The sequence below is a fragment of the Falco biarmicus genome, chromosome 4, assembly GCF_023638135.1.
Source record: "Falco biarmicus isolate bFalBia1 chromosome 4, bFalBia1.pri, whole genome shotgun sequence".
Classification (NCBI taxonomy): domain Eukaryota; kingdom Metazoa; phylum Chordata; class Aves; order Falconiformes; family Falconidae; genus Falco; species Falco biarmicus.
Window position 1 is genome coordinate 5,812,019 of NC_079291.1, and position 72,089 is coordinate 5,884,107.

Below are 72,089 nucleotides of genomic sequence, written 5' to 3' on the forward strand. Positions count from 1 at the left end.
TTTATTTAGAATACATTTTGGAAGCTTTAGTTTTCACAAAGAAGGTATAATCAGGAAGCAGCTGAATTAGTGTGTGGCAAGTAACAGAACTGACAAACAACAACTTTAATGAAGTTTCATTGGTCCAAAAACAAATACTTCTCTTATGTGGTGCTTTTTAACCAAGTTTCAGAGTGCTTTGTAAGGGAAAAATAAGCAGGACTACTGAAAGTAAAGCAGTGCATAGATGCTGTGGAGCCGAGTGGCAGAACTAGAAGAGTATTGTCTCCCGAGTGCAATCCCAGTAGACTTTGGAACATGACTCTTCCACATAAATACCACTTTCACACATATAAACCAGTAAAGTAATGCTACGGCAATAGGATGGAACAAGTATTTCTTAAAAACAGACTTAAAGCCCCCAGGATGTGTAACACCATAGGACATGTAGCTAAACTAAACTACTAATGGGTATGGTACAGTAACCTAAGAGTATAAAACTCTCAAACAGCTAAGATGTGAGCACTGCAGTCCCTGAACTGAAATCCGGACTTGTATACCACATGAACTAATGTATCATAAAGGAAGAAAAACAAAAACAACAAAAAAAAAAAGTGTGATAGTGAAACATCTACCACTGATGGCGATATACTGGGCAGCTAGCACAGACTGAGTCAGAGAGGTGAGAGCAGGGAGGAAGCGAGGCGCTGGGGCAGGAAAAGTGGAGGGAAACCAAGATTCTAATAAGTCTTTCAAGGCCTGGGGGGGGGCGGGGGGAAACCCATGAAGACCTTAACTTCCCTCTTCAGCCACCAGAATCGCCGCCACCACCACCGCCACAAATCCAGAGAGGGAAACCTTGTGACAAACCTGCCTCCTCCTCCCCCCCTGCTTTCCCCTCCCAGAAGCGGCCGCTGCCTCCAGAGAGCCCTGCCGGGGCGCACCTGCCCCAGCACGGCCCGGGCCGGCACCAGGCCCCCGCCCGGCAGCCCTGGGGCTGGGAGCCCGAGGAGGCCGAGGAGCGGCGGCGGCTGCCGGGTGCGCGCAGGCCTCGCCGCCCCTGCCGGCCCCGCTGCTGCCCGCTGACGGCCGGGGGCGGCGGGACCAGGCGCCGCCGCCGCGGAAAGGCCTCGGCGGGGGCCGGGCCGGCGCACGGTGGCTGCAGGGCGGCCGGCGGGGAGGGGGGCAAGCGGGTTAAGGGGAGCAGATGCTCTGGGGCTGGTTTTACCTGCTGCTGCTGCTGCCTGCAGTGGCATGAAGATCTGGCTCAGCCTCTCTCTGTCTCCCCCTCCCCGCCTCCCTCCCTCCCTCCCAGCGCGGCACACAGACCCCCGCGCCGGCCCGGCGCCCTGCGAGGGACGCGGGGCAGGGGGAGGCGGTGGGGGAGGCCCGGGGAAGGGAAGGGGAAGGGCTCCCGGGCCGCACGCGGGGACGCGCGATGGCACCGCCCCCCCGCCCCGGCCCCCTCCGCGCAGGCGCCCTCCGCGCCGCGGGCCCGGGCCGTCTGCGCCGCCCGCCGCCTGCGCCCGCTGCGGCGGGGCTGGGGGTGCCCGGGGAGCCGGGCCCGCCGGGGGAAGGGGAGGGGGGGGGGACGGGGCTTTCCGCGTCGCGGGCCGTGGCGCGGCTCGGCTGCCGCCTGCCTCCAGCGAGCCCCGGCAGAAGGGCGCCAGGGCTTTTCGGAGCGCGGAGTTTCCCCGTGTGTTCGGGCCCTCCGAGGCAGCCCCAGGCGCTGCTGTTCGCCCGCGGAGCGCGGTGTCCGCTGGCGCAAGGCCGGGGTGAGGGCGGGAAGCGGCTTGAAATGGGGCAGCGAGGACCCGCACACCGCTCCCCGCCAGCGGCCGGCCGGGGGGCAGCGCTGGTGGAAGGAGCGGGGGGCCGGGCCCGGCGAGCGGCCTGGGCCGGGCCGTGCTGGGCCCTGCTGGCCCGGGTGGCCCCGGCTGGAGCCCGGGGAGGTGCCGGCTGCCGCCCCGGGGCTGCCTGTCCTGGGAAGTGGCGTAACCCGCCTCCCTGCGCGCGATTTTCTGCAACTCGGTAGTGGTTCACCTGAGACAAACACATTTGCAAGGCAGGCATGGGTCGCTGGCATACCTTCGAGATCAGCTTAATCAAAAAGATTCGCTTTCTTCGGTTTGGGGGAGATCCGGTGAATTTGCCATTTGCTTGGCATTGGTCCTTCATTAAAAATCCTGAAGGAATGTGAGCTATTGCAGGGCACCACCTAGTATGGGACAGTTCTTGCAAGGAAAACTGCAATAGACTGATGTGAACGTTGAAGATTAAGTGGAGCGCTCGGTGTTTTAGGCTGCTCTTTGTGACAGTTCTCTGGTTTCTAATTAAGCCTGGTAATGGGCCGGGGATCCAGGCTTTTCACTGGGGGTCCAGTACAAGGCGAAAAACTGGAGACATGCTCCGTCATCCATACCAGCTGAAGCAGAAGTATTATGTGAACCCGCATCTTGGAAAGATGAGCCTAAAATTGGCACTGACTATTAGATCATGTCAGGGCAATGTAGGAAGAAAAGGTGATCAATCTGAAATATGCCTAGAAATGTGAAACAGGAATAAAACATTGTAAGTTTAGGAGTAACTACATGGTGAATTTATTACATCTAATCTCTGAGGACATATCTTAAAATTCCTCTTACTCGCAGAAAGGAACTTTTTTGCTTTTTGGGCCTTTTCAGGGCAAGATAATCAGCTTATCCATGTGGTTTTGCCAAAGATGCTTAAGAGAGGAAGTCTTATCTCCATGCCAGTCTACAGATGTTTTTGATTTCCAGATGTTTGATTAAGAAAAGAGAGACCAAAGTAGGTTCCGGCCTGCTGATGATAGTATTTTACAGCAATGCATTCAAATTTCTTGCTACAACAGATTGTTTAAAGTAGAAAGAGCCATTTAAAGTTAAATGTTGGTAGATGTAAAAGAAATAAGCACAGGACAAAAAAAAATGTAGACGTGAATTTCCTTGCTTGTCCATATATCTGTTAACTTCAAACAGATCCTTTCATTTTCTGTTTGAAATCATCATTGTCTGTCTCTCCTTACATTTATTTTGCATTAGAGCAGATCTTGATTTTAAAAAACCATGCAGTCAAGCATGTAATTCTTGTCTAGTAATACCGTGTTTTGAGTGCTTTGAACAGCTCAGTGATGAAATGGTAATTTTGTTCAATACAGGGCACAGCATTTGATTTAGAAATCATACAGTGATCTACAGTTGTTCTGTGCCTATCACAGTGACCTGTCCACTGTAAATACATGGAAATGTATATTTTCTGCTTTTGGAATACAGTGCGTTTTAGATAACATATGCAAAAGTAGCATGTGCCATGTGCTTGGGAGACGACGGCAATGTAAAGAATTGTAGCACATCGTATGTTGAAGATACAGGTGTACAGGCAGGATTCACCAAGCACCAAGTACAAATTTTACTGGAAGTACCAACACCTTTTCCTTAAAACCCTGTAGATTTGTGCTACTATTTAAAAAAAAAAAAAAAAAAAAGAACCTGCCTTTGGCACATGCTCCCACTGTGTACTCAAATCAGGCAATTGTGAGTTGTCTAAATAACTACTGGAGTAATTATATGAGCATAGGATATCTAATTGTGTGTGCACTTTGGGGATGTCTTAGAAGATCTGGCCCTCTCAGTATTTTCAATATGAAAATTTTCCCATGGAAAATAAAAGCTAGAACAAAAGCCAGCAGGAAAAACAACAGCAGAATCTGCCAAAAGTAGTTTATTCTTGTTTCATTGGCAATCGATTGTTAGGCTCATCATAACACTTAAAAATGCCAGTTTAAGCATGAATGCAGGTTCCACCCCACAATAAAACATTTTAAGGAGATGAATCCCTTTTACTTGCACAACAATAATGGAAAAATAAATCCCAAATATTATTAATTTGTGTATTTGCAAGATTGTGGGGTATTAAGAACAAACTGCTTAGACCATCTTAATTTATGTTTGAAATATGTCCTACTGCAGACTCACAAGTAAATATGTGTAAACATTGCATAGGTGAAGAAAATAACGTTTCATATATTGAGTGTTGACTGAACTATTCTTAGGGTTAGAAAGAGTTTTACAATTTTACTTGGCTGCACATTGCAATAATGAAAAATCTTGGCTTATATTTAGTTACATTATTAGTTACATTATTTATTTAATTAGTAGAGTCTGTAATCTAGCTCAGTTTTATACAAGTTCTTAACATCTGAAATGTAAGTGGAATTCATAGCAAAAAATTCCTACGTTGCTTGCACACCTGTGATGGTAGAAGCCAATACAAGAGTAAGGAAAGTGGAAAATATTGACTTCCTGTATTCATTCCTTCCAGGTCTCACCTGGTAAGGTATCTAGAAATACATTCTAGTTTCCAACCCTTGCTGGGGGAGGGATGTCCAATTTGGTTTTCAACTATAGTGTAAAGCTATTATGCTCATATGAACTAGGGAGCAGGATTTCATCTATTTTGAAAGAGTATGGTATAAATTTGCCAGTTTAATAAAATATAAAGTAAGAAGTCTTGACTTTTTGGCTTAGTTAACTCATGCATGCAAACAATATAAAAGTTTTCATAGATTTGTAATATGTATTTGTGTGAATTAAAGACAAAATATTTTATTGAATGCATACATGTGTATTATTGTGTGCATATACAAATAAATTTAAGTCATTATACATACACATATTAGTTGTATTTTAAATTGTAATGGTATGTCGTTTAAATTTCATATTTGATCTGTAATCCAGGAAATTTTGGAATCTCAGGAATCTGATAAAATCTCAGGAAAGTTTTAATGACTGCACCTTCTCCTGTAAGTCAAAAGAAGCTCCGTTTCTGTATCAACTCTGTTGCCAAAAAGAAACTGACAAGTACTTGTAGAGTGCTTCTAGCATTTCTAGACCCTATAGTGAGATGTATTCTATACACAACCATTAAGAACAAAGTTACATTGATTTAAAACTTGAGGAATTTTTTTCCAGTAGAGTCTGTTTGACATTATTGTCAGCTTGCAGTTTCCATTGTAAATATTCTCTTACTTGCTCTGAAGTTTTGCTTTTGTATATTATTTAAATATTTACCAACCATAAGAAAAAAATTAATTACAAGTTTTGTTCTATCCTTTTCACTCTCCACCTAAGCCTTCACGTGGAAAAAAGTAAAAAATAAAAAAATATTTTTATTCTGAATTACAGTATGATTTGGCCATAGGTATTAACGCTTTAACTGAAATGGGTCTTAAGTAACTAAAATTCTTGGGTTTAGTGGAGTTTAGGTAAGCTGTCAGTGAATCCGTATGTCAAGTGATAGGATTCAGTGTAATTCTCCAGTTATTATTTACGCTTCCCAAATACCTAACCAAAACTGCAGTCTCTTCTTCCAGAAGAAAACCAAACACCTCGTGCTTTTTTAGTAAAATACATAGCTTGACATCCTGACAGTTATGTTCAAAATTATAATATTCGCTATGTGTTTGACAAAGGGGCGCTACTTAACGTGTTCTGAAAATTTTGACAGGAATCAAGCAAAGTGGAGTGAGCAAGAGGAGCAGAGACTGATGAACTAGTGTTGGAAAGAATGAAGAGAACCATGTACTCTTGACTAGCTCAACTAAAATTTGCTGCAGGTGACACTTCCTCTGAAAGATGTAAGGAAACCAGCCTCTTGATCTTGAAACAGTCATTTCAGCATAATCTGATGTACCACATAGCTGTTAGATCAGTGCCCAGAGAGGTGGAGAAACTAATTAGAGCCGAGCAAGGCTATACAAAAATTTCGTGCAGAAGGGCAAAAAGAAAATAAACTGGGTATCAGAAAAAGTTCCTTGTAAGCGTATCCAGAAATACAGTGATTCCTGTGAATATGAGTGTCCAGGGCAGCGTTTTTGCATGTGGTGCTTTTGGTCCCAATTCAGACAGAACTATCCATTGACACTTAAGTTCCATTGATTTCAGCAGAGCTTAAGTGCTTTCCTGAATCGAGGCTAATTAAGTGCATCACATACAAATACTCGTGTGCATAAATTGTTTACAGGATTGGGGCTTTAGGGCTTGTCTAAACAGAGACACTCAGGAAAATTAATCCAAATTAACTAAAGGTATGAATTTAAAGTGGATTAGTTAAACCACATTAAACCCCAGTCCACACTGGGGTTTAATGTGGTTTAACTAATCCACTTTAAATTCACTGTTTTAATTACTTTGGATTAACTTTCCTGAGTGTCCCTGTTTAAGCAAGCCCTTAGTGTATTGAATAAAGTCCCCAAATGAGTCAAAATTAAAATAGACCCCAAACTAAATAAATAGCAATTCTGCATTGGCAAGGGATGAAATCTTTAATTTTTACAATTCCAGTGACTGTGTACCACCAATGTGCTGAGGAACAGCAATGAGATCAAATTGCAATCAGTGAACATGACAATGGAACTGAGCTGTGAAACTCCAAACTGTGTAGGAAAGGCTGGTCTGAGAAAAAAATTGAGTCAAAAATTTTCAAGTCAATCTTGTGTACTTCAGCAATATTAAAATGCAATTTAAAAATAAAGATCAGATTTATTTCCACTTAGGCTGGCAAGATCAGTGAAGGTACTGTGGTTGCCAGTACAGTCTGTGATGGCTAGCAAGGAAGCCAAAACTGGCAAGAGAAGTAAGATAAGCCTTATTTATGTAAATAAGAAACCGTTTGTATTTTATAATAAGCTATTACTTCTGATTAGCCACTTAAATATGATACATAAATAAAGCACTCAAATAGAAGTTGATATTAGTATTTTGATAAGTGAATGTTTGTATTGTTTTGAAAACTATAGTCTGAATCCCAGGGTAGCATTTGCTTAGAGTTCCACTGGAAGTGGTGGGACTTCGTTAGGCTTCAAACTGGGGGCCAGCACAGCAACCAGACTCTTCAGGTGCATTAAAAATGTAACGAGGGAAAAACATGGGATTGCAATCTATACAAATTAAATGATTGTGGATTGATTTTTTTTTCCCTTGGTAAATAAATAAATTAATAATAAACCATTGATAACTACTCAATTTGGCATGAAATATCAGACATTCATGGCCAGACACCCAGCTGGTGTAAGTGGGCAGATGGTCCTATCTTTACTTAGAAATGATAAGTTTGGGGAAAAATTTTGTTTGATTTTTTATTTTTTTTAGTTTAAGCAAAATCTGTTCCTCTGCTGAAAGTGACAATTCTTTAAATAAAAACATTGTTGGAAAAGGTTAGTCTTTTTGTATTGAAGTTGTGCAATTCAATTTTAATATTTACAACTTGAAACTTGCTATGAGGCTAATACTGTCATTAGTTACACTGCTGAAAGTGCCTGCAGAAACTGCCTGAAAAATTCCAGCCCTGGTTGCATATACATGCACGAGGCTAATGTCATAGCTGTACTTCTGTAAAATAAAAAAGTGCCTATGATTAGAAGAGCCTTTATCCTGTATAGTAACGTGTGCTTAATGCTTGGCAACCAGTGATCCTCACTGAAAGGGCACTTTTTAAGAATTCTTTCTCTTGCCCATTTATTTAAAAATATTGCAAAGCAGTTTGAAAGTGACAGGGATGATGCAGTTCTGGTAGGCTTCCTCCTGCTGCCCCCGCTCCCCGCAGAGCAGCACGGCTCTCTCGGAACTCGGCCTTCCTCTGTGGCGTGACAGGTCTTCTCTCCAGCTGCTGACACCTGGTCGAGGGAAGGGAATGAAGCTAGTGAAGTGGAGAAAGCAGCAAAGCAGGAAGATGGGGGAGAAAGGCAACCGCACTGAAGGCAGGACAGGTGGGAGAGAGCCAGGACGGAGTGCTTGCCCATTCTGCAGAACTGAGAGCAGAAGAGGAGGAAATTGAAAGTTTGAGTCACTTCAGACAGCTTTTTAAATCTTGTTCTGCTGTCCAGCTGCTTCAGTATTTTTTCTTCCACTGCAGTTAGCTTGTTTTCCCTCAGTTGCTTTCCACATATAACTTTTAACGTGCTATTTTTTCTAAAATTAATCCCACATCTTAAAGCTGTCATTTTTAAACACTAATATACTGTGCCAATAATTATTTTATACTGTCCTTTTTCTAGCCCAGAACATAAGAATGTTCCCAGCTGTTCAGTTCTTGATTCAAAAGATTCCTTCAGCTGACATTGATAAGAATAAGTGGCTGCGCACACTGTTGCTGCTGTACAGGTGGAGTACAGGTACAAGTTAGGAGCAAGAGTACAGAAGAAAAAGTGAATGAGAGTGTTTGTTTTCACTTTGTTACATTTCCAGAATTTATTTAATAAAAGGATATCCCCATGTACAGGTGAAAAACCCACACATTCGCTTTCATTTACGCTGAAAATGACTGTTCCCCTGGTAAGCAGAAAACAGTTTTGATCCATGCCCTATTTTGGAGAACTTTAATTTAGTGCCTGAAGGAATCTGAGGGCAAGAGCACCTCTTTCATTACACTGACTCCCACTTGTTTTTTACAACAATTAAGCGTAAGCCCTACAGCAGCACAACTGTTAAGATTTTTATGGCTCTTAAAAGGGACAGTGACAATTTGAAATGAGTGAAATAACACGCACTGAATAGTGCCAGTTGTTCATGGCACTCTTTCCATCTTGCAGCATTAAAAATGTGTTTTAAATTTTCTTTTTTCCTGGTATGGTGTTTGTGCAGGCCAGACAACAGTAGAGTAATTGCCCTCTGGCTCTGCAAAATGTACACAGGATCCTCTGCTCGAGCACAATCTTTTCTTCTCTGGTGATCTGATGTAGCAGCATGCCTCTTCACCAGAGGGGTGTCCTAGAAAAAGAAGGAACTCCCTCTCTAAGGTATTTTCAAAATAATATTACTTTTTATTGCCACAATTTTCATTCAAGGATTCACAAAAGCTTTAAATGTGTCAACGAATGTTCAGATTAGCCCTAAAAATTATTTGTCAGTCACAGAGTAAAGTGTGGGAAGGATGAATTTAGGAGTTCACAGCCACAAAGTCAATCAAAAACAAAGAATGCTTCTGCTGAATTTATCATATCCGTTAACCTCATTATGATAGTGATTGTCTAGGGTGCATTTTAGTGTAATAACCGGTGAGAGATTGGGAAGGGATGAAGCAACTGTTTCCTCTAGAACACTTTATGCAGTGCTACCAGGGGAAGATCGACTCATTTCAGTTCTCTCTGTAATTCTTCTTTCCCCTTTGAAACTGAGGCAACTGGCCCTACTCCTCCCTGAATAAACTTTCGTAGCGTTTGAGTGGGCCAGCGGAAGACAGTGGAAAAAATCCATTTTGCCAGTGCGAAGATGACTACAGACAACTACCACTATTTATCTCTGTACTTCTGCCCTTTTTGAACAGCTTTTCATTTTTTCTGTTGGTATTGGGTGAGCGTATAGGTGATATGTTGGTAACTTCATGTATGAGTGAAACTACAGAGAAAATCTAAGGGCATATAGCTACGCATAAGGGGGCAGGACAAAGAAATAAACTGGAGAATATAAACTGGTTAGACTTTTTTTGACTTGGCTCTGAATTGAAACAATTTCAAAGTAGTATAGATTGCTTCCTACGACAAGGAGACTGGACCTGGGGCCATGGCAATGGCAATGGATGTTGCATCCTTTGACTTTAACAAAGCCTTTGATACAGACTCCTGTAATCTTCACCACCAGCTCTTGGATTTTTTTCAGCACTTATGAGACTGCATCTGGAGTAGTGTGTCTAGTTTTGGGCTCCCTAGCACAGGAAAGGTGTTGACATAGTGGAGGCAGGCCAGTGGAAGCCACCGTGCTGGGTCAGGGGGCTGGACAACAGGATGGACAAGGAGAGGCTGTGAAAGCTGGTCCTGTTCAGCCTTAGAAAGAGAAGGGGGGACCTTACTGCTGTCTGTAACCACCTGATCAGAGGATACAGAGGAGACAAACTCTATTTGGCGTTGCACAATAGGAAGAAAGGCAACAGATGCAAGTTGGAGCATGGGAAATTGCCATTAGATACTAAAAATGTTTTTGTTTACTATTATATTGGTCAAATACTGGAAGAGGTTGCTCGGAGAGGATCTCCCATCTTTGAGGTATTCAAGACTGAGCTGGACATGGCCATGAGCAGTGCCATCTAATTAGACCTGTTTGAGTAGGTGGCTAGACAGGACAGCCCCCAGAGGTCCCTTCCAACCTAAGTTATTCTATGTTTGTATCAAAATGCATGTCTCTCTTCTTTGGCTGCTTATAATGTGTTCTGTAAATGGTAGAAAAGTTTTTGTTTTCTCTGGGCGTCTTGTAGAAGGTGTTCAAGAAATGCAGAATCTCTCTAAACATTAGTGCATGCAGAAATTACATTCCAGACTTCTTGAAGTCTTTTACAAAGGGTCAAGCTGTTCACCATTGAATCTGATACCTGAATTTAAAAGCCAGGTTCTTTTCCCAAATCTGAACTATGAAGAGCTCTTTAAGAAGATCTGGAATTCTAAATACAATTAATTTTTTGTTGTTTCTTTTTCTTCACTTTTTACAAAGATGAATGTCTGAGGACTTGCAAAGATCTGCAGTGAAGGTTGGAAAATAAAAAGCAGATGGCTTCTGTTAATCTTCCCCAAAATTTTAGGAAAGTGAATGACCTATGAGTTTGCTAGGGGTCCTCTGTAATTTTGGAGATGGGAACACTGGTATCTGGCACCACGTCTGAACAAGAAGAGTGCTGAAACTTTAGCAAAGGTATATTTTATCTCGAGTTCATTAAGCTAAGATTTTAATCACTGTTTATGAGGACAAACCCCAACCAGTCCTCCAGTTTTCTATTTAGTCTCAGCAGGGACTGGGAAAAGGAAAATGGCTTTCCACTACCATTGTGTCGTGTGAAATCTGAAGTCAGCTAAGTCATACGAAGAACACACCTTCTCTTTTGATTTGTTTGTGTTTCCATTAATCCTTTTCCTTCCCTTACATCTGACCAAAATCCAGTGTAGTGTAGATTTCTCCTTCCCTGGAGAGTTCAGTATGGCAGAATTCTTTCATTAAGAAACTTCTGTGTGTTTATTCCTTGTAAAAAACACATTCTTTTCTCAGTGTTCAGGTAGCTAGTCTCTTGATTCATGTAACATTGTCAGTCACTTGCTCATCGTCACAAAATCTTCCAAATTGTATGGATCATAAATTTGTACTATAAAAAGATGCCCAAGCAAATGAAACAGATCCCTTGAGCACGCACACATGCTCTTCTTTAAAAAAAAATAAATAATTCTAATGTTTAATTTGCTATAAAAGCACAAAGAATACAAGTCTAATTTTTTTCTTTGCTACGCCTTTCTGAAATGCACTAATTCACTGAACCCATTTACAATGAAAATACTGTTAAGATCACAAGAAGTCAAACTGTTAAATATTTTTAAAATGTCTCTTAAAAAGTCTTGCTCTGTCCTTTGTTAAATATTGACCTCAAACCATGAGTTCTGCATTGAGTTTTATTAGCAGTCCGTAAGCAAATTTGAAGGGCCTGATCCTGCATTTCTGACACCATGCTGGATGAGGCAGAAATAAAACAGCACACTGGAAATTAGATTAAAGGCCAAGTCTGCAACTGTTATTGAAATCCAATAACTCAGACTGCAGTCTTACCAGCAGTTAATAGTCCCCGTGGTGCTAAATAATCATAAAGCTTGAGGGTATCTACTATTGTGCCAGCACACCAATGAGATGCAACCGTCCCTACCCCAAGAGTTGTAAAACAAAAGCCATTCTTCCATCAAAGGGCAAGTTTTCTTGAGGGGGGACTGATACCTGTGTAACGAATTGGTAATGTCTTCTATGACCTTTAGTAATTCCTTTCCCTATCTTTACCAAGTCTACACAAAAACCTTGGAAAGGACAATCAGTTTCTCTTGCAAGCAATGCAAGCGTCAGTCTAACATTAGCAACCAAAATCAGATAGTGCAAAGACACCAAACAAAGGATTTCTTTTTAGCTAGACAAGTGTAAATATATCCCCTTTAGGGATGACCCATCTCCAGACAGTGTGTGTTCCTATCCTAATCTTGAACACTATTGCTTTTGACTTCCCCAGGCACAAGTTTTTTCATGTTACTTCAGAGGAAAATGAAAACGAGAAAGAAGAAGTCTAAGGTTTTAAACTTCACATGGTGTGCTTGAGTCGCCTTGACTACCAATTCCATCCTGAGCAGAAGAACATGGGTCGGCTGGAGTAGGTTGTGTATGAGACCAGGAGTCATGCAGAGACCAAGTGTCCTGTTCTTTTCAGCATAAATCTTTATACAGGATGAAACAAAACTTCTTCAAGTAGCATCAGGGAGAGGTAGGTGAGTTAAATGGAAGACACCTGTACATCCACGCTCCTGCATTGTCAGTCTGTTCCTGAATAGCAAATGCTAAATGGAAGAACAAGTCTGTTCTTTCTACAACAGACAGAAAACAGTTTTCTACAGCAAAACAGAGTTAAGTGGGAACAATATGAAAATAACCAAATACAATTAGTCTTTGTTGGACTAACCCGTCTGAGGTCTACGACTATTTTCTTATTCTGCTGACTAAGCATTTTGGTATTTTCACAAATGAGGAAAAAAAGGCTGACAGCTGAACAGTCATAAAGACCTTTCCTTCTGTTTCAAAATAGGAATGATTTCAGTAACGTAATAGGGAATATTTAGCTCCATTCAAAAGAAAATGTAAAGGTCCGTGGCATGAAGAGGCCAAGTGCTTTAAATACACCGTTAAAAAATCTGATGGACAGCCACCTTTGCCTGGTGTCACTGAAGTCTGACTGTTCTCAGTGTCTGTTGGACCATAGCCAACCTCTTTATTCCAGTGTTGAGGAAAAGATAGGTAAGACTCAATTTTTTAATTTTCAGTCCCCAAATTTGGATATCATCTTTTGAAGTTTCAGATTTATGTAGTCTCATAATGTGCCCTGGAGATACCATGTACCTAATTCTTCTTGTTCATTATCACCCCTTGTTTTGTATAAATTGCTGTTATGTTGAGATTTTTCTTCCTCTTTTATTAAGGCAGTTAACCATTTACCAGTTTTATATGAATTATCATAGAAAAATTTATTTGCTCTATAAAAATAATTGGCTTCTTTAACAGCAATATTATTCAATAGTGCCTTAATCTGTAGCAATTCTACATAAGCTTTTTACTATGGGATTTTTGATGTTCTAATTTTTTATTGTTAGCTTTGCTAATAGCTCAAATTTTTCTCGCCTTTGGCATTTCCTAATTTCATGTCATACACCTAAAATCCATCCTCTAAAAGTCACTTTGAAAGCCTTTGGTACACTATGATATGAAGCAGAGACCAAATTAAAATTTATATATTCCTTGATTTTCGTTTTAATGGCTATTAGAAATTCTTTATCCTTAAGTAATAGAGTATTGAATCTCCAATGCAAACCATTTTTATTCTCCTCTCTTCAAATTATCTCTGTTATTTCACCAGTATGTGATCAGATAAAAAGAATCTATGTACTTTAATTCTCAATTTACTCCCAAACAGGTTTTTGTCTCTGCAAAAAATGCGTTGTCTCTCGTAAGACTGATTTTCCATAGAAAACGAGCCTGAACTTACTTCTCTGGGGTCAGCAGAGCTACTCACAGACAGGTTCAGAAAACAAAGCTGCTTATCTTCATGTTTGTAAATCGGGGTCTTTTAATCATTGGTTTTTTTTTTTTTTGTGTGGTGGTGTTTTTTTTTTTAAGCTGAACATAAGTAATTTTTCTTGTTCTTTTTCTATTACATGTGTGTAGGACAAACTGATGGGAAGATTCTGTCCCTTTTTATATCTTGAAATGCAAGCAGCAGAGCTCCTCCAGAAGTAAGGTGTTTCTGAATATACACTGTAGTCATACAGCCTAGTCTCATGATGAGAGCAAGCTCCTCAAATAATCAGTTCTTACTCTTATCTCAAAATGAAGGACATTAGTACTGGAATTTACTCTGTGCTTTTGAAAGACATTTTGTGTTTGCTGCATTATATATGTTTTAAAGAGATGAAATGAGAAACCACCCTATTGTTGTACAAGATAGATTTATGCAATGAGTGCCATTTATAATCAAATGTAGATAAGTAGTATGCTCTTCCCTCCCTATAGAGATCCTTTGTGAAATTTAGCTGAGGCAAAATGTAAATTGTATTGTATCTTCTCATTTCATTTGGTATTTGACCAGTTTTGCTGTTTGAATTATTAGTATAGTCACTTTGTTCTCTTATTCTTTTGATGGCACAATTAGATTTGTAGTAACTATTTGGATTATGACAAATATCAAAGCAATGTGAGATGAACGTGGACAAATAAGCTGTGTATGATAAAAATATAACCACTCTTAGGAGTAATGCATTTTTCATTTCAAAGGTTGGTTAGTAGTACAGGACTTGGTCATTCTGATTTAAGTTTCACATTTAAAGGTAAACTAACAAAGTGTTTATTTTAATCAGCCTGTCCTGTGTAATCTGTTGGAAAAATAAACATCAGTTAAAAGGCTATCAGTCTGACAAAATGACTTACCTTAAATGTTAATTTGAAAAAAAGAAGAAGAAGAAAAAAAAAAAGCAGTTCTTTCAGTGTCGTTGGTTTGATTGAGCTGCTGTTTCTCAAAGCAACTGAAAAGGAAGCTTTCCCAATATGTTTCATATGTTTCAAGGTCTTTTGTCTTTTGGGTTGTTTGGTTTTTTTCCCTTGCTGTGGTGTTTACTGCCTCTCAACAGTGTCTTTTTGCCTGGAAGACAACAGTTATAACAATATGACGCAGGTATTTTTCCATGGAGAGCTGCCTGTTTCTTAGGGATTGTTTTAAAATTTCTGGGATAAATCCTGAACGGGCATAGATCTGTACAGATAGATTTCTTGGCTTAAGTATTCATATCTGTTTACAACCGGCACCTTCGGTTGTATTCCCCGTTGGAATATTGGTGTTCCCTGCTGGTGTCAGCCTGCCCTTCCCTGTAGCCGTTGTTGACAGCTTCCTTCTGAGAAGGAAGGGAGCCTTTATGGGTGTGTTGGCTGTAGTGGTGCAGAGCTGTGTAGGGCTGCTTTGTCATCTGGTAAGGCTTCTAGCCCTTTTGTGCTTTGTACAGTATTTAAGGTTCTCGTCTCAGGAGTTTTCATCCAGACTATAATGCATATAGGAATTTAGAAAATACACCCACGTAGTCATGAGTTAAAGGAAACTAAACTCTGCACGAATTAATAAACTGCTATTGGCTTCTGCAGTTGTATTATTCAGCTATATTATTACCTGCTGCCTAGTGGCTCTGCTTGTAGAACAGGAACGCTTTGTGTTGCAAAGTCAAAATAAAATGGAGTACAAAAATGCAAGATAAAGAAAATCACCATGAAATTGCTATCACATGCTTGGGTCGGTCGACTGGCAAGATGTGCACGTTCCTACATGCTTATTTGTTTTGGACAAAGTTATGTTAAAGGAATGGAAAGTGTCTCACTGACTGGTGGAATCTGGATCAGGCCCTCTGCGAGGAAAGCTAGGTACAGCCTCTTGTAAAGAAGTTTCTAAAGCCATGAGTCTTTTGTTTTCTCCTTTGTCTAGAATCAATGTAAAGTAATAATATGTGTAAAAAATAAAGCGGCTGAACAGTGACAGAGGTGGCCATAAAATGTTCACCGTCATTACTGCACCTGAAAACACACCCATTTGTGATAGTAGTGTAGGGTGATTACCCTTCAGTAAGCACAGCGTATATAGGGTAGATTGTTCCATACTTTAGAAGTACATTTATTTGAGCTTGTCTCTTTGTGGCTAGGTGCTATTCCATATTCTGTCTTCAGCTGTTAAGTGCTGGTGCATTGTGTCTGTGATTTATTGTTCTCATAATCGGTAATACGTCTCTTATGTATATGCCTTCTTTTTCTTAGCTATTGTCTCCGATGGTCATATTAAAAAATCTTTTCATGGTTTTGTGTCTTGTACAGCAAGTCTGCATCTTACTTTTTTATACTCAGAATGTTTCCCTCTGCAATTTGTTTAAAACTTGAGATTAAACTGCATGAGAGGTAGAATGACACCTAAAAAATCATAGTATCCGTTGGAATGCTTTGCATTTAGTGAGTGGAGAGAGGGAGAGGGGAATGCTACCTTGCTGGTGCAGGTCTCCCATGCTTGTTGAAGACCACTACAGTCAATGTTTGCACCAGCTGCCCATGGGCCTTACTTCTGCAGGCAGCCTCTCTTTACCCATCGAACCATTAATATGACTTTTTTTCGGTTGTTTGTGCTGACATGTTTGTGCAGTATCTGCCGCCTTGTTTGCTTAGCATAACAAACTTCTTGTTCTACACCCACTTGCAGTGTGGTGGTGAAGATACCACACAGGGTTAACTGGGTGATCTGCAGTGCTGAGCCACAGTCTGCACGTTTTGGCTTCCTGAGATGTTAGCAAGAGTTTTCCCCTGCTCTGGAGTGCAGCTCAGTAAAACAGCAAGTCTGGTGAACAGAGTTTGTCCCTTCGCAAAATACGGCCATGTACAATTGGCTGCATATTGGGCATCCAGAAGATATAAGTTCAGATGCTTTTACTGCACGGAGATAAATGCTGCCCTTTCATTGCTGAAGCTTCCTCACTCACTGCAACACCGATTGATTTGTGTTCACAGAAAAAAAACTCACCTGGGGTTGATGGGGATATTGGGTGCTCTTTGCGCTGCTCTGTTTGAGAAGAGATTTTTGGTGCATCTTTTCATTCTCTTCTTTTTTACACCACAGGGGATGATACGGCTCAGTGTGTTCGTTGCCTGCCCGACTTCCCTCTGTTCTATGTACTGTGGTGTGTAATTAACAAGCAACGTGCCTTTTATACAAAGGAAAAGCAATAGGTGGACTACATGGCAATTTTCTAGTATGCAACTGTGTTTCCAGAGCTGTGCACATTGCTGCTGACACCTTTACAAATTTAATAGTATGAATTTAACACACTGACAGAAATGCAAGGAAAAGGCAAAACCATGCTGGCTTCTTCAGTGCTAGAAAAACAACAAATTAAAATGTTTGGCAAACAGAGGACAAAATTTGTAGGGAAAAGACTTGTACTTCAAAGCTGCTCAGGGTACATCAAGCAATAAAGATTAAGAATTCATTACAGCTTTGTGTTCTCATTGTTATTTTTATCCTTCTGTCTGCTTCCCCACTTCACTCCATTAAGCTTGCTAGTAGAAGACAATACGTTTTATAAAGTTATCAATAAAAATTACTCCACGTACAAGGAGTGGTAACAGTGTTCCTTTCATGTCCAAAACATGTTGCATAATTGCATAAAATTGCACTGAGTTACTGTGAACTTTAATAACGTCTTCAAACAATCTGCTAAAAATGTTTCTGTGAGAATGGTCAAGTTGCTATGAGCTCTAGTGTTTTAAAAACAACGCTGAAATTTTCTGAGTAGGTATATAAATTTGAATTTTATGAATAATGATCGTATTACTCATGAAAATGAGTAATAGCTGGTGTGATGCCTGCTGAGCATCAGGTAGCAGGCATTACAAGTTGCTGTGTTTGGCAGTATGAAACCATACGTTTGCTTAACCTCACTGGAACACAGGTAGCAAAGTTTCTGCCCATTTTTAAACAGGGCAAAATATCAACTAGAAATGGTGGATCAGACCAATCCATTTATCTGTATCATGGGATCAGTGAGCTACAAAACCATCCCCCCTGCCAACTAGATGGCATTAGTACAACTGTATGTAGATGATAAAGAAAGACTCCCCAAAAGATAACAGCTCTTTTCAAGTAAACTGTAATAGATTCGTAGCTTTTTTTTCTTTACTCACATGAGTAGTTTGACTGATTACTTGCATGAGGGAGATGGCCTGGGTTTGGCCCAATTAGGAGATGTTTTTTCTTAACATTCCAACAATAACATTCCTACACATTATTCTACAGAGCTCTTGCCTGAGGGCCCAATCTTGTCATCCTTCCACACACAGCATTTCCATTGAAGTCAGGATCAAGAAAATTATAAACCATACAGCATAAAAAGATATGCTTGGTTTATTTGGCACTGGAAAGCTCTACACACAGGCCTTTGGGTGCCATTCCGTGATTTTGTCTGAGACAAAATGGGAAACAGGGGAAGGTTAATGTATGAGTATTATCAAAATTATAATAAAGAGTATACAATTCTGGTTAGAGTCAACCAGCACTGACCTGTGAATATTGGAATGTACCCCCCTCAATGAAACTATTCTTTGAAGATTAATACTGAATCTTTTCTCATGACCTCCTCCTCACCTTTTTCAGGCTGGGCAACCAGTGTGGATGGCCAAGGAGCTGTGGATGCTTACAATTAACTGCACTTGGCACGAAAGAAGCGTGGTCGCGGATCTTTCACAAACGCCTCCAGCCATGGTTTCCCAAACTTTTGTCACCTTTGGACTGCACTTTCTGAATATGCTCCAGACGAAGCTGCCCTGAAAACCTTTAACTTAACTATGACTAGATGCTGCGTCTGCTTTGTATGAGACCACATTATGCATAGTCCCTTGATCTTGTTACCAGATACCTAGATGAAGAAGAGGTTGGTCTTGACCTACAAGCCTTAAATGGTTCTAAATGATTTGAGAAATTCTCTTTCCCCGCTTGAACTTGTCTGAGCAGGGATGTATCACTTTGCCTTCCCCAAGTCCAAGTTCAGAAATTGTCAGGCATAAATGCAACATGATTATTTCTTCCATTCTTTTCTTGGAGTGTCAGTATGTGGCCTGAGAAAAAGGACAGATGAAGTTGAAGCATGAGAAATCACTTCATAACACTTCTGAGTTATTTCTAAGAGCACCAAGAAAACTTTAGGCATATAAATATACTAAAAAAACTTAGAAGTGTCTAAATAGTCAGTTTGGGTTTTCCAATGCTCTCAGTCATTACAAGTTTCTGAAATTCCTTTTTAGTTTCATTCTCGTTATCTCTTCTATTATATTTTTATTTTACATGTTAAGAAAAAAATGTATGGCAAACAATGCCTCAAGCACTGCAGCACGGTTAGGAACCAGGTTTCTAAATGTCCCAGTTAATATAATGTATAATGTTGCATTCAGCAGCAACTCATCTGATTGAAATAATTTGACTGGAATTAAACTATTGCTACTAAAATTTATGTACAACTAATGAAAAATTTATTGGTTTATAAAATCCTTGCTTTTATCCAGGACTAACAATTCCTATGCAACACTAGTGATCCTCCCACAAATAGTTGAGAGGAAATAAAATGTAAGGGAGTTCATCAGTTCATATTCCCTGAGATCCTCACAGTTACTCTTCTTTGTGATCCAGTCTTTTAACTTTTTCATGACTTTAATCTTAAAAAATAGATTTTTAATTAAATTCAGAGCTATTATTCCCCTTTAGGGGAGGTGGGAAAAACAAATGCAACTCTGCTGCAGGACCTCTGAGCATAACACTTTCCCTCTCTTTACAGTTCATTTTGGCATTTTTATATATCTTCTGCTAATAAAATGTAATGATTTTCATCTTTTACTTTGACATCTGAGTCTGTATCTTTTATCTGTTGTTTACAGTGTTTCAGCCCATAAATAAATCATATGACAAAATAAATTACTTAATCTTGTGTTTTATTTGGAAACACATTAAAGCTTAGCTTTGGTGAGAAAAAATCACTTTACACCTTACAATTGCTTATATACTTTTATGACTTTTGTGTCACGTTCAAATACTATCAAGGTGTCATATCAATACCAATTGTTCACAAGAGCCACATTTTAAACCTTTCAAGTTTTCTGATAGAGTTTGATAGGAATACTTTGAAATGAAAGTACATCTGTCTTTGGCAAATGGCATTTTCAGTTCTGAGTTGTTTTTTGGGTTTGGGTTGTTTGTTTGTAGTTTTTTTTTTTTTTAATACGATGTTATAGTGTATTACAAAAGCAATATTAATCCCCAGAACTTTCTTCAAATCAGTATACATGTGATTATAATGAAGTCCGTTTATCCAGTCCCCTGTATCCAAGGCTGTTTGTTGACAGCATCTGTTTTTTTTCATCCACTGTGTATTCGCTCATCCTGCACATTCCCAAAGTTGTTCTTTTGTATTTTTCGCATCTGTGTAACTGGTAAAATAAATGGTGCTGCACTGAATTTTAGGCTGTATTTTTATTCTGTTTCTTTTAGACACATTTTGCTTCAGCAACAAGGAATAAATGATAAATATTTTCTCCACTGTTGTGAAAGAAAAAAGTATATAACCTCAGTGCATTTATCAAGCTTTTACCTGTTTAAAGAGAATTAAATCAAATTCTAAGTAGTTGCTTGCATATCTCTTCTAGAAGCTTCTTTCCTTCACAAATGCCTCCCACAAAACTGTCTTTCACATGGAGAGTGTGCCCTCTTTTCTTAGGTTAATTGCTGAAATATGATGTGGTTTGGTTTCATTCTTAGTAATTTCCGGATTCTATTCCAGGACATTTGGGATAGAGCCCAAGAGCTTAGCATGTTTTCCTTTTTTCATGGTAAAATTGTGCAAATATGCATTAGAGTGTGAAAACAAACAGTCTAATACATTTTTGCAAAGCTCTTTATGTTTACTGTTTATTGCAGATACCAGATCCTAATTAAAATGCGCTAACAAAAGCCAAGATACAAAGAACAAAGATATAACGAAGGCTCATCTTTTAAAAATATTTGTGATTAATCCCAGAGGACACTGTGTCATATGTCGTTATTATAAAATTCAAGAAAGTTAGCTACATCTTTGGAAAGGATATAGTGCCAAACACTGTATCCAATCCATACAAAAATAATCATATCATGGTCATGTTTTCTAAGGAATAATCTTCTTTTCAGATCCTATAATGGCATCCAGCTACAGTGCCTCTTGTTTATGGTTCCTTGGGCTTCTCAGTGAAAACTTCTTGAATAGGTTTTTAAACATCTTGAAATGCTTCTTCCTCTTACTGACATTTGCCTGTAAATAGATCTCTCTCATTATTAAAAAAGGGTGATTTAAATTTGATACCAGAAGATATTCTCAAACAAGAAATTAACTTAATATACTTGTTACTTTAACCGTGTGGAAACAAGTTACTGCTTTTTTTAAAAAAAAAAGGTTTCAAAAAATCTTCTGTTCAAGCAAAGATCAAGCCTTTAGAGATCACATTTTGTATTCACTTTTGGGTGAAATAAACTTTTGCATCCAGTAACCAATGCCTACAGCAAGGTATAATTGCTGTGGTCCTGTTACGTTTTGGAACCGGAGATGAGAGCATTCATGCAAAGTAATTCTGTTTTCCTGTGCACCGTGGTACCCGGCTTGACAAAGCGTAGAAACTGAGAACATGCATGGATTAGGTATATTAACAAACAGTAATGATCAATCTGTTTGCAAACCGTGAGCTCACTGAGCAGAAATTAAAGTGGATGTCGGCCACGCAACAGTCTGCGGTGGTGTCGTAGCATTTGAACGACTGTTTACTGAATAACTGGCACCTTCCTTTCTTGTTGGTATCCATTTTCCCCACGTAAGTAAAGCACTGATCTTCGGGAGGTCTGTCCTCCACACACTCCAGGCGATGGACACCAGTAGGAGGCAATGAACTGAGCGTGCGCTGGGAGATTCCCCCCCCTCATCACCAACTGGTGGGTGGTGGAGGGCGGCGGTGGGTGAGGGGTACCTCCCGGTGTGTGGGAGTATGTCACACCGCTGGCTTGTGCTTCCCTCAAACAGAGCAGAGAAAGAGGCAGAGGTCAACACTGGAAGATAAGCTTTGTGGGTTATCTGGATACATTACTGGTGAATCAGAGGCCAAGACAAGAAGGCTCTGCTGAGACCTGTTGGTGCTCGGTTAGGCTGGTTGCACAGGCACTGTCCAAGTGCCTTTGTGTGCATTTTCTCTTTCTTCAGAGAATTCAAGTGTTACTTGGACTTCATTCTGCTACTCAGGATAACAGAGGTCACACTGGAAGGTCTTCTGGATCTCCTCTGTGTCTAGATTCTTCAGTTTCCTCAGGTTGTATGCTTCCTACTTTTCATTCCAAGCCTTCAAGAAAAACATTTTCAACATGCTGCTTTCAAAACATCTTGGGCGTTATCGCCCCTTTCCCATCCATGTATCAAATTTAACTTCTGTTAAACGGGATTGTTCTTTTCATAACACCGCTGGTATCAATTAACACAAAGTTATTTTGGAATCCTGAAAAAGTTGTACCACAAACTCTGCCCAGTTTGTATTTAGATTGCTTCATAAATTTAAAAACACTCAACCTTCTGCAAGATGGGAATCTAACCTAAGTAGACACATCATCCCTCCTCATTATGCTTTGTTGGAGTAAGTAGCTGATATCCCATTATTTCGTTACATAAAGTGTATCTTCGAGGAAATTTCATTTGTATTTCTGTTGTGGCCATAATCTCAGTCAAACAACTGCAAACCCTTTCAGGTGGTGTGTGGAGAGGGCAGCTCTGGAAGGCTAATGTCGTCCAGTCTCTCCAGTTCCCTCCAGAGACCACAAAGAGAGACAGGCTCTCTGGGGCCCGGGAACTGCTGAATGAACTCTCTAGTGAAGTGTTTTTCTATCCATTAACTATAAAGGCAGTTGAGGGAAGACTGACTTGCTAGGTTAAAATTAGCCTTTGAGAATTCTTCTCTCAGATATATTAGTATAAAGGAAAACTTACTTGTTCTTTAGTTAAGAAACTTGTAAAATGTGCAGAACCACTTTAGAATGAAACAGGATATTTTTTAATGTAAAAATTAATTTTCTGAAAGAGAAAGTGTGTACGAGAAGTATTTGCTAGTGGGTTGACTGTCAGACTAGCATGAAGCTCCTCAATTGAAATTACGGAGAGGTTAAAAAGAGATTTAGGAAGATAAAGATTTTTCAGCTTTACTTGGACAGTACTGTAACCTCCTTGTGATCCAGTCAGCTGCTCATCAGCCAGGGCAGCTCCAGGCACCCTCCTGCTCTGAAGGGTTTAGGTGATGCTGTTTATCCTCTAACAGAGGTTCCTGCAAGCTCCTATTGTCATTAGTGTATCTCAAAGGCATAGATCAGCAGCCTCAGCCTATCCCTGGCCTTGCAGAAGACATTTCCCCTTTTAATGCCGTGTTATTAGTCAAATAAACTATATACGGTGTCTTCTTGTAATGCGAGTGTGTAACGTGTCCTTTTCCTATCCCAGACACACCTTTTTCTGTGTTGTTTGTTGTTGAAAGGACAACAGGTACAAGTGGCCACCTGAAATAAAACAAATATTTTAGTTCTTTATTGCTCACCAGGTGCAACTGAATTTACAACATGAAAAAAAGATACATTTTTTTTTGTCTGTGCAAGAAAACCACAGATGTGATGAATTTTTGTCCTTTTTTCTTCTATCTCACAACTTCTGGAAGAAAATAAAAGACATATGAAACATGTTTGGGTTTTTTGTTTGTTTTTGGGGTTTTTTTTGGTTATTTTTCACTTGATGGAAACTGTTGGGTAAAGACGAAGGAGTGAGGGCATTTAAATTCCACGATAGATATAAAGAGTTTGTACCTCCTCCTTCTCACTCTCTCTTCCCACTTCCCGTTTACAGGTACACTTTGGACCTGCAGAATTAACAACTTTATTTTTTGCTACTGAACATTGTCTTCTTTCTGAACTTGGTGGCTACTCACCCGAAGTGAGGACATAAATGGGAGGCTGCTATTTTACACAGCATGCAACTATGTCACGGTATCAGAGCTGTATTGTTTGTTATATGTGAGATGCAGGCGAGCATTCCTTCTGTGGTATTTGTCATGTGAAAAGCCACGCTGTGCTCTGCTAATGGCTCCTGAAAACAACTGTTATTTGGCAAAACACGAGTAAGTGCAGTGGCTGCTGCTCTTGTGGTATGAAACACTGAGTGACAAATTCCGTCAGAAGAAGTCATCACCTTGTAAGAGTGTAAAACCCTTGTAAGAGCTTGGCATTCTAGTGTCATTGAATAGTCTGTTGGTGGGAACACACTAACAGTTTAATTTGGACCTGATAAAATCTTACAAGGTTTGTGGTTTTGTCTCCTCTTGTATGTGCCCTTTTTGATCTTGCTAATAAAAATAAGAAAAGAAACTGTAAAGATAAGAGTACCTTACAAAAGTACGTGCTTGGACTGACTCAGGCACAATTAAGCTAGAACAAGCCAGTCCTAACCTGCTAAGCTGTGTGTGGGTGTAACAGCATGAACAGAATCTGACACTCTCTACTGCCCGATACCACTGAAATATCTATGCAGAATGATAAGCAGATAACAGATTGTCAGCCTTTTAGCTGAATTTCCTATTTTTGTTGGTATAAATCAGACTCTAGCTTTTTTCCCCCCTCTTGTTCTTCACCCTTTCCCTCTCCTTTGAGATATCCTGAATCCTTGCTGGAACCCTGCCAAATCCTTCGCAGCCTGTGTCATTCATCTCTTTACATCCTTTCGTTTTTCAGGCTTTGTCTCATGCCATCCTTCTAACCAGAGCTCCAACTTCTCTGCGTGCAGGCATCACTGAGGGCATACGTCCCTTCTTTCAGCTTCCCTGGGAGCTCAACACATTGCCTCTGTGACACTTACATCCTATGCTAGTCTGGGAAATGAGTCTCCAGATTGAGACCACCCCCATGTCAGGTGCCCAGCTAATGCTTTGCATAATGCATGCTGCGTTCACTCGTGGGATTCTGACGGAGAGATAAGTAGCCTTCAGAAATGCTTAGGAGATGTTATGTTTCATGGGGGCATTGCTTAAAATATATGTGCCTTACCTTAGGGCCAACTAGGAAAGACACACTATTACGAATTTGTTTATGTGTTTCTATTTGGTTTTTTGTTTGTTTGTTTGTTTGTTTTTTCTTCATTGGAAAAATGAATATTCTTATGAAAAGACACAAAAAAGTAATGAAGAGGACTACATTCTCCCTTCGTATACATACAAAGTAGCCCTGGAAATCAGCTAAGTTGAAGGTTGTATGTATATGTTCTGGAACAGAATTTAGCCCACCCAGTGCTGGGATGATGATTTGCAACTTTAACCAGTTTAGAGAGCAACAAAATTTGAAAACTATGCTAAGGACCAGATAAACTTCTCCATTTCCAAAAAGGGAAAAATAAGAAGGAATGTTCCTTCCCTAATGCATAATTTCTCCTTTTCTAGTGTAAAATACAGTAAATTACTACAAGCACAAACTAATCATCAAAAAGGCAACAATACTGTTAATGGTTTAAGCATAGTACTCAGTCTGAGTTTACTCTGCCTTATGGAAATATCAAAGCCAGTTTGATTATGCTCAGAGGTTTAATATAGCTATTAGAACAGCTACTCTATTGGTGTTACACCATTACATTTGTTAAGTTGATTCAGCACTAGAACTATGACTCTTATTCTTCCAGTTGCATTTGTGAATTTGTTTTTGTTTAAGTTTGAGTAATTGAAGTCTTGTGGGAAGTAAAGTCATTGTTCATCTGCTTATTTCAATCTGTGCTGGGAAAGCCAATTTTCTTTTGTTAAATTGTATTTCTAATGTTCAACAGGGATGGCTGCAGATACTTGCTGTCATGCCTTGCTTTCTTTGAAATACGTCTTAGCTGGCTTTCCAAGCTGTCTTATCACCCCCTGATGTTTTAGCAGCAAGGTGATTCATTCAGAATGGTCTTACCCCGTTTCTGACATCTCAAGTCTGTGAACTGACATCATCTGCGAGGGATCTGAAACTGATATTCTGTGATGTGGGTAATACACATTTATTTAATTATTTAAGAATTATTATTTAAGAATAAGAATGAGACCAGGGCAGAATTGTATTTTTTTAGTGAGCTTTCTGCTTTGAAGCTGCAATTTCATATCCATGTCCCCACGTCCTTTGGTACTACATTTTCCACAGCTGTGTTGCTCATGGCTCCTCAAGTGCTGTTGCAGATTAAGTAAAACCCTTCACCATAATGGTGAGAAGGGCAAACTTTTACCTGAATATTTTGTTGGAATAAATGACTATTTTCTTGCCTGCCATGTCAAAAAAAAAAATAAAATTGCCATTCTGCCAACCAGAAAAAAACAGTTTTTGAGAATCTGGTCACTTTGCTTAAGTGCTTAATTGAGGCCAGACTCTTTTGGAAACATTTTATCAACTATCACATAAATGCAACCACCTGAAAAAATAGGCAGAGACAAGGTAATTGTACAGTATCATACCATAAACCAATAAGATATTTTTCTCTTCTGAAGAGAGAACCACAAAAGAAAAGAGCAGCCTTAGTGAAAGAAAAAAAGTTGATCTAAGTCCCCATGAAGTTAATTAATAGCTTTGTATCAGGCTTCTAAAGCACAGAATAAAACAACTGTATTTGTTACTTTTTCCTGAAAATGTTCTGAATGTTTTGAAAAAGGTGGATTAATGAGTTTTGTGGTAGCTTTAGAGATGACCTTAGTGTTAATAAGCTTTATTTTAGAGAATTTTTGAGTGGAAAGCATCTGACTGTGCAATGAAGCCATGTGAATGTTTGGGGACAGAGTGGGAGGATGTGCTTAGCTTTTTGTTGTTGTTTGGTTGGGTGGGTTTTTTTCAGATTAACATTTGAGGCATATGAGATGCCATAGGCATTCTCTTAAGACATTTAAGGAGGTATCATCTGAATCCTTTATTTTCCTAGGGTACTGAAGGAGAAAGTATTGATTAGTGCATATGCTGGAATTCACATCCTATTTGTAGAGAGCTAATAAAAAAATAAAAAGACTGTGGTCCCAGTAGAGTTTCAGCAAAAGTAATGGTAACAATAATGACTTTCCTACAAATGCTTTCACATGTTTGGAGAATTTTCTGTTCTTTTTTAATAGCCATTAGGCTTGTTACGCCGAAGCGTGTAGGCTTAAAGGAAATTAAAATGAGAATATGTACAATGTTGTACTATTGTTATACTATTTCTGGGGCTTCTTGATCTAGATTAACACACTGTCTTAATGTTTAGTTCTCCGCTCATGCCTGCGCTGGTCAGCTACAGACAGTATCCCAAATTTGGACTCTCAAACTGAGAGAAAAATACTTAGAGGAATGTTGCTTTTTGGAGTAACACAAGTAGCCAGTAGCCATGAGATCAGCTGGGTGTAAAGAGCTCTTAAAATATCTGTGTGCAGCATAAGTCCCAGAATGGAACTTAGGCGGGTTCTGAACAGGTCTTCTGTTGCATGGAAATAAATTTCAGACATCCAAGGAAAAATGTTTCCGGATACTGCTTGCCGCATGTCCTGTTCTTTCATCTGTTTTGCTGCTGTAGCCCAAAGACACTGCTTCCTCCTTCCCGAGAATATTTGAGCAAAATACTTCAAATCTATTATTGAATACATTTATTTCATGCTGAGGCAGGAAAGAAAATCTTTTGTGAACAGATAAATTAGTTTGCCATTTCTATTCCAAAGAATAATTCTTCCAGGACACTTTCAGTGCCAGTTCTTGCAAAGACTGCTTTCTGAGCTTGCATCAAAACCCCTGGTCCTTCAGCTGGCTTGCTGTAACGTGTATGTGTATTTTAATGCCTCAATTAATAATTCAGATTAATTCATAACAGGGGACTAAATATTAAGGAAAAGATTATAAAAATCAATATCAATAATTCATGACATCTTCTTGGCTAGAAAGGTAATTTCTCGGGAAATTATTAGGAAAGAAAGAATTTACACAAACCTCTATCTTTACGATCCTACACTGACATAGTAATTATTATTGCTCAGATTGGCATCAGAATAATCATTAAATAGGTATTTATTTCCAGGCAGCTGTCTTGAAAATCTAATAATCGGTTAGATCAATATCAGGAGTGTTGTCCTGTTTGATATTGATATAACTATCCTTATTTATAATTGGGGAACCAAGAAACATTTGGAATGGTCATAATAAATGTATGTTTGTGTATATACATATATAATATATGCAAACACTTTTTGTTCTTTAATTAGTCTTTGTTTCGTAGGAAACAAGACAGAAGCAAAACCGAAATCACAGAGTCACAGAACAGTTGAGGCTGGAAGGGACCTCTGGAGGTCACCTTGTCCAAGTCACCACTCCTGCTCAGGCAGGGCCACCTAAAGCCGGCTGCCCAGGGCTGTGTCCAGACAGCTTTTAATGATCTCCACTGATGGGAGACTCCACAACATCCCTGGGCAACCTGTGCCAGTGTTAAACAGAATGGTAAGTTCAGACAGTACCTCCTAGCATGAAATTGTATTTCAAGTGAGAGTGTAAGCACTCATCACTCAAAAACTCTAACTTCCCCAAATCAGCTATTTTATAAGGTTAATGCAACATTAACATCAGTGCGATCTTATTTTTATCAGCCAATCACAAATATTTTGCTCATGTTCATCATTAGTCTGGCGTTAGCTAAATATAACTTATTTTGTTCTGTGGTCAAATGTTCTTGTGGTTTAACATGCATCCTGTTCTTTTTCTGGGCAAATAAGAAAAGCAATGAAATCAGTGTAAAAGTGAAATGAAACTGCAGTAAACTCGCTTATTTGGGTTTGGTCCTGCTTCATTTTACAGTTTCTGCTAGTTAATTGAAGCAGGACTGGAGCAGAATTACACCTTTGTCAAGCAAAACCATACTGTTTACTACTACTCATGGGTTTTGGAGACCACAGCATACATGGTTCAGCCAGGTGCCGAGGCCCGGCAGAGGCTGGGGAAGAGTCCTGCCAGCCATGCAGCATCCATAGAGCCTCTGAAATACGATGTGAGATTATTGCCCTTTTTTCAAATAACTGACAATATAAAGAGAGAAAAGGATGGGTATGATTGCAAAGATGATACACCAGGGATATATAACTGAGAGGAGACCAAAAAATCTAGAACAAAGTAAGGAAATTGAGAGGGAAAGGCATGAAAGTGGATTGAGGCCCTACAAGACAAACATCATGCGTAATTCTGGCAGTGCTTGTGTTTGTATCTCTGCTTATTTTTGCTCCGTGCCTAATGTGGGACATCGTTGTTCAGGGGAAAATATAATGTTGTGTGAAGCAGGATCACTGGGCGGTATAGTCTATCTACCGCTGAAGCTTTTAGAGCTGATTAAACAAAGTATTTTCTGGAAGTTTCTTTTCATTTTTGCCCCCTTACACAGATTATTCCCATTTTTCAAACTCTTATCCTGTACTAGGATGCTGCAAAAATCTTGAAGAAATCTGATAAAAGCTGCCAATTTACATATGTCCCATAGAAATAACTAGCAGGATAGCAAATATTGAGCAATTAAAAAATTGGAAACTTTCTATGGTTACCTTATAGTAATATATTTTACACCCTGAAGAAATTGCCAGGTTTTGTGTTACTATATTTTTGAGCAAAGGTCCCATATATCACCCTTTCCTCATTTTTTCTGTCAGTTGCGTATGCTGCATAGCAATTTCCAGTTATTTATTCAGCTTTATCCACAGCATAAACATCTTTACCATCAATGTACGGTAATTGCTGTGGTGTGAGTACAGTTTTGCTAAAATAATCTTAAGTGGAGAGATGCTGCCAGTGTTTTATAAAGAAAAGAAACTGTTCTGTATTCACTACAGCTACTTATTGTTGAAGTCTCACCTTTTCATATTTTCCCATTATTTGTGTTTATTTTTAGCATTTTCTTTCAGGATACTCAAAATCACAGCTTTGGCTTTATCTTACACCTTTGGATTCTGTTCTGCTTTTAGATACATGGAGCATTCCTCCAAGTGTCTGGACTTTTTTGATATTTGAAACAGATAGCATAGTTCAGTGTGTTTCAGGCTTCCTTTCAGAACAACAGAGTGTTAATCTGTAGCTAAGAGTTTTTTTCTAATGGTTATGTCCTTGTGAAAAAAGACAATGTAATTTGCCCTTTGCCCTACATATCACTGCTACCAAGCAGTATTTCTTTTCTTTAAATGACATAGTAATTAAAAATATATTACAAAGATATCACTAAGATTTTGAAGTTAAGCATGAAAAAGTTAGGAAAATGAGTGGTCCTGACTGTGCGGCTGTCTTAGCATATTTAATATGGCCCCAGTGTGTGTTTCCACAATGATAATCTCAAGTATATGAGCGTATGTGACACTTTTTTTTTCCCACCAGGATTCCAGTCTTACTCAGTGCACAAATGGGTAGTGCTTATGTAATGAGTAGATAGATATTCAGCATCGAGCTTTTTCTCCATTCCTCTGTGTATAGCTCATGCTTGATTCACTGCACTCTTCCAGCATCTTCCTCAAGACACAGCATTTCTATGATGCTCCTCATTCTACTATGAGTACTGTACGAACATTAATTAAATTATCGTTCCGTTGAAGTTATTTTTCTATGGAAAAAGTTGATCCTGAGATTCTCACTTTGCAGACGAGAACTCTGACACAGAAAAAAAAAAAATAAATGTAAAATTACCTACTAATTTTGAGTGCTTAAGTCTGCAGCAGCTAGTTTGGACTAGTACTTGGAACTGCCTACCATTTTATATGTTCAACATATGTCTTCCACTGCCTCCAGTTTGCCATTTTGAGCACTCAGAAAAACAGCTCAACAATTAAGGGATTTTTCATTAGATGACTGAATGGAAAAATAAACAGTTGAACAAACAGGAGAAAAATTTATTTTGAGAGAATCAAAATATTATAATTTTTGCCTTTTTCACTACAGCAACTCCCTTCTGTTATTTAATCCATTTGCTCAGCCATCTCTTTACATGAAGAATACAACTTTGGAGCAAGAAGTCAGTGACCAAAGGAAGTATTCTGACCTTTCTAAACCAAAGTATTTTAACAGTTATCTCCCTTCTCTCCTAATTACATGCAAAGTTATGAACCAGTTTTTGGTCCCTTCTCCTTCCTCAGGTTCCAATACCTCGTGAATGTGCTATTCTTTGAAGTAGTTGCTCAGAGGCTTTTGGTATTTCCATAGAAGAACCTAGACTCTCAAGCTTGAAAAGGAGAGGGATCCCCAGCACTATACTGGCCACAGGAATTTGGTAGTCAAAATAGTGATATGGTCATTTACTGTCTTAGCCATGAGACTGTTTTTTACTTTTTGCAATCTGCAAAAAAAACCCCTGCAGATCTTACAGCCACTGTGGCAAATGAAGCAGTAGCTACAGCAAGCTCTTTCCTTTGGAACATCCAGAGCAAGTACAGGGCTACCTTAAAAGTTGTAGAGCTCCATGGGTACTCCATGGGCAGAAGTCTTCATGCAGCCTTGATAATCAACAGGAGGATGTATATTTAGTCAGCTGCTAGGTAGAGTTTTCAGATACGATGTGTGCCATGGGTAGCTGGACCCATGACTGGAGTTGACACTGGGCAGATCTTATCTTCTTCCAATACAACTGGAAAAATGTGTATAAGAACATAATCAAAGAATCTACCATAGGACTTGTGTTTATCTTGCAATGCTAATAATGTTCACGTCATATAAGAAGTTCTGTATATGGGGTTGGGGGGCTGCATAGGAAAAAGCAAGGGTCCACACAAGCCTATTTCTACTTCTGTCTAGTAGCTTATGTGCACCTGTCTTTGTATTATATGCCTTGTTTTCTTAAGCCCCCAACTCTCCTTCTGCAGCTTTTTGTTCCTGGTTTGTTGTTTTATCTTGCAGTTTTCTTCAAAGTCCTGGTCATCTGCTTTGACAATCAGTTTCCCTCTCCTGACTCTCTCCTGCCTTGGCTTCTCCTTGCATTGCCCTTGTCCATTGGTCACCAGTGCCAGCTTTTCCACACTCAATATTGTTTCACTTTTTGCTCATCTTTTTGCCTAGCTGCACAAGTACCTCTCCACATATAGTGCCTGTCCTGGCTTTTCCTCCACAAGGTCTTTTCTGACTCTTCTTAGCCCTAACACTCAACACAGATCATTGCCTGGTGTCTGTCCCCTTCCCATCCCTCCCTTCCTCCCATTTCCCCACTGTCTCCCATTCTCTTCCACTTAATTTTTCTTCCTCTTCATGGGCTCCTGGATGATTTACTGGAAGTACAAAATATTAGTAGTGCAACAATGTGAACATTGAGCTTTCAAAAATGTGACTAAAAGTTTTAAACATACATTTCCAGTAATTTCTGTGTGTCTCTGGGTTCATAACCTTTAGTGTATTTTGTTCATGGGCTAGAGCTTTTCTTCACATACTGAGTGCTGGAAGTGTGCATGCTTAGAAAACGGAAGCAAATGTTCTCATACAATGTCTTGATTTCAGCAGCTGAGGTTTCAGAAAGACTATCAAATGCTTCTAACTCACAATAAATTATGTAACTTGGCACCAAGATGCCGATAGTACGCTATCCGTAGTGCAGATCTAACAGCTCTCAATTATTCTCACTCTTTAAGGCAGACGTACTGAGGTGTGGGTTCCTTTGCATCATGCATTTAAGAACTGAAAACAGAACAGCATGGTTGTGATGTCTGTATTAAATAATGAGGCAGAACATAGTCCTCTAGAGCAATAGGTTTCCCACTGTGTTGAGTCACTAAGCAAGCTGTCACTGTTGATGATGTACTCTTATTTTTAGAAATCCTTCAATGAAAGTCAAGCTGAACCCTACGATGCCATATTTTACATTGCTTAAGTTGTTGTGGTGCCAGTTTTCATTATTATTGATGTTAAACACTTAAAGAATATTTCTGGGTTATGCAGAAGGTCTTCACGCATTTCAATGATTTATGAAGCAAATAGGCTTGCTAGATGTCTGTGAAGTGCCACTGATGGATTCAGTGAATGCAGCAGTAAGCACCCATTACAGTACCTAGAACACAGTTTCTAACTGGTTTTCATTCCATTAACAAGTTGTGAAAGAGACTTGATGATGCTTTTAGCTGAGAAATATTTTAGAATGTAATTTTTTTTGAAGAATAATTCTATCTGAAACAGCATGGAAAATGACAAACAGCTTCAAGAAGAAAGAAAATGCATTGTGTTACCGTTCTGTGAACCCTGGCTGTATCACACAGCATCTTAGGATAGTAATATGACGTCTGAAGATAAATCGTACTGGTCTGCCAATTTTCTACCCATACATTTGCTGAAGAGACTATTGTTTCTACCAGACTAACTTCAAATATGGGGAGACTTTTACTGTCATCCCCTGAGCCACACTTTTTCTCTGCCCCTAGATTGCAGTATTCATCTTAGTTGTCTTTAGTGATCTAAAAGTTAGATGTCCGTTTCATCTATCGCCGATTTCTAGAGGGCAATTAATCCCAAGTATATTAGAAATATGTTTAAAGCCTTGAAAGGGAAGAGATGCTACAAGACCCTGAACAAGTTGAACCCTGCTTTTCTTGCTGTCTTTGATGTTCGTTATGATAATTAGAAGTAGGTTACTTCTTGCATTGTCTTTCACTCAAATGTGAATATGTTACTTGTTAAAACAGTTATAAGAGCTTCAGCATCCACAGGTCGCTTCTGAAAGCTGAAACATTTGATTGATGAGTGGTACAAGAGACAGAGCAATCCCTTCCCAGTCAATCCTGCCATCAAACTCCCCAAACCTACAAACAAAAACCTAACTGTATAAATAAAAAGCAGCAGCAACAAAGTCTTCTGTTGCAGCACGGTTATCAGAAGAGCATAGTTTTGTCAGACTTGACTAAGTTCTAACTGAACAGCAAGGTATGTGGTATATATAATATTTCACTATATATACAGATGTAAATATCACCCATTGAAAAAGACATATTCACTTTTTTCTACACATTAAGGAGGGGCAAGAAGACGTTTAAATATGGAAGGAACCACTGCTTAAACTGCTTTGAGCAAACTTGCATGCCTAATTTTGCATACGTGAAAGCTGGGAATACATAAAATCATGGCTATTCAGTAAGGCAAGTTCAAATTAACTGTACCCTCAAATCTGGAAGCCTTTTCTGTAAAAGAGGCAGAGAGGCCCGTAGTGAAATGAGATATGATCTTCAGGCAGTGACTGCAAAGTGAGATGTGAATCCAAAGACTTTGCATTTTGTTATACCCACACGTCATACTTTATAAACTTGCCTAATGTGAACTACTATACTTCATGGTAGAGTATTTAAAATATGTGGAGGATAGTAGGATCTGCATAGGTTACCAAAAGATTTTTCAACAAAATAAAAGGTTGTAAGACCTATTATCATCCTGTTTCCCAGAACAGTTAAGAAAAAACGTGGTCTCTGCTCTCTCTTTAAAGTGTGTGTATTTTCTTGCTCCGCTGCAGCAGTGGAGTTACATTGCACTGCAGTTAAACTTGGGCCAAACCCACACTGATGTTTAGAAGAATACAGGTCATAAGAAAGTACTGGATAAGTGTCTTACCTATTTCCGAGTATTGGATGCTATAGTAGAGTGGGATGGGACATGTTTTTTTCTGTCCTGTAAAGCTTCTTGAGATTGAATTCCCCACTTGGCACCAGGTGGGGCCAAAATAATCCTGAGCTTTAAGAGACATAGCAACCAGAATAGCTAATAACCTGATTACTAAAGTATGGAGCTTGGCTACCAGATGAGGCCAAAATCATTCAGTTTTAAGAGACAATAACCAAAATAGCTAACAACTTTATTATTAAGGTATTAGAGCTACGTGGTGCAAGTCATAGGTAGAAGTCAATGTTTTGAATCAATGCGTCAGTAAGCTGGAGCAGAAGGTCTTCTGCCTGAGGTTATTTGCTGTTTGGTGACATTTTTTTCATGATTTTGTGGTCTTGGGACACAATGGGAAGAGGAAGCAGGGGAAATTTATTTAGCTCTGGTTTCAAACTGAATTCTATTCATGCAAACTTATGTGTACACCATAAGAATGAAAACAGAGAAGAATGAATGAATCATAGCTATTGAGATGCCAAAATAAGAAAATTCATTTAAATTAAAAACAATATATTGTCAACAAGAATTTAAAGACTGTATTTTCATAAACAACACCTAAAACACTTTTTACTTAGTATTCTGAATAGGTGGCAACAGTGATACATGAAACTGTGACCAATGCTTGTTAAAATTCTTTTCACCCATGAATTGATGGAAGTGCATAAAAAAAATGTTGTCCAGTTTTTCCATAGAACTAAGGAGGTCATGAAAAAAATCCAAACTCCAGTCAGGTAGTGAAAAAATTCAGTTGCAAGCATAATATTACTGAAACCTGTTCTGTATTTCCTAATCAAGCTCTGGTTTGCACATACAGTTTACTCATGCTAGGTCTTACAGACCAGAAGTGATCCATAATTTTGGTCAGTGACTGGTCCCAGCACTGTAAAGCACCGTTGCAGGCGATGAGATACACAAAGTCCTAGCTGTCAAACTGCCTCATTCTCTTTTTCCATTTAAATACATATAGATAGGGATTTATGTCTCTCTATATATGCATATCTATGCACTGCAATGGGTCCTTGTTTATAATTCCTTCAAAATGCTTTCATATCTCCTGATAGTTTCATCCTTTTTATGCTCATGTATAGAAATGTACAATAAGTTCAGGTGATCGCCTCTGTCACTCCTTTTCTCTTGGAAGCTTGCCAAAAATCCAACCACCACCTAGGCTATTAGTGCGTTATTCCTTACTCCTCTACCCCCATGCCAATTTTAAAATCCTTTTCATTTGCACCTTTTATAACTAATGGATGATACTTTGAAGAAAATTACAGTGACATTTGCAAAATGATGCTACTTTAAAAGACAATGTTATTCTTCAGTTGAAGATAGTGCAAAAATAAGCAATATATTTACAGAAAAAAAAAATCCTCTAATGTATACTCTGCTTAACTTCATCAGAGGCAAAGGATGACATAAGGTGATGCTTTTTATTCCTTTCAGTGTGGTAGAACTTTTACTGGGTTTCAAAGGGATCAACCTGGACTTGGGCTGCTGGTGCTGAAAGCTGATTCATCAAACCAGCATGACTGAGAAAAACACTTGGCAGATCATTGACTTGAGTGGGTTGTTACATCCTGATGACTTTAATGAAACTTGGTCACCTGTTTACAGCTAAGCTTGTGCGTGAAACCTTTTCTGAACTAGGATCTTAAGGATTGCATCGAGGGGCTCTTTGTAGTTAGTACATCCAAAGTTGATACATCAGTAGGAAAATAATTGGGTCTTCCAATAGAAGTTTGCTGCTGTCTTTAATTTGTACCTTTTCTCTATGTCATTCGTCAGCACAAAAAGTGTACCTGTGGTGGACAGCAATTTAAAGGTACACGTTTGGCAACTCTGACTTCAAACAGCCATGAAGAGACATTTGCAAACTTTGATTAAACAAATATGAAAAAAATATTATGAGACTTTGACCAAAATTTCTTCCAAAGCTATTAAAATGTGGATACATTCGGCTACGTTGCATTGCTTTACTCCCTCACCAGCTCTCTCACTGAATTCAAATGACCCCTGCAATGGAACTGGAGTTGGCATGGACAAAGTCTCTACATAGTGTCATGAAGGGAGAGAAAGGGGCTGCGTATGCTGCCGAGTATGTCTTGTAATGCAGGAACTTGCACCATTCAAGTTGCAATTCAATGTGCATTCAAGCGCATTCACGGTGCAAGTCAGTAGCAGTTTCGTAATTAGTTTTAAGCCATCATTCCCATATATGTAGGTATTAGACTGGTTATTGAGGCTTCGAGCCTAAGGATGGCAAACTTTGTAAAAATTTTAATGCCGGCTTTCCTCAACAGTCTGTGGTAAGGTAAATGCACAGATTTATGCTCCTCCTATGAAAGACACCACTAGAACATGTTTTGTTTAAATTCAGAAGGAGCTGCAGAGAGATTTGGGGTTTGAAAGATTAGGTAATGAATAAGAGAAATAGATGCAGATGAAATATGACTTCCTATGCATGAAGTATTTCAGGGAATCATTAATTCAGCTGAATATGACCATGAGTTATGCTTGCAGTATTGCACTAGAATGTCTCAAAAAGGGTATTTAGATGTACTTGTAATGTTAAATATGGCAAGACTGTAAAATATTGATTATTTAGCACAAATAGTGGAGTAGACTATCCAGACCTTGTTTTCCATGAGGAAGACAATGCAGTAATTAATCTTTCTATGGCTTGGCTTTATTTCTGTTTATGTATTTTTTTAGGACAGGGGCATAATAATTTTTCATTTAGTGCTAATTCATGGCCAGAAGTGAATTATGAATGTTCAGTTTGTACAAATACCTTGTATCACCACATTTAAAACGGGTCATGTTTTCTTTTTTTTTTTTGACAGTAAAGAAGAGAAGCTGGTAGTAAAGCAGCACTTTGGTTATAAAAACTAGTGACTAATATTAGAATTCTGACCTTCTGAATTGCACTTACTGTTCACCAATGATTATATCATTAGGAATGAATTAGGTAGTCAATGAGGTGGATCTTCAAATCAAAGCTTCCACTCTGTAATTCTACAAGAAAGAAAAATATTAAAAAATCCAGTGAGCAGCAGTTAATGGTTATACTGTTAGCTTGTTGAGGGTTTGCTGCCATAAAAAGTAGTTTTCTTACAGCAATCTCTTTCATAGTTTATTCACTTTTAGGAAAAAAATCTATTAATGTCAGAAATCACTGTACTGGACCTGAACATAATTCCATTATCTTGCTTTGCAAATGCAAAGAGATCTGTAATGGGACAACATCCATAGTAAAGCACCATTCAGCATAAACAGAACTGAACTTAATTCCACACATGGATATTCCAGCTAGTCTGGGGGTGTGTGGTCCAGAAAATTGGCACACCTAGGAATAGAATTATATACCAGATGGTTTTTTTTACTGTTCAAGTACCCACACTTATTAGCACAACATATTTCAGTATGGAATGGATAAATCTGCAATACTTCTAGTGCATGACCTAAAAAATGTTTCATGTCTTACTGCTTGATGTTTTGGGTAGAATTTCACATTTATTGAACCTATTTATTAACACAAATCCCGTTGACTTGGGAGTTGGAGACTCAGAGACCAGGGCCTTTTTCTGTAGGGAACAGTTGCACCTTCTCAGGCTGTAGCTTTCCTGAACCTTTTTGCTGTATTTGAGAATCAGACCTGCAGTTTTCAGGCAACAGGAATGAAGCAGAGGTAAGTTGTCCAGGTCCATCCCACGGGTCCATATCTTCATGGACTCTAATAGTGTGACTGCTTCCCGAGTCATGTCTATGCCTCTGCAGCACTGTGTCACAGACTGTGTTGCTGGTAAGAGCTGGCTTCAGTGCAGTGATACCACATTTTGAAATACAGAAACAGGAAGCAGGGCAGACAGGACCATCAAGAGGTCTGCCAGTATACAGTTTTGGACAGACATCGTCTGACCTCTTCATATAGGCTTGCAATGGAGGAGACTCCACAGTCTACCTAGCTTTTTGTTTCAGCCATTAGCCATCTTTACCATTATAGATTTTTTTCTCAGCATCTGACTTGAGTCTCTGTTGTTGCATTTTAATCTTGTTATTTCATATCATGTGCATCTTCTTTTATTCATTTACAATAGCCTTTCACATACCCGAGGATTCTTACTCTGGGTCGCATCTGCTTATTTTCTTCCATAAATAAATGTTCCCTGTCCTTGCGGTCTCTCTTAACAGAGTAAGTCTTCAGGTCTTGCATCATTGTTATTGTTGTCCCAGGGACTCTTGTATCGCCCACGTCTTGAAGTATGCTCTACAAAACTGAGGTCTCACTGGTTCCAGAGCTGACATCTAGCTACAGTCTTACCAGGCATCAGTAGAACAGGACCGCATCGAGGCCCTTTCATTGATATGTAGAAACCTGTTTCCATTTATACATGCCAGCATATTTCTTGACCTTTTGACAACACCACAGAATTTTTGACTTGTGTTTACCTTGTGATGTTACAACCTATGACCCCTTTTCTGAAAAGCTGGTATCCGCTGTCTCTTCTCCCTCTTCTGGGTGCAGATGATTGTCTTCTCCTATCTCTTCATCTTGATTTCTTTCATGAAATTTCTGCAGTTTCTAGGCAACTTTGAGTTCCAGTGCTGTCTTTTAATGTGCTTGCAACACCTGTAAGGCTGGCGTGACTGGCAAGTCACAAAAGTATTCAGGTTCCAAAACATTACTGGAAGTGTGAAATCATACCAGGTTCAGAACAGCTCTCTGTGAGGTCCCATTCCTCCACTGTGAGGATAAAGCAGCATTCATTATGCTTTTCCTGAGTGAGGCTTTTTGAATGGTTTTATAGCCACTTTACAGTAATTTCACAGGGTGTCTTTGCTTAGTATGTCTGTGAGGAAGCCCTGTTGAAGTCTGTCAAATCCTTATTAAAGTCAATACACAGAACACTGACCACTTTTCCCTATCCACATGCACTGCTTCCCTTTCACAGAAGGAAATTAGACTGGCCTGACATGATTTATTTTTAATAAATCTATACTGGCTGTTAGTTATCACCTCTTAGTTGCAATTTGAGTTAAGATGGATAACAAATATTGCAATACACCCATATCAATTAGTTGTCAACAGCTCACCTCTGATGGTGTCTGTTATGGGTTGCAGGTTCTCCCACTTGTCTCAGCTATGCCAGGTGCTGGTTGTTGTAGTCAGAGTCCAACTCAGCCAGCCTCACATGGGGCACCAACTGTGGCAGCATAATCAAACTAGTAGGTTGCAACAAGGCTTTTACCATCAGCCAGATTCTACTGTCCATGCTGTTTCACCTTCCTCCAGAGGTCAGACCACACTGCTCCTCCCCCATCCAACACCACCCCCCCCATCCTCAGGGCTATTTAACCATTAGCAGGAGCAAGCTACACCTGCACATCATCCATGTCAATCAACCCACTGCCTCTGAGGCAAGGCCACAGCTGCATGTTATCAATGCTAATCGACCCACTGCCTGCATTCCTCTACACCTCTTTACTTTCCAGATAGCTTGGCTGATTATTATTTCTGAGGTTTTTTTGCAGTTAAATTAATTTACCTGTACTTCCTTTTCTTTTCACAAACAGCATTGTGGAACAACATCATTCTGATTTGAGTAGTTAGATATAGTGATATGGATGATGCTAATATGGATGGAACTACAGCTGGATCAGCAATCCAGCCCTGGCAGATGTTGGCATTACTGGCTCTCAGCCCCTCAGCAAAGACTCAAGACATTGCAGTGGCACCAGCTGACTTGTCCCATCAGTACACCCCTATGGTATATGGATCTGTATTCCTTAGGAAAGATACTTTAGAAACATTATTCTACAGTTGACGGGAAAGTTCCAGTTTTTGAAGGTGGGTTTTGTTTCAGATTTATTTCTTCTGCAGCCTGGGCATAGTGGATAGCAGTGTGTTGGAGAAGGTGCAGGACAGGAACATCTAGAAATGAAGTAGCAGAGAAAAAGCTTTTTAGAACTCCTTATTCTCCATGTCTTGAAAAAAGCCAGGGATGACTGGTTTTAAGGGAGAGAAAATATCAGAATAAAACATATAATTAAAAAAATATTTGTAGGCAGTTCAAAAATGTAACTGTCTCGATGATGCCTTTTGCTTCAGTGTTCCTGTGCCGACACCACTGTCAGAACACAGCTGGGGCAGGTGTACTCCTACTGTCCTTTGTGAACAGGTTCAAAAGAGAAGTGGAGTAAGTGCCGTTTCCTCTTTCCCCTTCTCCTGTCTCTTTTTCCCTCTCCCTTCTACCAGGCAAATACAGCTGACACAGTTGTGGATGCTTTTAAACATTTTTGAGCTGACTCCAGTCGTGACCTGCTGCAGATCAGTGTTGGCACATTCCATTAATTGCTCATGTGTAACCTGAAAGCAGACAGCCATTTGGCCACCCCCAGCTGGGATTTCAGTGCTCAGCACTGGAAGCTCTTTGTTGGCTCCTTACACCACTCGCCACGTATTTGGATGGTGTCATGCTTACTCACAAATTATGCAGGCTGTTTGACTAGGGCAGAGATGGCAGGTGGGGATGAGTGGCTTGCATATTACCACAAAGACTGTTGTATCTTCAGGAAAAAAATTCTGTTAGCTCTTCACCCGGCAGCATCACTCACTGTGGCACCTATGATTGTAGTAACAATCAGAAACACTTGGGAAAAAAGTAAACTGGAAAGAGAAGAGACATTGAATCTGTGAATAATTATGGCTGAGCAGCTTCTCCTAGTGTGCTGTTATCAGATGCTTGTAGTAATCAAGAGAAACAGGTTTCTGTCCATTGATGCAAATCCTGCATCACACAGTATATTTTATACCACCAAGAAAAGATCAAACTTTCCAGAGTGCTGGGACTGAATTCACCTTGGCTTCCAGTTCAACCTGAGCTACCTAGAGCTGCTGCCACTGACAAAGATGCCAGCTGTGTCACTGCTTAGAAGTGCCTTTACACCTGTCTCTTAGCATGTCTGTTGCGCTATTAGAAGGTAGCTTTGGAAAACTTTTGAGATCATCTTTCTTTGATGGGTCATTATCAGTAGGATGTCATCTGCATGAGATGTCCGCTGTGTATGGGACTGAGGTAAGACATGATGGTGTTCCCTGTGCTGCCCTGATAGTAATTCTTGCTCCAGCCTAATAATTTCCAGAGATTTTTGGCAAATGCTCTTCCTTTTCTGCAGTCCTGACATTTTCCTGAGTAGCACTTTAAACGATTTTAGCTTGAGAAACATATCTAACTCATCCAAATACAAGAAGGCATGTGTGGATGCTTTAAAAGAAAGTAATTTTGCATCCATTATTCCGTTTCTGTTTTTTTCTTCCTTTGTTGCTTGCTTCTTTAAAGCTAGCTGGAAAGCAATTGAGTGGAGGCTGACTCTGAAACCCACTGATTGGATTTGGAGAGTATAAAGGGGAAGGAAAAAGTAGGGCAAAAGAGTAGCACCGACACTAGTTTGTAAGCAGGGAAGTCAGGAAGGTGCAGCAGGAGCCACATGCGTTCTCTTGTTCCAAAATGATAATGAAGCCAGTAAAGATAGATGTTTGGGGTGAGGAAAGAATATTTCCTCTGATACCTGCTGCCAGGTGGGAAAAAGAGCAAACCTGTGAGTTATGCTGTCAACACAAGGTCACGAACAGCCACCGATGCAATTTAGAGTCTGCAGATATGGTTATGCATGTTCATAGAAAAAGAGAGGGAAGAGCAAAAAGGAAAAATAGAGATGACAAGGAGATACCAGAAGTAGGAAGGACACAACAACAGCTATTTAAGATAGGGATGGTTTACAAGTGCCATGAAGACTGAGAACGTGCAAAGTGGGACATTTAAGTAGAACATGGGGTTTGCAAAGCGTTTCATCTGACCAATGAAGCTGTAGCTGACTGGTTGGCAGGTCAGCCCGCTTGAAGATATTACTCTGTGTGTCTGTTGTGAAAAGAGTGGAGATATATGTTCAGGTTTGGTCTCTCAAAGCTTATAAAATCAATACAGAGCAAACTAGACAACTGTGATCATACTGATCTAGTCCTCAAACCGCTGATTGTGTACAAATGTGGCCTCTGAGAACAGGTGTTGGCCAATCTCTTAAGACATTCGCTCAGTGTTTTGATGCTTAAATTACAAGAAAGCATGTTGATCTGGTTCTTCAAATCCAACAAACACTCATTGATGCCTTTAGTATTCATAATGAGTCTGTGGAACCAAATGCACTCCTGGGGCCATTTCATGGACCACAGTAGTTTGGTCACAGATTATTTTTTTTTAATGGAAAATATGTTGGTAATCTTCCCATCTTAATACCCAGTCCCTGATTCTGCAGCTAATTCAAATGCAGAGCTGGTGAACACTATGGATACTGGACATCAGGTATGTTCTAAGCGATGTGAAACAAAAAAGAAAAGATTATACAAGGTTCACTTTTCTTAGTAAGCAAGATTCTTTTTAATAATCATTCAAACAGAGGTGCTATTCTTCTCACATCTCTGCAGGAAAGTGTTAACATAGTAACGCTTTGTGATCATGTGTTAGTTATTAGGTTCATAATGAGTATAATACTGTCTTAGTTGTAATGTTCATTAATACAGCAGAAAAATACAGTATGTTAATGTGTGTTCCTTCAAGATTAGCTACAGAAAGTGAAAGTGCATTTCTGGGCTAATGCAGTAAAAATCTATTAAACCCATAACATTTGTGCATGGAAAAGGAATTATTTTAACAGGTTTGTTCCATTAATGGTTATTTGTTTAAGAGGGCTTCTTAGTATCATACAGTTTCTGGCTGCACACTCAGAATTTTTTTTTCTGTGGACACATTGTTTCTTTGACAGGTTATGTTACTGTAAGCTACAGGGTTTTTCACATTATCTTGAGGATTTTCTTACAAACTATACATGTAGAGTGCTTTGAATGTGTATTGGAATTTCATGCTAAATAATAGTTCAGCACAGCTCACGGTCCAGATTCCCTTCCCAAAATTTACATTCCCACAACAGAGGGCAGAGTATTGCAGCTATTGCTTCTCCTTCTTCCTGTTCTTCTCCCACCGGTGTGCACCCACATCCTATCACTGCCTACAGGAAGGAGCTTCTTATCACCTCTTCACATCATCTCTTGGACTGGTGATAGATGCAGAGGCTCTTTCAAAGCTTTCTCTGTCCATCTTGATCCACTTTTTTCTCCTGCACTGACTACTGCCTTTAGAGGATATTTCTATTTCTATTTCTTTCTATTTCTACTTCTACAGCCCTTCCTGGATGGACACTTGAGTGAGGCAGTCTGCGTACCACCACAGAAAAGACGTTACTTTGGCCCAGCATTGTAAAACTGCACTAACTGGAGGAAGAGGGTGCAAGCCCCTTCAGTTGCCTGTATTTACCTTGATGCAGCAGAGGAGGATTCCCACCACAGGTTTCCTGACGGCCTGAAGGCACCACCGGGCTGGGAATCACAACCCACGCCAACCTGCCTCTCTTCATCTGGAGGCTGGGGAGCGGGTGTAGGCAGAAATACCTCTGTGCTGAGGGGACAGGCAAAGGGGTCAAGCTGCCAGAGAAGTATATCCAGTTACTGTTGCTTTAGTCTCTTAAAGCAATGCAAAAAGAGAACTGAAGTTGCTATCTTTCAGGGGTCACGTATGGTTCCCACTGATGAAGCTGTTTGGTTGTTGCTTATTTTTGTTCCCTGTCAGTATGAACCAAGCAGTCTGTGACGTTTATAGTTATTTGGTCTTGGAAACTGTGCACGTAAGAAGTTCATAGAGTCTGCCGCATCCTGTAGTAAGTGCTCATATCAGTTCTTTCCAAAAGATTGATTCCTAGCTTGCCGCAGCACAGTTCATCAAATCCTTAATACAGAGGTGAATGGCTGGTAGTCTCTTTCTCATCCAAACAATTGTAAGCCTGCATTTGGCTAGCAGTTATGCTTGTTGGATGAAGCATGACTTTGGTTTGTTTGCTATTGCCAGCAAACAATATGCTGGCAAGTGTTTACACTTTCTCTTGCCTTTTTTTTTTTTTGTGCTATACAAAAGTAAGCATGAGTAATATGTGTCCAGAGTGTACATGCTAATTCCTGTATGGACCTAGATGTTAAAGTTGAAAAGGAGTGCAAGTCATTTGAGGTCATGCTGCTACCATGTGCTACGTTCTCTGCACTATTTTGTTAGATTTTGCCTAATATTATTTAAAGTCACTGAAGAATGTTTGCAGCTGACTCCTTCCCTTTACATCTCCTTCTCTTGTTTTTCCCACTTTAATTCATCTGTCTCTCTGGTGACATTAAAGGGAAATAACCAGGTAGGCATAATTTTCCAGCACAGAAAAGTAGTGAAGAGCCTGAGAATCAATGGGATTTGACTTCTGAGCACATTTCTTAGTTCCTTTGTAAGCCTCTGTCTATATTAATGTATTGCTGCACTTTGCAGAATAATATACTCACAAGGGCTTCGTAGTCAGCTTTCCCTCTTCATTCTGAGGACCAACATGTTAGTTTTTCAACAGCTGTAATCAGGAAAATAAGAGCTTTAGAGTTTGCTTCAAACCCTGTATCTCTAGGCAATCTGCTGCTAGAAAGCTACTCACAGAGTTAGCATGAAACTATTCTAATTCTGTATTAATTGCTGTAATTAGGGGTTTTTGCGTCATGATCAGATCAAGGAAGCCTAGCAAGAGGGAAAAAAAAAAAAAAAAAAAAAAAAAAAGAACCTTCTTTATCCGAAACTCCTCTAAAATGAGGTTCAATATTGCTGGCAAAGACAAAGGCATTGCAAGTCAGACCTTCCCAGCAGGGCAGAAGCGGGGCTTCACAGGTGTCGGGGGCACTTTGATTCCAGATGAGCTGCAGACATTCTCAGCACGCCCTCCTGCACACAGGCCTTCTGCTCACGTTTGGCCTGATGGCATCTTTCTGGCTTCCCAGTTTTGCTTACATCCCTCAGTTCTGGGGGTCTTTCTAATGTTTGCTACTTAAAGGTAGACTCATGATTTCCTTACACGGTACCATATCTGCACAAGGTACCCGAGAAGAATGACACTGCTCAGGTGTCTCTTGACCCATTTTGTGTGTGGCAAACCAACTGTTTGCAAAGCATCTGGTTGCAATCTGGGGGAAGTTCCCAGTCTGAATCTTGGGTTTATATCGTTCCCTATGATGCAGGATGAGCATTCATTTACACTGCTCTTTCCTTTTACGCAGCTGTTGTTTTCTATTTCCCTGTTATTAAATACTTGCACAAGGAAAGAAATATAAAAATGCTGATACTTGCCATTAACTATTTTTGATGCAACAACTTAAGTCTGCCAACTGCATGAAGTGAATGCATTTTGTTAAGCACATCAAAAATGCATTTGTAAGAAAAGGCTCATTGGGTCAGATAAGAAGGACACAGAGTACAGTGTTAGCAAAGTACCTTGGTTTCCCATCCATAAAATGCATTTTTCTGTCTTTGGTCCTTTGTGTACTTGAATTATTTAGACTGTAAACTTTTTATGATGCGAACTGCCTCTTAATTACAATGTGTTTATACAATGGCCATCCATCAGCCAGGCATCAGTAGAGAATTTTCCCCCCACCCACTCATTTGTCTTGTAGCTCACCACTTCCTTAACTTATATCCTCACCTAAATGAAGAGTCTTCTCCATGGCAGCCTTTCTGCATCCTGTTCCTTGCCATTCTTTCTCTCTCCTCCTACATGACCTTCTCCAGATGGTACATCTACAGGAAAAGGAACAGATTTAGAAGTGGCTGGTTTTCTTTGAATGGGAATTAAGCTGCATTAGCTTCTTGCCAAGGCTTTAATTTGGGAGCAGGCTAATCTGCTAGACCTGAGCAAGAAATCATGTTTCTATTCAACAAGAGCTTTGGAAATGTAAACATTTTTGGTTTGGATGAAATGTTGACATCTCAGAATGTTTGTAAAGCCCAAATCCAAGGAGCTGGGAGCCATGGAGGGCAGGCTGGACCTGAAATAAATCATGTGTTTTTAACAGTGTCACAATGCTTTTGCCCCCCACATTCACTTATTTTTTTATAAAATGAAACAGATGGATTAGAACCAGCTTGAAGAAGGAGGATGAATATGACTGACCATCCACGTTTTGGCTGAGCAGGTCCAGATCCACTTACACTTTTATATGCTGTTTATTAGCACTATCCCTGTATGTTCAGGAGAGTTTAGGTGGTATATGAAGGAAAGGAATGCACTGGTGTGTTGCTTGCCATTCCATTCACCTTGTCCTATAAAATCTCAGATTTCCCCTCTGATTTCAGGAAGAAATGGAGGATCAGGCACTGTAGCTCCATAAAAGTTTAATTTCTCATAAAGCTACATTTTTTTCTAGGTGCACAAGAGTTAATATTATTGATGGTACAGCTGATAGAGAGGAAAGTTAATTGAAGTGCTGTATTTGTTTCGGCATGTCTGGAAGGAGTGCCATTCTCAAGAAGTCTCAGATTTTCCTTTTCTTGAGTAAGTGGCCATCTCTCACCCCAAGTGCCACTTCCCTTTAACCCTTCTCACCAGAACAGTACTAATACTTAATGTTATTTACTATTGTTCCTAATTCTATTTAGTGGGGTTTTTTCTAGACATCTATACATGTTGTGGACCTCTGTGGGAGATTTGCTTGAGCGAGAACTATGGGATTGGGTTGTAGAGTTATTAAATATTAATAAGCAATGAATTTCAGATCATCCAAATGATAGAAATACCATTCCCAGCCATGTGACCATCACCTCTCTTGCTCTGCTTTTTGGGAAACTAAGGGGTATGATCTTTTGCACATTAATTTGTGAGGATACCATCAGTCATTCCTTGAACATTGAGTTTTATTACTTAAGTCTCCACATTAGAAGTGCTCAGTTTGTCTGTTGGTTTTTCCATATCACAGGATCTGTGATGCAGTATGAAACCTCTACATTTATTTTACCGCCTAGTACAATGTGTGTAGGATCTATAGCTCCTAAGAACGTGTTTCACAGCTCACTCGTGTATGGAGACATTATGAAATGCAAACATTTTTTTTATCTGAAATTCCCCAAGCTCTTCCCTTAAAAAAATTGTAAGCAATGATGCAAATAAGTTTTCAAGAAGATTGTTTTATGAATACATGTGCTATACTCAGTCTTGTTAAAAGAGTAGAAAATCACATAAATGACAGTTCCAGGAACTGTAGATTTACGACTTTTTTTAACTTTCCGATTATGTTGGCAATGACTAAAAAAAATAAAATTTTGTAATTTTGAGGAGAGAATAATGTACTTTTTTATTAAAATAGAAATGACACACTGCTGCATATCTAACTTGATTTAGTGTTTTTATTAGTTATAGAACTGTTTTAATACCTCACTAACTATTGCTTTCTCCCTTAAGGTTTTCATTGTTCTCATACCCTAGAAACAAATTGATAATTCTGAAAAAAATAAAGTATTTCTTGGTTGTTTGCTAACAGCAGAATAGCAATCAGTCACCACAGGGTTACTACAATGGGCATCATTATATCTGGATCCTTATCAATTTCACTATATGGGTAAGTATTATTGCTGCATACCGGAACTCCTTTGGTGTTATTGCTTAATTTTAATTGTGATTGTAAAATGTGAAAAATGTGGATATTTAAACCACAATTAAACACCTGCTATACTTGTTGTGCATTGGCATTTAAAGATATATTGAGTATTTAAAATCTGCTGATTCAGATATTACATTGAGGGGGGAAATAAAAAAAAGAAAACAGGGATTGGTTTGAAAACAAATGTTTGCTTAAGGAAACAGTTGCCGGGAAATTTAATTTAGCCAAATACATGATGCAACATCTGAACCTTAAAACATTTTGAAGAGTAAATTTTGACATCATGCTGTTTCTCATGCAGCTTCAGAGAGGCTGCCAGTCCCTTGCAGCTTCCAAGAATCCCACTGTCCTGTGTGTGTCCCTCTGACATCCTGCTAATGGAAAATCCTGCACTGGAAAACACCTGCCCAGCATTAACAAGATGCAAATGCCAGGAACAGCAGAATGTCAAGTTGCAGACACAAAGAAATGCAGGTTTTGTAGAAAAAGCCTCCGCTGACTGCTCCCAAATTCTTAATTTTATTCAAGAGTGAAAACATTTCTAAATTGCTTCTGGTTCTGCAGTAAGAAGCCCAACAAAACACATGAGCATGTGATTCTCTTTAAGCGCGTGAGTAATCTGAACGAGTTAGAGCTCGGCGCATGTTGATGTGCTTTGCTGGACTTGGATCTGTTAGTGGTGTAAGGTGGTTTAAATCTAGCAGACATAAAGTGAGGCAGCAGTTCAGCACAATTAAACCTGCAAGCAGGCTGTGCTGCACAGCCTGGCTCGTGCCCCTTTCTGCATCCCCTCTCTTCCCCTTCTGTAACTGTAGCTTGGAAAAATTATTTGGTCTGAAAACCTAAGAGATTCATCCTATTAGTAAAGCCTGTTTTTTGAATATTTGAGGGAAAGTTTAATTGATTACAGGCATTCAAAAATCAGCCGTATTTTAAGTGTTAACTTTTCTCTGTTGCTGTTTCATGTTTATTTAGCCACTTTCAACTCAGAAAAAAATTGTGCTATCAACCCTTCCACCTTTGCACATATGGTGGGAAGAGTTTTCCATGCCCTCAGCTAGTTCTTCCCCATTCCAGAAGGTTGCTCGGGGGTTCTTTTGCTTCATGATTTATGATCTAGTCAGGTAAGGACCTAGAACCAAATACCACCCCCCCTGCCAAACCCGCAGCTCTGGGAGACAAACTGTTCCTCTGTTTCAGAGAGGCAACACACAGTATTTTCCTTCTGCTGTAGAAGAGGGCATGGTGTTTCTTAGTGATCTCCAAAGTAGGCATCATTCGCTTTCAGGGAAGCATTGACTTCGGTTTGTATTTCTTGTAATCTAGACTCCTGGGAGGCTTCCCCTACTTCTTGCCTTTGTACTTCTGTTGAGTTTGCGTTGAACTTTGAAAATGATTCAACATGATCTGCTGTCAGCCTCCTGCTGCACACTGGGTGATTGAAATACCTCCCTTCCCCTTCCTGGGAGAGCAGGCTTCCCAAGGGCACTGCACGTTGCTTATCTTTTCCCAGTTGCTAGATTGAAACCGGTGATACCTGGCTAATAGGTGTGGAAAAGCCAACTGCTTTGATAACTGGTGTATGTAATAAATCAAAAGTTTTGTATTTCAACTTATTCCCCGCAATACTGCCTCAATTTGGAACTACAGCACCTCCATAACTCCTTTCTGCAGAGGCCAAACAGCTCCTCAGATGCCTTACCACAAATAAATCATTTAAGTTTCTTCTGCTTGCCTTGTAGCACATCTTGGCTACCAGTACACTTTGCTGTCAATCTGCAGTAATGGCTTGTGTCAGGTGGAACCTCCTGGGAAAGAAAGAGGTTTATTTTAAAAAGTTTGTGAGAGCATCTCCTATGTCTCCAATGTGTGCCATAGAGAGGGATTATTAAATATGGAATAAATAACAGACAACTGTATTACTGGGCTTTCATTCCACTGAGGGGTCCCATTTTTTGAAAGCTGATTCAGTGCTCATGGAAGCCCTCAGGCTGAGGTCGCTGGAAACCAAAGCGGTCTTTTAGCCCACAGATCAGGTGCGGTATTGGCAAGAAGCATGCAAGCTCCCCCGCGCTGTCCTGACCTGCAGCACCTGGATTTATGCTTTAGCCAGTTCATACAGAGGGAAAAGAAGAGCAGGTCCAGGTGATGCGATGGAGTTTAGCGCAACTAAGCAAACCTCTGAGAGGGCTGGTACCTCCGCGTGCCGCGGCGATGTGTAGGGAGGCATCGGCTGGGGTGCCAAAGCTGGGCTCGTTGCCCACGTGTGGTGGGCGCCCCAGACCTGTGCTGATGGGTGCAGGCGAGCCCTCGGCATCAGGCAGGCAGGGGGAGCAAACCTGCGGTGGGGAAAGCTCACGGGGAAAGGGTCTGCCTCAGGGAACCCCCCTTGCCTCTGCGCTAGGCTGACCCATGGGGGGCCTCGCCTTGCCTGGGCTCGGCGGGTGTGTGGCGTACCGAGGCTTACGCTTTAAGCCTACACCTTTCTAGCACAAGGCCCATCAATTAATTTACCTACTCCTGTGTCAACTTTGGCAGCTTTATAAATTGGAAAAAGAGATTCATGATCTAAATCCAGCCCCTCACTCTGCGATTCATTGATGCCTATAATTCCTCATAGAAAATATCTTTCCTGAAGTCTGCAATGTGTTATAATCTCTAATTATGAATATGTTCACAGAATTTGTTCATCTCAAGATGCACTTGTGCATCTGTTATTTATGCACTATACATTAAACTTTACATATAGCTTTAGAAATATTTCTGCAGATGTGCACTTGTACTTAAAAGACCATAGAAAATGATATGTTAAGCTGCGTGATGAGGTCCTTGGGTAAGGATTATAAAGTACTGGAAGGAGCACCATCTTTCCCCACAGCAGAGTTGTAACTAGAGGTAGACAGCCCTCTGCTGAAACCGTGGGCTGTGGAACGGGGTGTCCAGAGTCGTGGCTGCACGTGGTGCAGTCCACTTCACCTGCACCCATCTGCCCACCTGCTTTGCAGGCAGCCTGTGGGCTGTGTCTCTGCTGTTGGGCATGGTGGGAATGGGGATGGGATGGGGTGGGGTGGGGTGGGGTGTCCTGCCTACCCTGGAGCCCAGGCACAGGCTATGTTTGCAGACTCTGGGTCTTCGTGGCAGGTAAGCTTGGAATTGAGGGCACCCTCAGGTCACCCTTTGAAGATGATACAGCAAGAAGCCAGTGTGTTTGTGAGGGCTAGAAAGTCTGGCACTGTGCAAGAGAGACTGTAAACTTATTAGGGAGGCTGAACTTTATGTTTAAATAGCACATAATGCAGTGGGGACTGGTCCCTGCCTGGCACTTTTAATTGCTGCTGTAATAATAATACAAAAAACCAGAGCTGCTGTTCTGTACGCAGCCATATAAAAAAATGATAAATTGTTATTCTACTTGTTTTCCTATTGTAAAGTAATGCTGTCAGTATGGAATTTATTTAACTGGAAGATAAATCCTCAAATGATTACCTTAGAATCTGAAGGGGAAAAAAATACAATTAAGCCCTAGCCACTACAAGAAAATTAGAATTAAAGCTAATGTAACTTAAAAAAAACCAAAAAAACCCAAACCACCAAACAACAACTATTGGAGGGCCAATAAATACATGATATACAAAAATATTGTTAAGCACATCCCAAAGTCTCCTCTGGGTCATGGTTCCAGTCAGTCCCAGAAGGACATAAATGCCACCTTAAAGCTGTGACTGCTTCAGGACTGCAATGTCTTTCTAATAATGCTTTGCTGAAATGGAAGCATTAACTAATAGGTTTTGATAGGGCAGATGCTACCAGAGTGTTTTATATGTTAGGCTTCCCTGTGCAAGGTAGCTAAGGATGTGCATGGCTCACGGAGATGAACCCTGCAAGATCGTGAGAGTCTTTGGAAAGAGGTCCTTCATTCCCAGTGCAAGTTAATGGGGAGACCATGCAAGAAAGGAATACAAATCTGTTGTGTTGTTTTTTTTTCCTCCGTGTGTGTGTGTTTCTGTGCTTTACAAACAAAAGCTGTTTCTCCATGGAGAGTGAAGAGACCGACATATCTATACAATGCGCCCCTGCATCACCTCAAACAGACATTTGCTTGTTAATCTGGAAACCAACAGTGTGCTACAACTTCAGCGCTCTGTGTTTTCTTTTCACCTTACAGCGCCGTGTTGCTTTTCATGTTGTTTGTGTTATGCTGGATAATAGAAATACCTGAAATATTTGGAGATTGCCTCAAAAAAAGTCTTCCTTGCTTTGCCTTGAAGCACTATATCTTTATGGAATCGTAGAAGCTGGAGATTGTAAAGGCCTTTTGGGTCACTGGAGCCACCCACGTGCCGATGCCAGATTGACACTCTTTTCTTTTCCTGTGAAAGCTGCCTGTGATACGGTGGTGCAAGGAAATTTGCACTTTAATAGGACACATTTTCATAAAGGCTCAACCTGATTTTGTCTCTATTTATGGTCCAGATATATACAGTGCTATACAGGCCATATGAAATTACAGCAAGAAGTTGTGAATGATGTAGGAAATGAAAAATTCATCACAAAGAGCTAGGAGGTAGAAGAGCTGTGCTGCACTCTACCTTTTGATATTAAACTCAGATATAGCCAGGAAAGGAAACTGGACTCGAAAGGTCTCAAGCAAAATTAACCCCCTAAGAATAAAACTGGGAAAAATTAGAAGACTAATTTAAAAATTTTTTGGGTTAGCATATCTTGAAAATGTTCATTTACTCCCATTAACAGCATCCCAACACTTCCCAGCTGAAGGCAGCACTTCTAAATGTGGCTCTGTCCCAAATCAAGACAAGCTGAAAGGGCTTCTGACAGTTCTGGCAAGTGCTAGAGTATTCACACCAGAGAAAGCTGTTTGGGTTTTGTTGGATTTTTGGTTTAGGTTTGGTTTTTTCCCTTCAAGGAGGGTGGAGTCACTCATTTTAGGGTTGGTAAGTAGCGTATGCAGACTTTGTAAGTAGTGCACATAATGAAAAGAAGTACTCTTACTCTCTACAGGTGGCCTCTCAAGATAAAATCTGGTAAAAGGTAGGTAACAATGTTTAGCACGTCATTACTGCAGCTATTCTGACCTGGTTTACTTCTACCCCGTTGAGTAAGCGTTCTGTCCCACACTGTTTTGGGGAAGTGGCAAATGTTAGAAATTCCTATAATGCTATATGCAGTCTTCTACCTTTCCTTTGGGCACACAGATTTCGTAGTGGCTTGCAGAACCCTTAGAAATTATTTTCCTGGTGGCAAAGAATGCATGGACTCCTCCCCAGGCAAAGTCTGCGGAGCACATGGGGAGGTGCATGTCCCTCAGTGCTTAAAGCCAGGCATGCTCTTCAGCACCTGGCAGAATTAGATCCTTAATCATGGTCACCATCAATAGCTACTGCTTACCTGCTCTCCTTGCAAAATGTGACTTTTTAAGCATGCAGCCGTGGGACTTGGCGCTGGTCAGCAAAGCATCCATGCTGAGTGATGTTCCCTGCTCTCTGCACACACATTACTTAAAGTCGCTGCTGTAGCTCCAGCCCTTTATGCATTTGCTAGTGAGCACCTGCATTGAACATGTGGGATTCTAATCTTCACATGCTAGATGGCCTCAAATAATTTCTGCGGGTTTTATGGGCAATTCTGCGGTGATCAAACTACTGTAAAGAGAGGGCTGTGTCAACCTATCATTTTTCCCCCCTTCTTTCAAACATGTAATCTAAGGTTTCCCTTGTGGGTGGCCCTTCTTTCTTTTGTGCCATTGTAATTTCTTCATAGGTGGTACCTGACAAGTCCTTTTTTACCCTTAGAGTTTTTTGTTCAGATTCCATTCACTTCAAAATATCATTACCATTGCAAACAAGGAAAATGTGTTTATCAGAAACTGCAAACTCCTTTAGGGCCTCATAGGATTAATCACGGTTATAAAGTTTTATTAAACACAATTTTTGTTTAATGACAAGCTCCACCAGTCCTTCCCATTCCAAACCAATCCTGTCCTAAGGGTGTATCTAGCACAGCAGATTGTTTTCAACAGACTCTCAAGACAATCCCTATTACTTTGTCATGCACAGAGATATTTTTCTTCCTGGATAATTTGAACTTCCTTAAAAATCACATCTGTTTCATACTTTATTTATTTGTAATTTAAATCCTTAAATTGAATCTTTCATTACTAACATCTGGGCTTGAAATGCAGCCCACTTGAAAAAATACAAATTTTATTTTATTTGTAGTTACCCCCCTTCACTCAGTAGCATTGGTACAAACATTCCCTGGCCAGAGGCAAAACAGCCGGGTATCTTAAAGCTGTGATGCCGTACCACGTGTAATATGGCTCACTTGAATGTCCCTGAAGTGACTGGCAATTTGCCCAGAATTAGACTGAATGCAAGTAATAAGCTGTAGAAATTCCACAATATTGACAATTAGATATCTCTATACAGCAGCAGCTGTGTATTGTTCTCATGGTATATTCCTCTCAAAGCACCTCCTAAAAAAAAGGGGGAAAAAAAACCCTGGCAGAAGGTTGCAGGCAGCAGAAAGGTAATATACATTGTATGAAATATCTCAAGTTCAGATTAATAGGAATGTTTCTATTAGTACAGTTTTCTACAATAGAAGTAATGGCTAAAACCAAATGCTGAGGATTTTTCAGTTTATAATACCACATCTGTACTGCAAAATCACTATATTTTAAACATTTTTTTTTTTTTTGAGAAGGATACCTACCCACTCTTTCCTTTCATCACAAAAAGGAGGAAATGGGAGTATGGGCTTGCCTTTGGATGCTGTTTGGGAAAAAGCTTCGCCAGCCCTTCCTTTTGGAAATTGTCCCCAAACCAAAAAGAAACATTAGTGTCCTACACAGCGGGGTCTCCATGAGATTTAGCAATATAGCCCGGAAGGGAAAAGCAAGGTTAGAAGAAAAGCTTTAATTTTTTTACCTGATTTGAGAAAATTCAGATAGCTCTGAGGGATTTGCTGGAATAAATACATTTATTTCCTATTAATTCTCAGTTCCCTCGCGTTTCAAAGTTTATTTGTCAGCCTTTCTACAGAAAATGTGGAAAATGAATTCATTGAACATTTACTTTATTTTACTCACAAGAAGCAGCTGCCCACAGTGAACGGATTCAAATTTTATTTTTTAAACCATACTTCTGAAGTTTGCATTATGAGCTATTCATCTTTGATATTTTGCCCAGTGGATATCAGCGGAGCTTGTTTCTGTCAGCTACTAAGCCTGTCAAACTTTGGGCTTGGTATCTGCCTTTATTGTAATAGAAATGATCATTTTTAAAATAAGCTGCAGTTTTTTTCAGAAGTACCATAAAACTGAGGGAACAATAAGATGTCAAGTTTTATATTGCAGATGCTAATTTATCAAGCTAATTACCAACAAAATGCAACTAAATTGCTGATAATCTTGAGACTGATTAATTCAGCAACAGAGATATTGATGAGTATTTAAAGGTTAGGAATAGGAGTGTTATGATGCAGGATCCCCTTCCTACTTCGGTGCTTACCACAGAAGAAGAATTATCTCGGCACAGCATAGCGTACACAACATTTTGACAGATACGTGTGCTGTATGCCAAACAAATTGCTGGAGAAAGAAAGGCCAGTTTGTGCATTTCTCTGCCTGGTGTGACCACGCTGAATATTGCTAAAATAAAGGGAAAGGTTTCGCAAGGCACTGCATATTCAAGTTCCCCTGTCCTGACATCTGTCACCCCGGCTCCTGACATTTTCATTTCCTCTTCTATATTGCCTGCTTTTGTGCAACTTCCCTGCCTTTCTCCCTCTCCCCCAGGGAAAAAAAAACCAACCCGCTCAACAAATGCAAACACAGTAAGAGATCGTGACTTATGGTCTTCTCCGGCTGCAGGGGACATGCAGGTGATGCCGGAATCCATCCGTCCTTTGGTCAGAGGTGGTGTTTCCCCCTGGGGCATCGGGGAGATGTTTCTTCTGGGCTTCGCCTGAGCTCCGCCCCCTTCCCTCTGGGCGCTGAGGCTGCTGAGTCAGTGCCGGCCGAGGTCACTTGTGATGCCTCTTTCTCCAAACTTGAGACGGGGCTGAAATGTCCTGAATTTGCATCACTTGGGCCCTTCTCCTGCCAGCAGCACAACACCGGGTCCCTTTGGTGCCGAATGTGCTCCAACAAAGGAGGTTAAAAAGCCAGTTCATTAATTGCCTCCAGCACCGAGTGAGTCCCTTTTATAACCTGTGTTATCAGCAGAAGTACAAGCATGGCGTGGTGAGCAATATGATTACGGATGAGATTTCCTGGGAGAGGAATTAGCCGGCTCTGGTGGCGATCTCTGTTGTAATGAGCACGCTGCCATCTTTATGAATACAGTTATAGACGCACTCCCACAGCCCTAAAAAATGCCGAGCTACTCTTCCTCGCTGAGCAGCACCAGCCAGGTTCTCAAAGGGTTAATATGCAGTTTACTATTGAATAACATAAAATGAGCTGTAAATAATGTAATGATATGTATTGTTAAGCTACATATACTGTACCAGGTGCAAGTACTCCCACTCCTCACTTAGATATAATCTGGGGCAGTCAACAAACACAGATGTATTTTAACAAAAAGAAAGAGAGAGGAAAAAAAGATAAAGAAAGGATGAACAAGAAAAAAATTAAAACATGTGTAAGATAATTTAACTGAGATAACAATCCAGGTAAAACCTGGCCTATTTTTCAGAGGCACTTTAACCGTGCCGTGTAAAATACAATGGCATTTTGACTTGTTTTTGGAACATGCATGAGCCAAACACGTGTGGAAACACCTTGACAGGCCTTTTGTATAACTACAAGAAAACTGATAATCCTAAATCAATTACATGGGGGAAAATATGAATCTTTGAATACTAGTAATTATAATGGTTATTTTTCACTTTTGTAGCACCTGCAAATGATGCACTGTATATATAACAATGATTCAAAAAGCCCTAATTAACTGTTTATTTTTTTCTTCTTGTTTGCTGGCTGTAACCAGTCTGCATTAATTGACAATTTGTATGTGTGTGTGTGTGTGTGTGTGTGTGTGTAGATATAGATGTATATTCTCCCTGCCCTGCCCCCCAAATATTTTCTATTACTTCCGACTGCCTGGAAATCACACATTATTGAATTTGCCTCTTCTAAGGCGGTTCTTAAAGCCTCATCAGAGACTTTTAGCTGAACTTTCAGTAACACTCAAGGGACAGAAAAGCGTGGTAGAATATGCTGGGCTGATCCTACCTAGTGGGGACAACTGCGGTCCCTTCTGTAGTGCGATGACATGGCTCCTGACTAATAGTGCCAGTCAGAATTCCTAACTGCTCCTACCAAATGCGAAAGAGCTGATTTTGGAAGACCTCCAGCCACAGCTTTCCACTGCTGATAGATTACTCTGGGCTATTCATGGAGCAAGATTAGCCTGACCACCATGAAGAAAACTCTTTGTTCCGTGTCATTACCTAGGACGGGTTGAACCGTGCTAAGGCAAAGCTGCATTGGTGAGCTAAATTCATACAGAAATTGGATCAGCGATTATTCTGAAATTATGCTATTATGGTCAAAGGGAGTGGGGGCGGTGGATTTGTCAGGGTTCTAGGTAGGGAATGTGAAACACAGCAAAGCTCGGCGGAGGGAGCACGGGGACAGCTTACAGTAGGCACCGTTAGGATTTTTAATGTGGGTGCGAGCACGCGGTTGCCATAAAAGCAAAGCACAGCGGAGCTTTGTATTGAAATGAAAATGCAACTGCGCCCAGGCAGCCGCCAAAGGATGCCGAGCCTTGGGTAGGCACCATGCGCTGCGGCAGCTCCAGAGGCACCGGGAGCGAACCGGCCGGCGCCTGCAAGGAGGCACAACAGTGCCACGCAACGCGAGCGCAAGATGGCTGCTGTAACCATCTGCAGGACATCAAAGTCTGCTGCCTGATGGCAAGTGGGCTGCCAAAGCTTCTAAAGGCTTTGGCGCCTGCATGTAAATCGGATGCAAACTGTCCATCTGCTGCATGGCACAAGTGACAGCTGATTCTTTTTGCAGTCCGTAAGATGAACTAGACCTAAGCCAATCCGTCCCTGTTCCTAATCACACAAGGTTTGTCCTACCAGTTTCATTAGCCAGACACACAAGATACAGTATGTGGTTTCTCATTTTGCTCGGTACGTGACACTATAAAAAACAATGCTGGGGATGGGCTGTGAAACCAAAGGGGACACACTGCTGCTACTGCAGAGAAAGCATATTGGCAATGTTCAAAGCATATTGGGGCATAACAGTAGTCTAAAAACCCCAATATGGATTAGGACAGCTGACCAGATGTCTTGACTGACATTTTTTAACACGATTCAAGGGTGTCCCTACAGTACATAAATGCAAACTATACATCTGTGTACTTTTTTTTTTTCCACTGGAAATACCATACATGGATGCTTTGATTGTAGCTGACAGCTCCAGTGTGAGGAGAGAGCTGTACAATGCTGTGGCTCTGGCCTTCTTCTCCCAGAAGCTTGCTGGAAAAAGTTTGACTTGGGTTCCTGCGCAAACAGCCAAGAGAGAGATGTTGCCTTCGGCAGAAAGTTACCTACCTCCTTCCCTCATCAGATGGGTAGTGGGAATTTGCTGGGATGCTGTGTTGAAAGTGGGGGATGAGATGTGATATACTGTTATAATAAGGGAATGTTGTTCTTTTCTAGACTGATCTCAAATTTAGAAAGTAGGATTACTACAAAAATGTAATCACTCAGCTGCGCGATTGTTTGTGAGAGGGAGGGATCAGGAATGGTTGGGGAGGGGAGAGCGCTAGGTATATCGAGGAACAAAGAGGGCAAAAGAACAAAGAAGTTTCTCATATCTCACTTTGCAGTCTTTAGAGCAAGAGTCAAAGATGAAATATAAACCTCCTTCCCTCTCCAGCTGCCTCATCGAGTTGAACAGAAGTAGCAATGCTCAGTTTGAACCCGCGCAGAGTCCGCACCGCCTGCCCTGTGTGTTTGTGTAAGCCCAGCCGGCTTCACTCCCCTCAGTTTACAAGAAACATTTTGTGTGCATATTTCCACCCATCTATAAACATGTGTCGGCACTCCTTCCCCTTCTGTCTCTTGTACGTTGCTGGTACAGGATTAGGTGCTCTGCAGGTAGGAAGCCAGTTTTCATTCCTGTCTGTCCAGCAGCAGCTTGAGGCACGGCAAGCACCATTCTCAGCAGCTAGAGTTTATTCCAAAATAACTATTCTTCACTCCTGCCCCAGCCTGAAAGTGCAAGGAAAACTGAAATCTTGCCTTCTTCAAACAGGGAGCTGCCTTATAAGTTAATCACAGACTTTGGTTCTGTCCCCGCTGGGCTTCGGCATGGAATTTTGTCTCCTCCATTGATGCTCCTTGTTAGCATGTCAGAGTGAGCAGATTTATAGTGTTTGCAAGGACGTAACCAAACAGACCAGCTAGTTTCAGCATGTAGTCTCTGGTTTCCTGGTAAATGTGAAGCGGTGCCTAAATTTATGTTTGCTTTAATCCAATTGTTTCCTTCATAAACCTTTCCTTTTCCCAGCAGCCAGGTCCAAACTGCACACAGGAGCAAAAGATGCCCATATAAAGCAAGAGGCCCTGCAGTATAAGCAAGGCCACAGATGAAGTTCTGCCCAGAATTCATCTGCATGTATGCTTTCTGTGGTGCTGGCTGCTTGGCTGCACACTTTATGGAAACACAACTCTTATTTAACACTTTTGATAACATAAAGCTCGTGCCTGCCAGTGATAAAGTGTACTGGCACTTAAGTTCAGCTTTTATGTACCCATTCATATTTGTAGCGTACCCTTAGAAAAGGCGTTCTCCCATGACGTCAGCTACCTTTGTGCCTATACAGATACCGTATATTGACACCACATCTAGCTCTGGTGACTCAGACGAGTATTTGAGTCTACGAGGAAAGAGTTTCTCCGTGGAACTGCTGAATGATAAAACACTGCTCCAGCAGATTCCAGGACTGGAGGCCCCCTGGCTTGACCTCAACTCCTTGCTGCTGCAATAGTGACACCAGAGGATCTCGCAGTGGCAGCAACCCCCCAGAGGACCCCTACTCCGTTCCCTGCCTGCAGATGTCCTCTGTGTGGCACTGGGTGTCTCTCTGATGAGCAGGACATTGGTGCTGCTCATGGCTGGCATCCTCCCAGGCTGACCTCCCTCAGGGCAGAGGGGCTGCAGGCATCCCTAGCTGTGCGCAGCCTTCTGCTGCCCAGGGTGATGGCGCTGGACCACCAGGATTTTCCTGCTGTGCAGGTGGAAGCTTGCGGGGGGCGGGGGTGGTGTGCCAGAGCAAATGGCCTGTGTCTGCTCCATCTCGTTCAGGCATCAGCCAATGGCTGCTATGTCGGTCACCTACATTAGGGGGGTGGAAAGAATGAAAAATGAGGTATATGAGGTTTTGGGGGAGGCAGTGCAAGCCCGTGAAAAGACAGCTGTCTACGTTCCTGTGAATGGCGATCAAGAGAAGACTCTATTCTTGAACACAGAAAGTTGCTCTTGGTCTGTGTGGTGGTAAGCACCTACGTACCTAAAAATTAAATACTTGCTAGCACTGGCAAGCTACTGACAAGTTGCTAACATGACTTTTGTGTTTGTATTGGTAATTATAAAACTGGTGATACAAACTAGAAAGTGCTAATAGCATACATTGAACTGTGGAGGTACAGCATAATTTCTTTAACTTTCCCACAGTGGCCTTCCTCTTTGCCGACTGATGGAAAATCACAGACGTGAAAATGTCCTGGATGGAACTGATGGGAATTTTCCTTCTTTTTGGTCCTGTGTATGTACTGTGGCTTTTGGAGAGTGCCTGAGATTGCAAGGATTTTACTGCTGTGATTGTAGGTCCTACTGTAAATCTGCACTACACAGATACATGTATAAATTGCTAGCATGCTGTTGCATCAATAGATCAGCTTACAGTCCCTTTTAGATTCTCTTTGTCTTGCTATTTTCATTCTATTCAGGAACTGAGCATCAAGATGGATATTTAAAATACAGCTTTCAATTTACTGATCTACAAATATACCTCTGACCTCCGCACATAGGCTATTAAATCCCACTGATTTGTCTTCCTGGACTTTTCTTATTATTATTTCCAGGAGAAAGCCTATTCCTGCAAACTGGATGGGGATTTTGAGCCAAACAAAATCTCTGACCTGGGAATGCGCCTGTCACCGATGGTTATTGGAATACCCACTTGTTCGCACTAGACTTCTAGCTCGGCAGCCCTGCGAAAGTAAAACACATCTCAACACTCACTTTAAAGCAATTCTGAGAGCTTCTGAAAAGTACTGTTCCCCACATCCCTGAAAATAAGAATTTACATCTCAACATCACATTCAGAAACATAAATAACCTATTTGCCAAGGGTGCTCCATTTGTTCCCCACACCAGAAGCCTTACGCAGAGCATGAAGAAGGGAAAAGTAACCCACTTACCTCTACCAATGAATAATGTAAAATGGGGGTACTGAATAAGCATGTGGTACCACCACACTGTGACCCAAGGGCCAGGGGGCCTTCACGGGATGATGAGGGGCAGAAGTGCGTACTGGTGGTCGACTGCATTCCTCACTGCAGACTTCCTTGAACCCATGCCAACCACGCTTCAGCAAGAGGGGCCACTTAGCGTTTTTCTCCCTTTTATTGCAATGAGGCTTAATGCACAAATGGGGAAAAAGGCTCATAACAATGTAAAGGCAGCATTTTCCCTTTTCTTTGATCTCAGTTCAGATCTATTCTCTCATTCTTTTTGCTGCCAAATGAAAGAACTTCGATGTTTTATACTCTGCCGTGACAGAGAAGACACTTTCTGCTTTTCACAGTCCAGGACTTATGAGTGGTGCAATAAATACATAGGGGTAAGGTCAAGTACTTGGGGGTAATAAATATGCATTGAGACGTATATATTTGTTAAACCCTGAGAATTACGCGATATCTTAAACAAAACCATCGCCTGTCTGTCCCTCCATCTGTCTGTCCATCCACTGTCAAGGTTATTTAAGGTCTTTAAAATCTGCAGAATATCTCTCTGCCATGTAAACTAAAGGCCAAATCCTATTGTCTTCACTCCTCTATGGTACCTTCGCAACCCAGTAGAGATGCAGCGCAGTCTGCATGCTGGCCCTCAGCTAGAACACATTATTGCTCAGACTGTGGAAAGGCTGATTTGGATCCATTCTTTGCACTGCGGCAGTCCTGTGTGATCCTTGCCTGGCATGAGCTTCTCAGCTCATACCAGCTCCTTTTGGGCTAGTTTTCATGCAGTGTTAACATAGCACGAGTTTTTTTGTTGGTTTTTTCTCTTGTGGAAACGAAGTGGCTCCTGACAAGATCAGGAAAAACATTTGGGACACTGCTCATTGACATTTTACCTGAGGAAAAAGATGATTATGGCAAACTCAAAGTAAATCACACAGCAAAGGGAATGTCCTCATTTTAGACTGCAGAGCAGAGAGCCCATGTACTGCAATTGCTAAGGTAATGGTTGCTGCCGCTCAACTGTTTCCTCGAAATGCAGTCACTCTGCCTTTTTATTTTTGGGCACTTTTGCATGCATAATGATATCCATCCATTTAAAGGCAAATGTTCTCTTAGTTTTAATGGGCTTCTGTTCATGGAATACTGACAGATACTGCCCATACTTTGATTTTTTTTTTTTTTTTTTTTTTTTTTTTGCTTTCTTTGTAATTCGAGCTAACTATTGACTTGAGTGGACTCCGCTGGAGACACAGGGTACCTGTGCTCTCCAAACAGCTGCTCAGCATTCTTCCAGAACAGGGTTGCTCTGTGTACCTTGTGCAAAAATATACATTATTATGGTGTAGGTGTTTTTACAGTGGATTTATCACATAATTAAGGAATGGAAGAAACTTTGCTGCTCTGTTAATTTGCCTCCCTGTAATATTAGATTATTCTGCAGAGTGCATTTTCTAGATCCAGGGACAGTCCAATTTTAAACGTTGCAAATGATGGGGTTTGCACAGTTTCTTACAGGCAAATTCATAGCCTGTACAGCCTCAGTCGCCTTTCAAATATTTACATGTCCTCTTCTTTGTCACTTATTTTTTATTTAAGTAGGCATGATACATATGTGCTTTTCTTTTTTAACTTTCATTTACAATCTATTGTCTCCCTGCCTAAGAACATATACAGGCCTTTCCAAATCTCCCTCCTATTTGCCACTATCCTTTCCTATTTACTCCTCCCATCAAATTAGATGGTTTGTAGTTTTAAAATACTCTTTCTTCTCTTCTACTATCAAACTCATCTCAATCAAGCACTGTCTAACCGGTTGCCTCTGCACCCAGTGTTATGTTCAACACATTCCTGGGGACAATACTTATTTTTTAATGCTTGATGCGAAGGCTGAGAAGGCATATCTGTAATTTTAAAAGGGCTGAGTCCTTTCCAACTATCCATTTTATTTGCACAGCAATGTATGTGGGGAAACAGTGCGTCACAGGAAAAGCACAATTCTGAGAAAGAAAGTTTCAAGTAATTATTAGCCAGATTTAGTAAGTTTCTTTTCCTTTTTCTCAATTAAAACATGAGACATTGCTTTTCTCTTCACTCACTATGAATATCTCCGCTCCCTGTACCTCCCAATTAAACATCATGTGTGAATTTACCTCCTTTTTCAGATCATTAATAAAGTTTACGGAGTTAGATTCCAAACAGGCTTTTAGAGTATATGATAATTGTAATACTTTATGTTATGGTGCATCTTCAAAGCTGGATTTAATGACTCGCAGAGCCTACCTGTAAAATTGTGTCTGGAATGAGTTGAAAGGGGAATCATATATTTTTAAAACAAAAATATTTTTTGCAGGAGCTCTGAGTAAAAAAGAGGCAATATTTCTTAAATCTAGCTATCTCCCAGCTTTGCTTTTTTGCATTAATTTTTTATTTAAAAGTTTTTCATTCCACTTGGCTTGCGAACCTTGTAATAAAGTGCTTCTAGGATCAAAGGAAGCTATTTTTATAGTATTACCTCATTTTCTTTTATTAAAATAGAGAACAGCTTTAAGTTACACACATATTTGGTCAAAATTACAGGAGCCCTAACCATACTTTCAGTACTTTTCCTAAGGCACAAAGGATGGTCTAAGCTTTGGGTGACAGTTGTCTAGGGGGGCACAGGACCTGATCTGGAACAAAACAATGCTGTTCTTTTGTCTAGCGTCAGAAACCCTCCATGGCATTTTCAGAAATCCGATCTCTTAGGCAGTAGCAATATTTTCATATGAGCTAATTCCAAAATAAGGGCCTTGCCGTTCGTTTTATTCGTTGCAGTGGAGTTTAGGGTGCTCAGGAAATGAAGGCCAGGGCCCTAGGTAATAGTCTATTCAGGTCAGGAAGGCTAATTAATATGCAGACACGAGCTACGTTTCCAGTGTTGTGTTAGAAGACTTGGTTTATTTGGTCAATGACAAGTGCAAGCTGATGGAAAAGATACAGCCTTCAGAACGGCAATATTTACTTGCATCTACTCATGTTAGAGGGTGGAGACTGTGTCCTGTATACATCTTAGTAAAATGCAAATTTTTTTGTGAGCGCTACAGCTGAAAGAGAATGAATCCATATTATGTACTGGTCTAAACAAAGATGAAGAGAGAGAAGATTTGAAATTTATTCCATCATTCCTTTACAGATTTCCCATTAGACTTTGAATAAGGCATGTAACCCTCACAAGCCATGCTCTTCTGTAAAAGGTTCGTCACAGCAACCCCTATTTCAGATATGTGTGTGTTTAAAAGGCACCGGGGAATTCAATGAGAAAGAACTATAGCAACATATATCTTAGAGGCTTCCTCTCTTTTATTCCTTTTGGAAACAAAAAAATAAAAGTCACACAAGCCTTACAGGGCTCAAAAGACAATTCCAGGTACAATGTACCACAATATATACATCTTAGATAATATAATAATGTGCTGGCAGGGGTCTTCATGATTAAAATAGTTCTTGATCATGACAGTTGCCTGGCTACAAGGTCATTCAGGCATTCACAGACTCTATTTGCCTACTATTTGTGCTGTTTACATGCAAGCGTGCACCCATGTGCCACTGCAGGTCAAGGCTGGAAGCACTGGTGAGTGGAAACATTGCACCAAGCACTTCATCTCAGATTAGACTCGTGCTCTCTTTGAGCCTTTGGGTTGGGCACAAATAAGTTTAGTATATTGGAGCCCAATTTATCAGGAGATCTCCCAAGCTTGGCTCTTCCTGAGCACAATGAATAATTTCAACCTTAGTTGTAGCCTGACTAGTAGTCAGTGATTTCAGTGTGCAACACGTGGGTCGTGGGTTTGGTGTCGTTACGTCTGACCTCTGATCTGTGCTTCTGTTAACATCACAAAGCTCATAACTGCTGAGCACAATAGCAGTTGTGTACCCTGCTATTTAAGTGAATACTAGGTGCAGATTTGGCCCTAAGTTTTTCTGCCAGATACTGCAAAATTACAAAAGGAACTGGGAAAACACTTCTGATGCATGAATGGAAAATCCACCTTAATTGTAGAGTTAAATCTACCAAAAGCTGCACTGATTGCAGGGTAATACCGTAAGATGTATCAGTGTCTGTAACAATCTATTTCAGGAAGCCACATCACTGCAAACCATTTGTATGTTAGACTCATAAAGCTACTTGCGGATTTAAAAGATGTTATTCTCATTAATCATATATAAGTAACGTGAGTCAAGACATTGCTTGTCACTTTAGTAGAAGGGAACTCAGTGGCTGGTCTCAGTGATGGTGTCTTCAGAGTGTGCACAAGAGGGTACTTGGTACTTAGTGAAATGCAAAACACATCTGTCAGTTCTGACCAATCCAGACACTATTGTTTTACAGGTAGCCTTCACATTTGAAAAATAAAATTAAAGCCTAATAGCTAAAGGTACCAAACATTTTACTTTATCTTATTGTTCACTGGTTCTAAAATACGGCAACAGAGAAACAATCTGGGATAATACAACCAACAGGCTGCCCGAGGGCTTCCGAGCATCAGTGGAAACACTTCTATTGACCTCACTAGTGCTTGAATTGGTCACCAAATTATTTTCACTTTAGCAGTTCAAAACCTCAAGCTGTACCACATGTTTCACCAGGAACAAAAAAAATTGTACTCTGTGGATATGACGATTAGTATTTCCTTAGAAAACTAATAAATAGTACATACATATTGTGTCGTTCATTTAAAATTCTTATAGGATTAAATGTTGATTCTTCGTCTAATTTGTATACTTTTTGCTTTTTGTCATCTAGAGGTAGTAACAGGACAATAAATATATCTCAATTCAGTGCATGTATAAAACAGATTGTTATAAAAATGTCTTTAATTCAGGTTTATTTACACAATTTTACTATGTAGAAGTCATTTATAGTTATATACATTTTAGAATTAGGACTACTGTATCCTTCTAAGGCAAAGCGTTTTTTTTCTCTTGTTTGAACAGACTATTTTCCTGCCCTTCTTTAACATTTCAGAAAATAAGTTGATTAAGAATGTTCTGTATTGATGGAGACTTTCTGTTTTGCTCTTAAAATTTAGCTTTTAAAGTACATTTTCCTTTACAAGCGTTTGATATATTTGTGGCTGAGTTTCTGTTACTCAATACAAATATTGTCTGGCCAATGGATAGACATATATTTATTTACAATAAAAACTGACGTATTAATTATTTCATTCAGTAGACAAGTATCACCATAAAGGCTGGGATTATACAACATAGCAGGCATCACAGCAAAAATCATAAATACTGTAGTTCTGTTTAGCTTGACAATGGCAGGTAATAGACTATCATTTCTGTTCCCTTAGCTACTGTATCCTTTTCTATCCATCATTCTTTATTGTTTTTATCACACTTATTTCAGCATTTCTATATCAGCAGCATTTAGTGACATTGCGAAAACATGGTTCAGAAAGGCTGAACTTTTAATTGTGATGAGAAATAAGTTAGCTTAATTATTCTGTATAAGTAGAAAAGATGTGGTTTGTTCTTCTTCCTAAGTCCTTCCTTCCTAATCGCAATTCAACACCCTTTCTAAGCATTGCTATGTATGAACTTCATGCTGCTAGACAAATAAATTCTTTGGAAAAATGCACATTTTTATTTGGAAATAATGCCATCTCTTTGTTAGATTTGCAGCAATCCTATTTTGCCTCTACTGTTTTTAAGTCGAAAATGAAAAATTATATAGAAGATGTTTGTGCATCATATTGTGCTGAATGGTATGTAGGTCAGCATGCTGCACCATAGCAGATAAGGCACAGTGAACAAGTGTTCTATGTACTTACAAGCAAATATCAGTCATAATAGAAGTAGACAGATCTACAAGAGCGTTTTGGCTTAGGAAATGTTTCTTGTCATTAGCATTTAAAAAAAGCTATGAGATTCAGGCCTATCAGCACCGATTCACAGCAAAGCCTGGCTTGCACAGGTTGTTATCTGTTCAGTACAGAGGTGCAGCTGGTTAGCAAATGGATTTGCAGATTTTTATTTTTTTTTTAGCAGGGATGAGTAAAAAGGCAAAGAATCAGGTACTTACAACCCATTCAGAATGTAACAATTTTGTTTGTGTTATAAACCAAACCTTCTGTTTTTTGCAAACTGCATTATTTTTAGAAACAGAACCAAGAAAAAACGGCTGATTTAAAAAAAAATCTTTATTCATATTCCAGTTTCCCTAAGGGCTCCAATATCCATGAAGTAATACCAGCAAAGGGAGCAATGAAGACTGCAGACTTCCATGATTCAGTTTACGATGCTGCTTTATTGTGTTAGCAGTCAAGTCAAAAGGCAATATCTAATATTTTTAATTTTTTATTTCTTCCTCTATGTGTTCTTAGAAATGTGAAGGGGAAGATATATGACTGATTCCCTAATGCTATGGCTGAAGGTTTGGGTAATTTTTATTTCATGTGGAAGCAGAATCATTCCTCATGGAGATAATAATCAGGGCTGATACTGAAAGTAGCTCAGTCGTACCTGAATTGTAGGGTGCTGTTCTGCACAGCTATTTGCAAAGTGGTAGGGATGGGTTTCCTTTTTAAGGAAGGATGCTGTGCATGAGCTAATGGGACTGATTATCAGGCACATGAATGCTCTTCTTCCCGTATGGCAGAGAAAAAGGCTGTTAGTGAATGGAAATGGTCCTCTGAGAAAGCTTTCCTGGCTGAGATGGGTCTGGTGAAAGGGCTGTGTGGGTGGGTGTCCTCCTGCCAGCCCTGCATGTGGAGGGAGTCATCAGCACATAGTGCCCCAGCGAGGACCATAGCTTCTGCTTGAGCTTCTGCCTGAGCTTGAGAGGACCACGGCATGACTGCTGACCTGCCTTCAGCACTTGTTAAATGAAAACCAGCTCCATGGTGCATGAACTTAAGGAAAATGGCTGTACTTAGACAAAATGTGCGATTGCAGACAGCATCTTTTCATCATGGATCTTAACTGAAGCTGCTGGACTTACCTGGAAACAGATTTCAGACGAAGCTCGTGCTTCATATTAACAGCATCAGTACTCACTGAAAGAAGGATGGGAATGGTAGCATACCTGAAAATAGGAGGGTTGGAACAGTCTTTCAGTCCATGTGCATGTAACCTCTATCAGGTACCTGCAGCTGAAACATGACAGCTTGCCACATGGAGCCTGTCAGCAAAGGCAGCAACAAACCAACCAACCAAACCAGAGAGATGGCAACACGAGAGCTCAAACATCCCTAAGCGTAAACACAAACAGGGCAGGCAAGGCCTCAACATATTTGTATCGAGTGATCAAATTGCTCCAAACTCTAGAGCAGTGTCAAAAGCCTTTCTCCTATGTATGAACCAAACTTTAATATTTTATGAATTCCGGTTTTGGATGGTGTCCAAACAGGAAGGTACGAGAAATGTGTATATTGCCAAGTCCCTCCAAGCAGAGAACCAAAGCTTAGAATGAAAGGGATAAATACTGCTGAACAAGTATGAGTGAAAGGATGTGATTGAATAGGTAAGGACTATACAAGTGCTGAAACTATGAGGTGAAACATACAGTAAATATTTATACTGCTGACTTGGAAACAGGAAAGAAAAGATATTTATGGCTGGACAAGTGAGAACAGAATGGAATCATAAGTAAAGTGCGGTGGAAAGTACTGCAGCTAAATATTTAGGTTTTGATTTTGCACAGAGAAGTCTAAAACTAGACAAATAAATGCATCAGGTAAATATAATTCAGGATGTAGTATGTTCTGCTTTTTTAGGATACTGCTGCCTTATTCAGTGTTTTTTAGATGTGAATCCAGTGGCTCACTAAGTGAGAATCTCCTGACAATATTTTCAGGTAAGAGCGGAAACAAGAGAAGAGCCTCTCCAAATTAAGTTACTTACGTGTACTAGTGTCTGTAGTTTTCTAGTCTTCTGTAAAATTAGCTCAAATTTGCCAAGTCAAAATTATTTTCTGCATTTCCTGGTCTAAATTCAGCTCACTGACTTTAATGGACATTCTGTGGGTGTAACAGAGAGCAACATTTGGCTCAGGAGCTACAAAGAGAAACATCTTCAACGTGATTTTCTTACCTTAGCATCTTTCACAGAGTATCTTACCGTTGACTATAGTAGCAAGTTTCTGCTAGGGCATACTTTGCTGTTGGCTGGTGTAGCAAAGAATGTGTAAAAAGATGAGAGACATTTATAAGCTATAGCATTGTTAAGATTCTTATGCTTGTTCATGGAAGATGAGCGAAATCCCTTGGCTTTTACATGTGTTCAGTAACAATAAATGATCTGGTGGACAGAAGGAGGTAAGAGAATTATGTGCAGATTTTTTTTTAGATGAGTATCCTATAATATAACCATTGTTAATACATAACCATATGGGAATCTAAGCTGTGAATTAAAATTTACTTTGTTATTGGTTTAACATAAATTTTTCAAGAAAGTATTACTATCTCTATAGATTTTGTAAAGTATTAATTTAATGTTTGCTTTAACAAAGTTTATCTACTGATGGAAAGTAGCTTCCCTTACCCTAAACAAACCAAAGTGGGAAGCTATGGTTTTCCCAGACTGGCTTACAAAGTTCGCGTATCAAAAATAAAGGCAGCAAAGATACTGAACCAGCTCAATAAAGGTGTAAAGATGTAGTGCAGATGACCTGGACATCAATGTGAACTTCAGAGATTTTCAAAATGAGCCCTTCTCCATAAATATAACGTGTAATTTTCATTTGCCACCACCTTTTCCCTTGCCATCATCTATCTAAGGAAGTGACAGTACTTAACAGCCTGGGAGGCGGGCTGGACGTTGCATACAGAAACCCAGGGTCTCACACACGTAGAGGGAACCTTGCTTCAATAGCAATGTATTTATATCAATTAATCAAATTAGTAAATGCAATTCTGCACCAAAACACAATTTCAAGTGATGTAATAAGAAACATAACCCACTTCAGGACCAATTTATAGATCTAATAATATCTTTTTTATAGTAATAGAGATAGATTTGATTGTACATATAAATTTATAACTAGTATAACATTTCGATGAAAAATCAAGACAACCACCCTAGAAATCAGTGGGAAAATTCCCATTCACTACAATGGGGTGGATTTTACCTAGTGAAACTGCCACTTAAGACAAAATTATTATGTGTACTTAATGTGCCAAATTCTATGTAGTTCTTTGTCTGTCCCATCGTAAGTCTGACATTTTCAGATTGTTGTGGAAAAATGTGTCTGAGGCACACTAGAAGATGGCTTTGTTGTAAGAACTTGCATTAGTCACAAGGTTCATGCTTATAACATCTATTACCTTAGTAAGAGACATGACCCAAAATCATTTCTAAGCTCAGTGCGAATTAATGAAATGTCACTTTGCTCACACTGTAAAACTGGTCCCACCCCAGGGAAATAGATGGGAACAACAGCTGAAGGCTCAGGGTGTATTTGCTGAGAACTGACCACGTAGGCAGTGTTGCGCGAATCGTGGGCAGCAGCAGCGCCTGGCCCAGACAGCCACGTGTGGTTAGCCCTTGGGTCTGCCCGCTCTTGAAGGCTTCCTGGCAGTTGTCGCTCTAGCAATGGCACAATGAGGGAACGTCACCTGCAAGGGACAAATATTCTCAAGATACATTGATTGCTCCAACAGCTGCTACCCACAAAGCAGAGCTGCAGGTCTGCTGGGGTAGAGTGAGGTGGGTGCAGAAGCAATGCAGGTAGCGGCAGCCTTGCTGGGAAAATGGAGGGCTGAAGAGTTCACCATGCTTCTGCCTCTTAGCACCTAGCACCTCAGTTTCACTGCAGTCAAATCCAAAATATTCTCCATATCCCAAGGAGTACAAGGCTGCATGCTAGCTCTTTAAAAGAGCAGCCATCCTAGCTGCTGAGATAGGTGCTTTTATTATCAACATGGGTAAGTTTGTTAAATAGTGGAGTAATGAAGAGACATTGAGGGACATGATTTTGGTATTGGGCATGAGGAAGTTTTGGATATTCAAAGCTCTTTTGTGTGCCAATAATGATGTAAAGTATTTCCTCTGACCTGCCCCACTTTTCCCATTTATGCACGTAATGAATGAGGAAACATTGTGGGCCACGTTTGCAGCAGCACTGTATCTGGCTATTCGTGTTTGGAAAACAGGGTTAAGAACATCAGCTGTTGTAAAATGGCGTTGCGCCACTGTAATAAACTGAGTTACAGCAATTTACACCAGCTGAGGACCTGGACCTAGATTTTTAGGAACATTTGATTAAACAATATTAGAGCAAAACTCTATCTTAGGCAGTTCCACATTTTACCTGCAATGGTGACCTGTACCTGATGTATCAGAGGGAGAAAAGTAAAATAAACCAACATAAGCAGGAGACAATGTCTGATGAATCTCATGCAATTGGTTTCCAAAGCTAGAAAAGTCAAGCCCATACATGTAAATAGAAATCAACTGATTTTTTCTTTTCAGAAGCAGATCAGCAAAACTTGATCTTGCTTGCAGCGGCACTGCTGATATCTGATACAGATGACAGCAGGATCGGGTCTTTACTCATCACAGAGCTAAATTCAGCCTTACAGCAAGTGGAAGAAGAGGTGAGAGCTGATAAGGAAATACATCTAATAATCTCATTATAGGTTTTACATTAATTCACTGTAGCTGCTCTGAAGTATGGTACTAAAAACTGGTAAATCAAATTCTTCTACTAAGGGCTGGTGGAGGGCACCCGCTTCTTCCTGTGTTATATAAAAGGCATGGAAGGAAA

At 40.2% G+C, this 72,089-nt stretch overlaps 1 protein-coding gene across 3 annotated transcripts in view; it reads right to left on the minus strand.

The window, feature by feature from the left end:
• Positions 1 to 1,415, minus strand: part of TBC1D5 (TBC1 domain family member 5) — a 326,157-nt gene extending 324,742 nt beyond the window's left edge. For 2 of the 3 annotated variants that reach the window (XM_056337720.1, XM_056337722.1), the window contains exon 1: positions 1,208 to 1,415. In XM_056337720.1, the coding sequence (XP_056193695.1) occupies positions 1,208 to 1,235 (28 nt within the window). In that variant the 5' untranslated portion in view covers positions 1,236 to 1,415. The remainder of the gene's footprint in view (positions 1 to 1,207) is intronic. The other variant, XM_056337723.1, reaches the window with a different exon arrangement.
• Positions 1,416 to 72,089: the final 70,674 nt, after the last annotated feature.